Source organism: Mya arenaria, chromosome 13 (assembly GCF_026914265.1).
Source record: "Mya arenaria isolate MELC-2E11 chromosome 13, ASM2691426v1".
In the NCBI taxonomy this organism is placed as follows: Eukaryota; Metazoa; Mollusca; class Bivalvia; order Myida; family Myidae; genus Mya; species Mya arenaria.
Window position 1 is genome coordinate 48,475,238 of NC_069134.1, and position 72,089 is coordinate 48,547,326.

The 72,089-nt window shown below is 37.2% G+C and overlaps 2 protein-coding genes across 3 annotated transcripts in view; both read right to left on the reverse strand.

The window, feature by feature from the left end:
• The window catches only part of LOC128214025 (sushi, von Willebrand factor type A, EGF and pentraxin domain-containing protein 1-like), a 33,230-nt gene extending 16,362 nt beyond the window's left edge, over positions 1-16,868 (reverse strand). Inside the window, exons 1-21 of one of the 2 annotated variants that reach the window (XM_052920239.1) lie at positions 16,483-16,868; positions 14,393-14,715; positions 13,644-13,899; positions 13,093-13,266; positions 12,082-12,240; positions 11,629-11,808; positions 10,350-10,529; positions 9,963-10,157; positions 9,625-9,710; positions 8,202-8,364; positions 7,759-7,855; positions 7,351-7,490; positions 6,899-7,090; positions 6,444-6,568; positions 5,813-5,885; positions 4,782-4,922; positions 4,244-4,471; positions 3,529-3,690; positions 2,370-2,531; positions 1,745-1,906; positions 1,152-1,322 (exon numbers count right to left, since the gene is read on the reverse strand). In XM_052920239.1, the coding sequence (XP_052776199.1) occupies positions 1,152-1,322; positions 1,745-1,906; positions 2,370-2,531; positions 3,529-3,690; positions 4,244-4,471; positions 4,782-4,922; positions 5,813-5,885; positions 6,444-6,568; positions 6,899-7,090; positions 7,351-7,490; positions 7,759-7,855; positions 8,202-8,364; positions 9,625-9,710; positions 9,963-10,157; positions 10,350-10,529; positions 11,629-11,808; positions 12,082-12,240; positions 13,093-13,266; positions 13,644-13,899; positions 14,393-14,715; positions 16,483-16,690 (3,577 nt within the window). In that variant the 5' untranslated portion in view covers positions 16,691-16,868. Of the gene's footprint in view, positions 1-1,151; positions 1,323-1,744; positions 1,907-2,369; positions 2,532-3,528; positions 3,691-4,243; positions 4,472-4,781; positions 4,923-5,812; positions 5,886-6,443; positions 6,569-6,898; positions 7,091-7,350; positions 7,491-7,758; positions 7,856-8,201; positions 8,365-9,624; positions 9,711-9,962; positions 10,158-10,349; positions 10,530-11,628; positions 11,809-12,081; positions 12,241-13,092; positions 13,267-13,643; positions 13,900-14,392; positions 14,716-16,482 lie in introns of those variants that run through there. The other variant, XM_052920240.1, reaches the window with a different exon arrangement.
• A 19,999-nt stretch (positions 16,869-36,867) lies between these two features.
• LOC128215325 (mucin-1-like) lies at positions 36,868-59,976 on the reverse strand. The gene is made up of 2 exons (XM_052922024.1): positions 59,877-59,976; positions 36,868-38,396 (listed from the first exon to the last, which is right to left on the reverse strand). Exons 1-2 carry the CDS (start codon positions 59,974-59,976, stop codon positions 36,868-36,870), a joined length of 1,629 nt encoding a protein of 542 aa, XP_052777984.1.
• Between the last annotated feature and the right edge of the window lie 12,113 nt (positions 59,977-72,089).

Consider the following 72,089-nt stretch of genomic DNA (forward strand, 5'->3'; position numbering starts at 1 on the left):
GATAACAGAGACACTCGTAGTCACCCACGTGGTCACAAGCACAGGTTGGTAGGTTTTAAATAACTGGCAATCAAATAGTGTATTTTGTTATATATTGTCGAGTGTTTAAACCCGCCAGGTCATTAAATCGCATTTTTGTTTTGCAATTCTCGCAGACATTGTTTCAAGTATAATGAAGTTTTGAATTTGAAACGTTACGGAATTGGGAATCTTAACGTTAATAACCTTAAACAGACAGATGGATATTTTATTTTCTCTCATTTAATGTATAAACTAGATATACATAGTTAAAATAACAAACGTACCAGTTAAAATATATACAAACAAACATGTGGTAAAGAATATAAGTATCTTCCATGGCCGAGAGTGTAAAATAGGTTCATTCCGACCCGAGCGTAGGGTGTTTTGCGGAAACGAGGTTTACCGAGTTTCCACAAAACACCCTGCGCGAGGGTCGGGATGAACCTATCTTACACGAGCGGCTATGGTAGATGCTTTTTCTCCCACCTCAGTTAAACAAAATTAAGTGAAAATGCATTTTTTACCGGAACTCTTTTGTGCTTAGTGAAAATATTTGCGTATGGTTATGCGATAATTCGTGGTTGTTATGGATATGCGCGCAGTGATTCAAATTACGTTAATAGTCAAATCGATCTTTAAATAGTTCTAAGGAGGATGAAGCATTATTTCTTGATTACTTGATTTTATTTCTTATTTCTGTTTTATGGTGATAATTGAAGAGAGAAATAATTAATTTGCGTTCCAAATATTGCCACAAGACAAAGTTTCCATGATGCTACAGACGACAGTCTTCAACAAGGGAGGTAATTACAACAACCATACGGGCATTTTATCTTCGCCCATGGGCAAGATAAGAATTTCTACCATGGTTAAATTGTTGGATCTACTTATCTGAGGTGGGAGAAAGGCATGCCCTACCTATTGTATGATTTTCAACATGTTTTATACAGTTATCCTAAATTTGAAGTACAGTAACTGAGTGTCAATATCATTAGCACGTTATACTCGTAAATAATGTTGGTATTTGACGTCGCGTCACTTGTTGGCGTACAGTCGCAAAAAATATTAAATTAAAAGTAGAAAAATGTTAAAAAATGCGTTAACCTGGTATAAAGCACAAACGTAATAACCTGAGAATCCTGGGGCACAGTCACACTCAAAAGTGGCACCGAAGAGGCCGGCTTTACACGTGGCACCGTTCAAACATGGCTGGGAAATGCACACATTGAAGTCTATCTCTTCTTGTTGACCATCAGACATGAGCGCCGGCGCGACGTCCTGAGGGTAGTCGGACAGCTCCACTGAAGAACATGTATGCGAAGATTTTTGTGTTCGGCATTTTTATTTTTTGTGAACATTGGGTGTCCACGTAACGCTTCTATACCAACACCGCCTCTCTGACAACACAAACTAGTATAAGTGTATGTCATGTATACACCATTTATGAAAACGTAACAAAATTAGGTTATACAATGTTTAGAATGACATCAACACTTAATATAGTCGAAATGAACATAACACATCCCTTTTGGCCCACGGGCTTATATTAAAGGGTATATGGAAATCATTTAGGTCGTTACAGTTGTTGTCAAAGTGTAACTCAAAACTAAATCATGCTACCTAACAAACATCTGTGAAGGTGTTTCACTAAAGAAAGTACAAGTTTTATAAGTAAACAGCCAAACGGGTACTCCAGGTCTGTGTCCCGATCTCTGTGACCTACTGTGGCACTGTGCGAGGTCCGTAGCCCCCGTGTCGGATGTGTCGGTACCCCTGGGGCACTGGAGACATGATACCCTACCAACCCGTGGCTGGTACGACCCCCGGGGACACGGCCAGCACGGTGACACGCCCGTCCGCGACAGATAACCCGCCGGGCATTTTTCTGAAAATATTGATAAATAATTGACGTTATTTAGTAATATATTTTCAGCAAAGAATAACTGCTAACGTAGGTTCACTTAACACGTTCTTTTAACAACAACGGCCAAGGTGACAGTGTTTCCATGACGGCGCAGACGGCCACAAAGCTGACAACGACAATGACACTAAGGTCATGACTATGACTCGGCTTTTCTTTCTTTGAAAATCTGACGAGCTAATAAGAGTTTTAAGAAAACTTAAAACATTTGATACATTGGTTTTAAACGTGTCAATAGCATAAACAATAGCATGGACAAACGTGTTATTTAATGAAAAGGGTAGTTTGATGCTGTTTTCCAAGTTCAAATTATCACCGACACCAGTCAATAGCTTTAAAACTATAAAGAAAATGATACGACACGACCTTGACATGACAAACAACATAGATCCGCACACACAGTCGCCCTCAAAATGCGTGCATTTACCTTTACATTCAGCGAGATCCATGACGCCCCTGCGAAGCGTGGTGTGCCGTTTGGGGCAACTGATGCAGTCTGTCTGTCCGTACGTGTCCTGGTAGTAGCCCCGGTGACAGGTCTCGCATGGCTCTACGGTATTGTTAGAGAACGTTCCGGGCAAACATAGAGCTGTGGGTAACAAAATATACCGTGTGAATTTAAGGGTCAATCTCGGCTTTGGCGAGCTCATTTATTAATTTAAAGGGTATAGGTAGGCCCTTTAACGAACTAATTCATAGCAAAATGTGCAGATAAAAACGATACCTTTGTTTTAAAAAATCCATACAGTTTTCAAAACACTAACAATAAATGTTCAAATGTTAGCAACTTCCGTTTCAATGTTTGAATTGTGTTGATATCTTTTGAGAGCCCCTAGTTCGTATTTATTCTTTACTTGACCCTTGCGAAAACAGACTGCGTTCCAAACGGAGCACCTCAGCCATTTTCCATCGAAAACAACCTCGGATAAATATGGACCGATTACAATTTCAGAATTATTTTCACTTAACTTCGCTGCAAGTTGATGGCGTAGTAATTTCAATTGAGCTATTAAGCCTAAGGCCATTACTTTTAGGAGACTTAATCATTTACGCAATAATGCACCTCACTGGGGATCAATTTGAATCAGTTATACAAATTGCACGTTAAGATATTATAGTTTTTATCAATTCTATTATTATTAGTTTGACGAACTACTTTTACTAATGCACCGGCATACATCCGAGGATGTTTTCGATGGATATTTGGCCGAGATAACCTATGAAGGGGTTCATGTCAACACTAACGATCCTTGTGGCGGATCGGTGGTCTAGTGATAACACACTTGACTGTCAATCCAGGGGTTGCCGGTTCGATTCCCCACCGCACAACTAAACAAAAAATACGAATCGTCTTCCGGGAGGGACGTTAAATTGGGGTACATATTGACAGTGCTATACACTGGTGCACGTTAAAGAACCAGGGTAGCTCTAACCAGGGTTACAGTCTGTCTGTGCACTCTGCTCTACAAACATACAATGACTAACAATCTTATCCGGGAGCACTCCCCGTATGGGCCTTGCCCGAATGCGAGTATAAGTAAGCTTAATATCATAGTAACACAATCAACATATTAATATATCCCTACATGTGCAGTTGTGTTGGCTCGTGGCGTGTACCTCCGTGGTCGAGCTGTTCGCGGGACAGTAGAAGCACGAGATTTGACCAACCTCGGGTTGGAACGTGCCTCGAAGGCAACTCTCGCACTCCCGCTTGACGATGTTGAAAAACGTTCCCACCGGACACTTCGCTGAAAAAAATGTATAATTATCAACGACCAAAATGTATGTTATTGTTGTATTTATCTGCTGTGTGTAAATGTCCAAACGAGTATAAATGCAATTTAATAATAACAACTTTATTTAACGAAGGTTACATACTAAGTGTACAATTATTACAGACATACTACTTATTTCCAGCATGGCCTTCACACAAAAAGTATTACAAAAACACATATACTAACTTACATATTAAGCAACATACAAAACATACAACACTATCACTAACATACTTTTCTCATGTAATTCAACATAATTATACAATGATGTGTATTCAACATTTCATCGACAAACACAACTCAGTTTAATATGATGATTATAAATTCAATAATTTCATCCTGTAAATAATGTAGATATATTCAGTAGAACCACATTTATATATAAAACGTCTTAACATGACAATATCACAATTTGCATATCGAAAAGGTTCTAGTCTCTGTTTCTATTTCAATATCACCAAGAATATTTTAGACTTCGACCCTCGATTCATGCATTTATTAAACACGTTCCTTGGAATCCACCTACCACATGACTTCTCCCGCCTGACGCTTCCTTCCTTACACGTAAACTCCGCCGTGCCTTCCAACTGGAAGTCGTGGAGCGCGAGCTGGCGGCCGTCTACCTCTAGATGAAGGTCGCCCCTCTTGGCATCCTTTTCCAGAGTCTTCTTTATATTGTCGAACACCGTCACAAGCTGCTCTTGGAGCCGCGTCACCTCAGTGCCTGGGGCCGCCGTGTTGTCCTTCACATTGCCTGCATTGAAACACTTAACATGCTTATTTTAGGACAAATATTGGGTAATATAGTTGAGGGCGCTCTTAATCGAAAAGAAAACCCAACTCAAAATGGACTTACACAGCCTGAAAGTGAGAAACAAACTAACAATGCTGACATCAATGGCAACATTAAATAAGTGATAACGACATGCTTATGCATCCGATAATGATAATGACGATGCCATTTGTGAAACTAAATAATTACCAAGTGAGTTCTATTTGTGTAAGAAAGAATATGATATTAAACCAGATGAAATCTAAAACTTTGCAAATCATCTCTCCATTACCAGTCAGCACATAGTTGAAGGTCACTATGGCGTCCTTTGTCTCGTACGCTGCTATTTCCGGTTCCGTCGCCTCACGTCTCTGTCGGCTCTGGTCCGTCATCGACCGCTTGTCCCGACCGAGGACAATAAACACCCCGTCCTCTGAAAACAGCGTGTGTAATTTCCACAGGTCAAATTTATTTTTATATTTTAACACGTCAACTGTTGCGGGGTCACAATTGGAAAGCGATTCCAAGTTGTTTATTTTTGTTAGTATTACTCATTTGTAACTTAACAATGCTCTATTTATATCAGTTGAAAAATGGTGGCGGGGGACGGTGGTGGGGGGAGGGGTGTTGTGCTTCATTTCTGCAATGCATGCAGCGCGTGAAAAGGCATTGTCATGTGTTGTTGTTGTTGTTGTTTTTGTTGTTGTTGTTTTGATATGGAATATAATCTCTTAAAGAATCTCATAGAACTTCCATTACATATAGTAATTAATTTATATCAGCTCATGCTCATATTTTCTATTTTACACATATTTTTCAGGTTTGACAAATTATTTATATCTACATATTGACATTGTATGCATTTACTCTATAGTTTGTGACATGTTGAGTTCACGTTACATTATTAAAATATATTCATATTCTATGACTTCCAGGATTTGAAATTTTGGGTATGCATCTAATGAAATAATGTACTGTTCTGATAAAATTAAGCTGCCATTTGTTATATTCAAAGTCCAGGAATTGTGTTAGTAAGTTCGCCAAGGGCTCGTTGAATACATTTGTGTATTATATTATGCCAAATCGTGAAGGATCCTTCATAGACTGTATGATTTGTTTATTTGCAGAAGCATGAGCCATGTAGAGCTTTCATAGTGACGAAGCTCCAACCGTGACCCTCTGTTCCAGAATCGGTCGAGACACCAACAACTCGGTCATCACCGCCGACAATAGTTTGTTTCGACATTCATTATACGTTTATTCGTCATATATATCTCTAGTGTCAACCATAACCGTTTCATTAAACTGTGGACCCATGTGTACCTGTGTTTTGGCGGCAGGTGGTTTCCATATCCCGAACGCTGCAGTCCACCCCCTCCTCACATAACTCACGGACCTGTCCCAAAATAAACGAAAGGCAAAGTTTGAAGAGAGACAACTGTAAACTGGAATGAATTACTCTCGGATGTCATTTAACGCAAGGCAAGGCGAACGTTCACATGACTTTACCACCTGTTGGGTAAGAGTCATCACCTAGACCACTTGACCTCTCGTCCATTTATGCATGCTTGTTTTAAGTTATATATCATCACATTATGTTACATAGACTCAAGCAAGGGCCGTTTGTAAGCTATGCCCACTTAATATTTATTTTACAATGTCGATCTACGATCCAGGTCGACAATATTTGTATGTCGTTGGCATGGCGTAAAGCGAGGGTGTGTTTTTTGTCTTTCGGAAGAAAACGGATCAGAACCAGAAGGATATCAACTTGTCCGGCTTGTTGACAACACACCAAACCCATAAATCAGGTCGAGAAACTTATTGGTAAAGCTTGACGGCGTTATCAACTGCGCTAGCGGAACAACAATATGAAGTCCTGTTCCAGATGTTAGATCCGCACCCGTGATCAACAACCTCAAGGTTGCAGCAGATACCTGCAGGCCGTATTTACCCGTTTGGTGATCTTTCTCTCAAAGTCCTTCTCTAGCCGGGCGAGCTCAACCCTCTCCTGACATGCCACGAGCCCCGCGAACGTGAACGATGCAGGTTGAATGAGCTCGTTGGCCAATTCAAGAGCTGTTAAAACGTAAAACATATTATAAGGTTTGCGATGAGTTTATATTAACAAAACAATAGCGAATCATTCAGGTTTGCGTTACATTCAGGACCACAATTGTTATACATGCAGCCATTTCAGGGCATCTGCTATCATGATTGACAGTTTCATATTTATAGTACTGGTGATGTGCACGAAACCCCCGTTTAAGTGGTGATTTATATATCTGCAAGTTTATAAGAGTAAACAAATTCATATTTGGGATGTTTAGGCAATGCCTGTAGATACATTACATTGAGAGTGCTGGACTACTGATCTAATCTACTAGTATAATTATGGTAGTGACCTACCGGAGCAGTCCGAGATGGGCATCATGTCTTTCGGCTCCCAGATGTTATCAAAGGCACATGTGTACTGGCGGGCGGGCTGCACGGCGAAACCGTAGCTGGGCCTGCACGTGAATGAGCAGATCACACCCTGACTGTCCTCGTAACACGTGCGGTTCCCGTTCAGGGGTACGGGCGGGTACTCGCACGGATGGGCTTTAAGTATAGAGAATACGTACATATAATTATGCACTCTGTTCTGTAAGTTTGGTTTTGCAAGTGATCTAATTCGAAAATGTGAGTATATTGTACATCTAGTGGGAAATATAGCTAACACTACTACCCTATTTCCAACATGATATTGACTTAAATTACATTGTTCAGTTTTGGCAGACATATGCCGACGATTCGAGTTTGAAATGCTCGTGTTCATAATAATATCAAAATGATTCTTATGTAACACAAACGAAACATACGAATAACGTTTATCTTGAGAGTGCAGTTGTTGCTATTTCCGCTGGAGTCGTACGCCGTGTAGACGACCTCTGTAACGCCCTGAGGAAACAGCCCAGGCGCATGGGAGCGCCGGATACGAACCTCCTCGCCCGAGTTGTCACTGTGGTCGAAGCAAAAAAGTTACCGCGTATAATTAAAAAACAACAACATTGAAATGATTCCTAATCTAGTTCGTGTGTAAATGTCATACTCTCCATTTAAACCGATAGTACCCAAGGCTATTTATAATAATCGTATGGAATAACAAAACTGTGTAAAATTCATAAATGAACAGTCAGCTTGACAACATGACATAATCATATTTGGAACAAACATTGCATAGACATTTACTTCTAAGTCAGTACACATTACATTTTGCATCTACCAACCTGAAGAGCGGCTCTTCCCAGCTGACGACGCCGTACTCATCAGGGGAGACAATCGGTAAGGGAGAAAAACAACGGTCTATTGTCGGCTTCTGGTGGTCTGCCAATGGTTAAATTATTGATTTTCGCAATGCATTTGATAGTATTTACAGTTTTGATTCAACCGAAAGTTGGTGTGAGTCTTTGTGGGTTCATGTGGCGATGTTATCATGTCGGCTTTTAATTAATTGTTTATTTTTCTTGTGTTATTTGTGAGAGGAAGAACATGCATATATTACGGAATGAGACAGGGATGTCCACTACGCTTTTTTTTGTTCCATCAGTCCAATATATATATATATATATATATATATATATATATATATATATATATATATATATACAATTATCAGAACAATGTTTTTATTGTAATATACTTGTGCATCCAGAGTTTGGAAAAAACATACCTTTGACCACAATGTAGAAGTGGCAATCGGCCTTGTTATTGTTCAGGTCCTCTGCAATGTACGTGACCTTAGTCGTGCCGACGGAAAACTTTTCTGGCGGCATCACTGCAGGTATGGAAGATAACAGGGGCACGCAGCCGGAGTTGTCTACTGTTAGCGGCACCTGGATTTTTTATGTTTATATAAATTGCGTTTACTGCTAGAAGCTGTTGTTTAAGAATTGTTAGAGTGCCCGCGCCCATTGGCTTCATTTTACACTGCCGTGTGTTCCATGATCACTTAACTGTTTTGTATATGTCAATACGGACAAGCGTTATACGTGGCTGCAATTCCAAGTAACATCGAGGGTATTCTAAGAATTGTTTTTGATGAATTTGATGCTTTTTCTTGAAATATTTTTCTAATCTTACCTACACATTCCCGAAATAAGTTTAGCTAAAAGCAAAACTGTGATATACTATCTCAATATTTAATTATGTTGTATCATGTATAAAAAGTCGTGTGTAAAACATTAAATTTTGGTAGTTGGAAAACAGTGGCGGATCCAGGACTTTCTAAATGGGGGGCACAACTAATTATAAACATATCAAACCTATTTTGAATGCATTATTTTAATCATATAATGACATGGTATTAACATTTGTCTTCACTGTCAATGATGTTTGGCAGAACAATTGAATTAAAAAGATAGCATTTACTAATCTAAGATAAACCTTTCAAAAACAACAAAGATATCTAGCCGGTTTGGGGTATCGAACCAGGGTCGACGGATTAACAGGCTAAGTCGTAAACCACTCGTCAACCTTACACACACATACATGCCTAGAATAAATGCTATATAAACCTACAGTATATTAATTGCACTCAACGATACTGTAGGTACCTCGGATGTCATTTAAGTTAACTGAAGTAAAAACAACTTGACAACAAATTCCAAAAAGGGTTTCAAATAAATTACTATGTATTAATTTACAAAGGCTCTAGCATAATTCCGAGAACTAGACGATAATAAAAGCCGAAATGGAAAGCTTCAAGACGGTAACGTTTTGAATTTAAACTTTTGTTAAATGCACGTCATGCACACACATATCTTGTTGACACACTGACATTATTAAAAGCAATGGCGAACATATAATGTACACATGGTAACAGTTTAAAACAACTTCTATTTCTGGTATATAATATATTCCGAAAACAGTAAACTTACGCGTATAAACTGCAGCCATATTTGTCTATTTTTGATCAGCTGTCTGTGTAAAATGCGGCGCCGATTTTTTTTATCGAACGTTCGGGCCCCGATGTTATTTTCAAGAGACTTTTTCGTTTCGTATACTTGGGATTTGGCGGGGAGGGGGTATGTTGTGTTTTTTAAGTGTCGTTTTCAGGATAATCATTTACAATGTATGCAACAGTAGCACTATACCTGCCAGGAGACAGTAGCAGTGTTCTCGTTCACGTCTGTGTCAGCCTCAATATTGTATGGACACGTGATGAATGGTGGTGACGTGTCTACAAACACAAATAAACAGCGGGTAAATGTTTGGTAATAGACCCAGCTAAAACGGTAATGGGGAAAACAATGTACGTTGCTATCAAAATCATTATCCCTTCAACAAATTTCATCAATAAAAATGTACTTCAAAATTATTCAAAAACTAAAATAGTATTAAATGGAGTTCAATATGATGTTTATGTTGTTTTAAAAGTTGAACATTTCTGCATAACCAGATGCTTATATTGAATTAAATGTTTCTGACTTACCAACGCACTGGCTGACCTCGGTTGCGGGCGTCCACATGCCTTCTGGCAGACACTGTCGGCCATATGGCCCCACGAGGCTGTATCCATGGTGACACGTGACAGAGCACGTGGTACCGAACGTGACGTCACCAGCCACGCACGCTGGCGGATATACGCTGCCGTCACGGACCACCGGTAAAGGGCGACAAGTGATCTCTGCAAGAGTTAGCCGAAAAAATCGTTACTGAAGGTGATTATTTCAGACGTTTTATCTTTAATGATCTCATGACGTGTGATGTCACGCATGTTTCGAGAAGAGAAGAGGGGGCATAACTTGTATCTAAATTTAAGGGAGAGGGTTGTACCGCTATTCCACTATGGGAGCATTCAATTTCATACGTCATTTACCTCTACACCTCGTGTTAATTCCCGTCCAGTACGCGATAGCAAGGCAAGTTCGTTTTCTCGAGCCGACTAGCTTATATCCGGTGTCGCACGTGAAGCGGCAGACTGTGTTGAAGCTGAAATCGTCCGTCGTGCAGATCATGTTCCCGTTCTTAGGTTTCATGAGCGCCGGACACGTCTTCACTGGGAGAACAGATGTGAGTTAATAATGTGACTTAAACATTTGGGGTGCCATTATAATATATGTGTAGTATATAACCTGTTGTAGTACAGAACCTGTGTGTAATCTATAACCTGGATGAAGTACAGAACCTGTGTGTAATCTATAACCTTGGTGAAGTACAGAACCTGGGTGTAATCTATAACCTGGGTGTAATCTATAACCTGGGTGTAGTACAGAACCTGTGTGTTATCTATAACCTGGGTGTAGTACAGAACCTGTGTGTAGCATATAACCTGGGTGTAGTACAAAACCTGTGTGTAGTACAGATCCTGTGTGTAATCTATAACCTGTGTGTAGTATAGAACCTGTGTGTAATCTATAACCTGGGTGTACTACAGAACCTGGGTGTAGTACAGAACCTGGGTGTAGTACAAAACCTGTGTGTAGCACAGATCCTGTGTGTAATCTATAACCTGGGTGTAGTATAGAACCTGTGTGTAATCTATAACCGGGGTGTAGTATAGAACCTGTGTGTAATATATAACCTGGGTGTAGTATAGAACCTGTGTGTAATATATAACCTGGGTGTTGTACATAACCTGTGTGTAGTACAGATCCTGTGTGTAATCTATAACCTGGGTGTAGTATAGAACCTGTGTGTAATCTATAACCTGGGTGTAGTACAAAACCTGTGTGTAGTACAGATCCTGTGTGTAATCTATAACCTGGGTGTAGTATAGAACCTGTGTGTAATCTATAACCTTGGTGTAGGACATAACCTGTGTGTAATCTATAACCTGGGTGTTGTAAAGAACCTGTGTGTAATCTATAACCTGGGTGTAGTACAGAACCTGGGTGTAATACAGAACCTGGATGTAATCTATAACATGGGTGTAGTACAGACCCTGTGTGTTATCTATAACCTGGGTGTAGTACAGAACCTGTGTGTAATCTATAACCTGGGTGTAGTACAGAACCTGGGTGTACTACAGAACCTGTGTGTAGTATATAACCTGGGTGTACATAACTTGTGTGTAGTATAAAACACGAAGAACATTATGTTTTAACCATACGTACAAACGCTGAATATCGTTTTAATAGGCGGTAAAAGATACTTACTGATGCATTTCGTCTCCGTCCCGGACCATGACCCATCCTCCCGGCAGATGCGGAGACTGGAGCCCCGTAATTCGTAGCCCGGCTTACACCGCAGTCCGCACGCCGCGTTAAACACGCTCTTACACTTGTCGTTCACGAAATAGCCATTCTTAGGTACGTACAGGGTTGGGCACTTCAGAACTAGCGTAGTGATACATACGTATAACTTTATTTCCAAAAAAGTAAGAAAAAAAATCAGTCATATATCAAAACAGTTATCATCATCAGCAGCAACATCATCAGCACCACAAGCACCATCATCACCACCACCACCATCGTCATCATCATCATCACCATCAGCAGCAGCAATATCCGAGAAGGAACTAGGAAGTAGCTTGCATTTTTTAAAATATTCAGTGTAAGAAAATGCCATTTAATACTAACACTAAGTTACTATAGAAAACTAATCAAAACCTGCACATCCATCAACGAAGTTTCGATAGCCCTTCCGGCATACACACTGTTCCATGGACGTGGCGCCCGGTACCGTCACGTGGTTTTCATCCGGGCATTTGACACATGTGCGTACGTCACCAGGACGGTCATGAGATTTGTACGTGCCCGTGGGACAGGCTGAAATGCACCTTCAATTTTAAAATACTGGCATGAGAAACTTGCTATTAAGTAATCGATCAGCCAATCAAGAGGTACGTCCGTCTCTCCCTTCTTCCCTCCCTTCCTCCCTCTCTCCTTCCCTCCATCCAAACTCCGCGCAGTGTTACTTCCCTTGCAGTACAGTAATCACTGCCTTCACAAATATCACGTGATGATAGATAAAACGGCACGTGATTGCAATTTACAAAATGGACGGAACACCTTTAAAAGAAATTCCAGCAACATGTTTCATTTGTTTAGAAAATAACATTCGATTTGTTTTGGTTTTGCTTGCAATCCTGGTTCAAAACGTTCGATACATGTCTGAATAGCTAACAACACATCCATGTTGATATTGTAATTTGTAAATCCTACTTTCAATTTGAAAAAAGACCGAACATTTCCGAATGTTTTTTTTTAATTGTTATTTTTTTATAAAACATATTATGCCTATCAACTGGCGTAAAGTAATTATTTAAGAAAGGATATAAGAATAAATATATATGATTAAAAAAAATGCCATTAAAAGTTTTCATCCAATTTTGGATGAAAATCTTGTGGTGGCAGTGATTACTGTACTGCAAGGGAAGTAACACTGCGCGGAGTTTGCCCTCCATCCATCCATCCATCCATCCATCTATACATTCACCCATTCATCAGCCAGCCATTAATTATTTTTAAAACCAGCTAATACATTAATAAATCAGTCAAGCAATCATTCGATCGTTCTTATACCAACTATCTGCCAACTAACCAACCAACTATTAATGATTATGATCTATATATGAATACACTATACTTTTTGAAAAGGGTTAGCTGATATTCACTTACCATGGCATCCTCCCCGTAGCCCGTTCCCATAGTAACCACGCGGACAAAGACACTCGTATTTGCCGGTGTGGGTGCCACACTTGCACGTGGCAATCGAGTCACAGCAGTCCCGACCCACACACAGTCGGTTACACTTCCGGACCGGCTGGTCAACATACTTCCCACTGCTCAGATCTGTTAAAAGGTATTGAAGTATGATTTCGGGAACCGAGACAACAATGCATAACTGCATTTGTATCACAACAGGTTTCTTAAATTGATTTGCTAGGCAGACCCCGATATGATCCGAGTCAAATAAGAACAAAAAACAGTGGTAAGCGCACCCGCTTCTCACCAAGAGTAAGGGGCTGCGATTTCTGGCCTGGACGCGTGGGAGGAGGACGTGTGGATATCAAGCCGGACATTGATCCGCTTAATCCCTCAGTTCAAGGGTACTCAAATGGCTAGTCCCAAGCCGAACACCATAGATGGAACACACGTTATAGTATGGTAATAACTTGTATCACAGTCGATGTAATCAAAATAAGCATAAACAAATTATTCAGTAGTACCTTCATGCAGCGCCCTGTTGGCGAGCGACTCAAACTCCTCAAAGCTATCTAAGATGTACGTGGACTCGTTCTTCGGCGTGGATGCCATGTCGTACAGCTCGAAGACGTTTCCGTTCTGGATGCCAAACGTGAAAATCTTCACGCCGCTCGCGCGCAGCTGCCGCGCTTCTCCACGAGGGTCGCCACCGTTGGAGAAACCGTCTGTCAGCAGGAAGATTGCCTTGATAGCTTCCGGTCGGGCGTTGCGGAGCACTTTCTGCGAAAGAAATAATACGTTTACATTTACAAAATTAATCGGTTTAAAGGGAAACTCAGAGGCATCCCTTCTCTGACAGCATATAGCAATGGCATGAAAATTTGCGTCATTGATCGCCACACGCACATGTATTGATTAATTTTCGGCAGCCGTCATTCAGATTTAAATCAGATTTTACACTACAATTGTTAATATTGGTGACATCTTAAACGTCAAATGTCCTTCAGTTGTGAACTTTAGACAACATCTGCAATTTACAAGAAGCCATATAGTTGCCTGAGCTTCACCTCATAGACAACCAGAATGTGCATTATTTCACCTAATGCCCTTTGAGCATTCATCGCCCTTCCATTCCCCGGTTGAAAAACAAAACAAAAATAACATGAGTATAGGTTCATTTCCTTTGCCTCTGCAATATTTTTCACTATTTCTAAACGCTGTGGCAATCATCGCCATCCATTCCGATTGTGGAAGTAATTTTTAGATGCTATACCTGTGCCTCCAACAAAGCCCCTCTTGTGTACGTGCCGCCTCCGCTGTAATCGATCCTCTTAAGATCGTCAACGAGGGAGCATTTGTGCCGGAAGTTCTCCGCGTCGTCCAAGTAGTCAATGTGACGTATGACGCGCTCTCGTGACGAGAAAGTGATCACGGATACGCGTGTATCATTCACGTCCACGGTAAAGTCAGACAACAGTTTCTTGACAAATTTGACCTCCTCAACGAAGTTATTTTTGCCGACACTGGTGGAGCTGTCCACCAGGAAAAGGAGGTCCAGAGCCCCTCCCGATCCATCCTTCAGGTCCTTAATATGACCTAGTAGAGATTGATAAGATACAGATGTAATAATATGCACTTAATAGATTCGTTATATATACACAGTAACAGTAAAATACAGAAGAATTGTATTAATACCACCTTTAATCATTTGCCTCCCGCTGGTTAATAGATATTTATTAGTAAAATAAAAAAGTGATATTTCACTGTTTTATTCATTGAAAATATCAATTTGCTATTTCTTACTTTTTTGAAAATTCCATCCCGCCCTTAAGTCCCAAATCAAACGTCAGCGCGCACAGAGCTGGGACGCAATTTCACCGATGCCAGATAACGAGAAGTGATCTGTCACTCATGGCTACGCCATTCGTGAGATGTACAGCTATTGGTGCTCGTTCGGTGAAATAAATATATTGCGATCTAAACTAAATCAATTTAATTCCCTCTATGACTGTTGGAAATCAGTGCAGAATCCTCAAAGCTTGCAAGTCAACTTTTTAAGTTTTTATGGAACGTGAAACTGCGCAAGTTCACTTTCATAGACTCGTAAACAGTATTTAAAAAAAATGAGTATTGTTCTCCGTGAAACTACGTAAAAAATGCTCATTCGAAATCAGAGAAAACCTCGATATAAAAATTAAATATAATTCATATGTTGTTTCTTTATTCGAATGATTATTTATTCAATTAATTAACAGTGGCACTCTGACGTCACACTACTAAACTGTATATGGTATACACATGGACAAAATGTGTTCGAAAATGTATACACTTGAGACGCCGCGCGGTCCCTTATAACCTGTATATGGTATACATATCGACAAAATGTGTTTGAAAATGTATACATTATAGACGCCGGTCCTTGATAACCTGTATATGGTATACACATAGACGCCGGTCCCTTATAACTTGTAAATGGTATACACATAGACGCCGGTCCCTTATAAATTGTATATAGTATACACATAGACGCCGGTCCCTTATAACTTGTAAATGGTATACACATAGACGCCGGTCCCTTATAACTTGTAAATGGTATACACATAGACGCCGGTCCCTTATAACTTGTAAATGGTATACACATAGACGCCGGTCCCTTATAACTTGTAAATAGTATACACATAGACGCCGGTCCCTTATAAATTGTATATAGTATACACATAGACGCCGGTCCCTTATAAACTGTATATGGTATACACATAGACGCCGGTCCCTTATAACCTGTATATGGTATACACATAGACGCCGGTCCCTTATAAATTGTATATAGTATACACATAGACGCCGGTCCCTTATAAACTGTATATGGTATACACATAGACGCCGGTCCCTTATAACCTGTATATGGTATACACATAGACGCCGGTCCCTTATAAACTGTATATGGTATACACATAGACGCCGGTCCCTTATAACCTGTATATGGTATACTGGTATACACATAGACGCAGGTCCTTATAATCATGTGTTCGAAAATGTATACATTATAGGCACCAGTCCCTTATAACAGAATAAAGCTCCACATAATCCTTTTGATTGGGTATGAGTTGTGAAATTTGGCTTTTTTTTATTTATTTCTAGGACGTTTGTAGGAAACAATATTTGAGATATATTAGTAGTAACTACTTTTTGTTCTGTAAAGGTGAATAATTTTGCTATATGAAAATAAGATACTAAATTGTTTTACGCTTAAGAGTTATTGCGAACTTGGGGCTAAGTTTCCTGTAAACAAATTCGATAAATGAGTAATTCTGTTCTGTTCTGTTCTGTTCAATTCTGTTCGTCCTTGATAAACTACGTTCTTACCTTTGAAAACGCGGCCTAACGTTTCTACTTTAGATTTCGAATCAACACGCACGGAATGTGGTTTCTTCAAAAACTGGTTATAATTAAATATCACAGGTCCATCGTCGTCCTCGTCGTCGTCGTCGTCATTATCTCCGAAACTGAATTTGAACACTGTAAAACAGTGTCCAATCAGCACACTCAGAACAAGTCCTCTTAAAAGATACATTATCTCAACACTTTATAAGAAATTCCAACATCCACTTGAATAGTTGCTGTAACAATTCTGTTACAATCCATCTACTTCTTTCATAATAACATCAGAAAAATACTCTTACAGAACAAAGTAAGATAACGCAATATAACATGGAATAAACAAGTAAGGTAAACATTTGAGCAGTACTCTTCAACCAAAAGTCAGTAAAATCCTCAATAAATTAGTTCAAATGATAGCTTCTTGCAGAGCTTTCAGCTGATAAGCCAGCGTTATCTCGATTCATCTGATATCGTATGTCTATCATGATTTATCTAGTTTACTTCGTCTCATATTTCATTCTTACAAACATAACATAATCTGTTCGTAAACGTCTTTCTGGAACTCTATCTACATTGAATTGATATATTTCCAGTTCGAACAAGGAACAGCATGAGTGTAGCCAGTTAGGAAGGGATACAATTGAACAAGTATAAGAGCCAGATTTATTTGTCCCTTGCATTGTCTCTGGCAGACTGTGTTCTAGGTTTCATTTGACCATCTTAAAGGGACAAGACACCAGATGATTTACAAGAAAAAAAGAATATTGTCAAAATCTTACATAAAATCGATGCCGCTATTGTGTACAACGCATTGAAATTTACTGACTGATGTATCATATCGCTTACGACACATGACTTTCGCAGTTTTTGCGTATTTTTCCAATTCGAAATTTTCTGGGGCTGTTCTAGATCCCAGTTAGTTTAAAAAACATTGATATATGTATCTGTACAAATGACGTGATTTTCACACGCTAAATTTACACACTATATACTGGGAAACTAATCACGTGATTTTCACACGCTAAATATACACACTATAAACTGGGAAACCATTCTGCGCTAATTTTAAACGGGTACACTTAGCTGAGACAGCGACAAGATATTCTTTTAATCATGTATAATGATATATTATTGGCATCCTTCAAGCCCGCATTAACAATTCTAGTCTTGTTTTGAGGAAATAATTTATTTGCCGATTGTTGCACCATCTGGTGTCAAGTCCTTTTAACTCTGTTCGGGTTATGGTCAATGTTAAAGTTTTTGCACGACGATTCAGACGTCAATAACGACGTTGACGACGACGGCACCGAGGCTTCGAATCACAGACGAGAAACAATTTCCTGTTGAGTGACGAAATACTGATGTTGAGTTACTGATATAAAAGGATAAAATAACCGGCTATATTATTTCAGCAAAACCAATATTTCCTTTGCGGTACACGATTAATACACTTTATCATAACTGTGTAACCCATATTTATTAACGTCTTTTTTCCCATCTTTGATCATGGGCCCTAGCTAAGTCTGACTTGGACTGGGCAATACATATAACGTTTTTCATAACCGTGGATTTCAAAGACACAATTTAAGCATATTCAACTTCAACAATATTTAGTTCTAATGATTTGCCTCACTTTCTTTCGTAATAACCCCCCCCCCCCGTAAAATGTGCATTATACAAACCATGACATAGTTCCTTTAAACAATAGTTCTTTTCCATTCAAATAAAGATTTGTACCTTGTTTACGGATGTTTTCCGAAACCACCTGGAGCGAGCAGGGGTAAAAAATCTGTGTCGTTTTAAAATAGTCGCGGGTGCAGACGAAACCATTTTTTGCTTCATACTTAATCATTTACAATGGTAGTCCTGACTAATCATTACCTTATTCTCCCTGTTAGTGTTAGTGTAATGCAAATACCTCACGGAATGTCCATGGCATATAAATGCTTTTCAGGATTTTCCAGAGACATAATTATAATAACATGTTATGTGTTTTTTTCGTTGCAACATGGTTTTACAAGAACGTGTATTTTATCGTTTTCTCGAATTCTTGTGAAGAGGAGCGGTCGCTTAATTATTTGTTTTCTGCATTTCTCAGAAATAGGTGCTGTAATTCGGTCGAACGAAACATCAAATTGTTACGGCCTAATTTTGAAGTAGGAAAACTTGACTTAAACTGTTTCAGTTTTGTTTTGTTTCACTTAAACTTGTACTGAATGTTTTTTTAAGATCACAACTTACATTAGTAACATCTGGAACAATTTTAAACAGCCCCAGGAAAAAAATGCGCTTTGCTATTAAATCGTATTATTCTCAACTTTCGGTTGTGTCTCTGTCGCCATCCCTCATAAAACGCAATTAAAATGAATTATTTTGTCGGAACAAAATGTATTTAACAGATTAAAAAAAAAACAGTATTTCATTTTCTTGCCAAAATCATGGGTTGAAATACCGTCTGCAAAGTTTGGCAGATTAACCCGTCGTACGTTAGTTTCAGTAATTTTGCATTAGACTTGAAAAGGGTTATATTTTTAATATTGCTATGTAATAGTAAGTGTTAATTTCTGGTCTTCTGAACGATTAAGTCGGCAGGCCGGGCGCAGCTGCGTGACGTCTTTTCGCGCAGACGACCAAAATGATATGCTAACTTTGTAAGTGTTGAGTGCGAAATGCCGCGTGAATGCCCTTATATTATTTTCCATACGAACCCATTGTCTATGTCCTTGAAGCACTGGGAACCAAGCGGATTTTTTTCTGCTTTGAAGAAGCGTTACAATTACTCCGCGCTCGAGTCAATCTCCGCACACATGTCGATTATATTAACCAATTGTAGAAGATAATCACGTATACACTGTATATGCAAGCGTCTTAAATCACACTCTGCACGTTTATAGGACTGATAAGACCCATGGGCAGAGTCATAGGGTTGACCGGCGGCACTACAGGTAGCACGCACGGATCCCATGTATGTATGTATACTTTTTCAAATAATCAATATTACTCACAGCTGGAGCCCTCAACAAATGAAGATATTTGCTCAGATATTGTCTTAGAAGACACCCGTTAGCAACGCGATATGCCAAAGAGTTTTTGTGTGATTGGTTGATCACATTATCACGTGATGTTACCAATATCTTTGATAAAGGTAAAACTATCCATCAGTTTATCAGTCCTTCTGATTCTGATGGCAGTGGCGTCATTTCGAATGATTCAGAAGTTATGGACGATTTCCGAATCAAGAAATTCAAAACCAGAACCCTAAATAAGTCGAGGATTTAAGCCAAAGCTGCTGACAGAGTTGAAAACACTCAAAGATATCCTCAGTCTCAATTGAAGTACGAATTATAACACCTAACATTGGTTTCGAAGATTTTACTTATTTCCAGTTTTACCGTGTCTTCCAAGCGCCTCTTTATTTGTAAGTTTAAGGCTTTTCAGCCAATAACCCCACATAGTACCGAATCTGGACTCAAATTGCATTAAAACCTCAAATTTGGCAGTTCTACGAATCTTTGCACACATTTTGTGTTATCGCAGTCAAGTTTTCACCGATTTTGGACATTTCGCATGCTCGTAGAAGTTATATTTAACAAACGCAAGTGACTCTAGCACACAATTTTGATGGAATTGTAAAGGTAGAATTCTTTAGAAAGGCCCTTCATAAAAAGATTGCAACTTGAGCATATAGACCATGCCATAGATCGTTCCAAACCAGTAAAAGATGTTAGACGTCAATCGTGTAGGGTGGTTCTATGATTGATATAAACATATTAACTGAAACAAATGATGATATAAGCGATGCTACCCCAGGACAGTCATCAGTCTTGAGGCAAGATGTCCATCCAGTACGGTTAATGCATTTCCATATCAAGGCGTGAAGCTCCGAGTCCCAACAAGATCACCACATGGTTCATGGCGAACAGTGCAACTCAACACGGACTTAAACATGAAGCTGAAACGCGCTCATGGATTGAACGTGCAACAGGGAAGTTACTAAATCAGGAATAGTAATTGAATAGCATGGATTGAACATGCAACAGGGAAGCAGGTGTCTAAATCAGGAATAGTAATTGAACAGAAGCTATACTTTGCAGCCAGTCCAGATGGAATTGAAGATAAAACTAAAATGTCCAACAAAGTCATTGGCTGATTAATTTCTGGTGGGAAATATGATGTTGTGATAATAAGTGGTTTTTATATCCTGAACCCATGGAAGGAATGGCTTTAAAAAGTCATGCATTGACAAAAAGAGCTATGTGTAAATTCGTTGTTTGGACATGATACATAGGGTTTAATAATTAATGTGCCTTGTGATTATGCTTTTTTTGTAGCTGTCACACTTAAGAAAAATACGTAAATTTTATTTGAAACATTTACTGCATAGGAACCACAGGAACAAACGACTAAAAATCTCAAATATCTGTGACCAGTACCATCGTTATTGAAGAGGTACGGTTACAAAATGAAAGATTTTGTAAATGTATGAAAAAAAATTGACACAAATCAAGTTGCACTGTAGTATTATTGAATTTTCATTTGAACATTATTCATATAATGTTGATGGATACCTCTTGCTTTGGGGTTAATTCAATTATTAAGTCATCATATAATTTATTTCAATATAAACAATGAACTTTTCTGTTAAATTTGAAATTTTACATTATAAATGTAAAATAGATTCTTAATTGTATCAATTCCTGATTTGTTGTCCTATCTCCAGAGTAAAGTAATGGCCAAGTTTTGTGTTATGTAAATTCAGTGTAGACGTATGTTAGTTGTGTTTATACCAAGTTATTTTAAGTCGATTCTGAAGACAATGGCAAGTTCCAACACAATAATTTGGTATATATAAATGTATACATAAGTTCTCATTATCAGCAGTTTAGAACAGTTATCCAACACAATAATAGTGCACATGCATTTATGAACACATTTTTTCAGTATCCGTATGATATACTAGGTAAAATACTGCCATAGTAAAATTATACAGTTTTCAAACTAGTAGGCGAAAGGTATTTCATCTTTGATCAATGAGCTTTAATGATTGCAAAGGACAGAAATGACCCGCATGTTCTTGTCAATTGATTGTATGTTTACTGTAGTGTTCAGAGGACGTTGACTGTAGTACTAAACCGCCCTCCAACGCCATGGAAATTCAGTCCCAAGGCGTAACCTTATCAATACAGACAGTATAGACACTCTTAACTTCTAAAATAACTAAATGGAGCAAGCATTGTCAATAGGGTCATTATTAGTTCAGGCGAGCTTAAAATATTGCATCCGATTCAGAAAAAGTATTTTCTATGCTGAAATCTGAGGTAACACGCTGTGTAACCACCCTTCTGCTGCTTTTGGCATAGATGGGTGATCAAGTTTAATCAAATCTTGATTTCGTGTGCTCGTCTCCATCATCTCAGGGTGTCTTTGTGCTGATTCATTTGTGCATTCCACACCAGCCGGCTTAGAGTTGATATGTTTGTGAAGCCCATGTCCAAAGTCGGGAGCGGATTCTCAAAATAAATGGAAACAAGAAAGACCATTGATGCAAAGCATCAAAGGGCGCCGTTTAATAGTTTATGCATTTGTTATATGTTGAAAAACAAGGAATGTCAAGGCCAACAAGCATATTATGGTGCATTGAACCGCATCCATGAAATTCTCAAAATATTTGTAGTATTCTGCTTGACAACATAGGCAAAAGCATTGAAATTGAAGAGTTTTAAGTTGAACATTTCATTAGGGGTGTGGTACATTAATGAACACGACAGAATTAGGGTGCTTGTGCACTGTACTTTTTGTCATTGCCACCTACCCATATACCAAGTTTTATTTCAATACCATAAGTAGTTTAAAAGTAATGCTCTGGTCAAGAAAAAGCGGCAAAGGGCAATAATTATGTAATTAGCTGAAATACAGCTATAGTCATTGTGCACTGCACTTCCTCTCGTTGTGCTAAATACCATTGAATGATGTTTAATGAAATTCCAAAAAAAGAAGTTTTCTAGTTATGCCCGGACAGGAAAAGGTACAAAGGGAATAACTCTTGCAATACGCTGAAATAGAGTTATTGTTCATGTACACTACAGTTCTAATCATATTGGGGGAGGGGGCAACGTCACCATGCTGGAATGACAACTTGTAGGGAAGAATAAGTTTCCTCATTCATCATGAAGAAGTGATATGAAATAACAATTTATTTTTTTTGTAGTACTTTAATAAACATTATCATTTCGTCTGAAAGTTGCAAACATAAATAGAACATAATTTTTAAACTGTTATATAAAAAGTGAACATTGTTTACTAGATGAAATGCATTTATAACATAACATGCCTTGTCTTTAGCTGTTTAATAATACTAAAATGTAATGTAAAATTGCATAAAAATCTGGTCAATGGAGTTATAACGTTAACTTCTTCATTTACATGGTAAAGAAGAGTTGAAAATGGATGTTTTTAGTTGATAATGATATTGACACAAAAACAGCATGTGTCTTATTGGACAATGGCAATTTTTAAATATGATAAAAATAACGCATTCAAACTGAATATGTATCAGACTATGTATGAAAGAAATAATACTGTTTCTTTTTTTCACAAAGGTTTTGAAATACAGCAATGCACATATAAGCATAAATAGGCCAAATATGCAAAAACAAAGTAAACAATGTGTGAAAGTGATACTGAACACGTAAAATAATATCTTTGTGCATTAAATGAATATATGCCAGAAAAGCAATACTAAATCAAGTCCAAAATGTATAATAACATAAAGAACACCCCTTTATGAATATCGTCATAACAAATCAGAGTACATGTAAACAATAATCATTTATATCATAAGTATCAAATGTGTCTAGTTTAAAGTGTGTTTTCATTTGCATTAAATAACATTGTAATATATACCAGAAAAGCAATTATAAAAATCCTTAAATGTATAAGAAACTGAAGACAATAAAGAATAACACCCATTTATGAATATCTCCAAAACAAATCAGAGGTCACCTAAACAATAATCATTCATATAATTAGTATCAAATGTGTCTAGTTTTTGTGTGTCTGTTCATTATCTTTAAATGAGCATCTTTAAAGTGAAACTCTTATTTGAAATCAATACATATAATTGTATTTATAACACACATCAAATTGACAGATAAAACAATAACTACTTACTAAATAATGCATTTACTGAAATATTGTTTACTGATAACAAGCTTTTGACCCTGTTTATAATAGCAGAAAGCATGACAAATATTAAATGATTGGTGATTGCTAAAAGATTTACTGTGGTCTACTATAGTATCACAAGGCAGAAATACCATGTTTTATGTTCATTCTTATTAATTAGCAAATTGAACTCAAGATCCTTCATTAGAAACATTGTTGTTGACATCTATCAACCCATTTTAAAAAAATCAAAACAATAATATTATTTGTGATAAGTCTTATTTGGGAGTAAGATAATAAATAATATTATTGTTTTGATCTTAAATACAATAGTGTGTGCTTTTCTTCACTTAAATATGTAACAATTCAATTCGACAAATGAGACAATTTTTATTAATTTAGAAAATAGAAGTAGTAATTGTACATAATACAAAACAACAACAAAAATTGACAAAGCTCAATATAACAGGACATCTATATGAAAACACAAATCCTTAAAGGCTATAATTATTTAAACTGAATTAACTTCAGGTATAAGTAATACACACTTTTATAAAGCTCTTACCCACAACATAGTTATTATCATAGTACACTATGGGACTTTTATCCAAATGTTGAAGATTTTTTACCGTGAATTAAAAATATTTTGTCTATATTTGATTTTTTTTTCACATTATCAGAGATTATGAAATAAACACAACAGTTTCTGGTAAAAAAAACTTCAGTTAACAGAAAACTTAAGTTCAACCGAACATATTATTGATACACATGGAAAAAAAATCATTTTGATTGATCTTGTAAGTCTTCGGAACAGAGCAGTATTTCGATGTTTGAAAATATATAGCAGTTTTATAAATTCATAAAAAATAGTTAATAATAAGACAACCTGCTGAAATCATTTTAAATATTTTCTATGATGTCTAATGAACAATTTAAAAGACAATTTATGATAGTTTACCATCAGTTTTGAAGAAAATATACATAATGTCATGTAACTATACATTTTTATAACTAATAAAATGCTTAAAAATCAACCTTTTTCTTGTAAAAATTGATAAAGCTTAATTGGACTTATTCATAAAATGTAATCATTCAAATAAATGAATTTTATTTATGATACTAACTCGGAATTCAGATTTAAAAACAATGAATGTACTTTTAAATTAAAATATGTAAAGAAACAAGAACACTAAGTAGGCGGTAATGCCCCTCCAAAAATGTCAGAGTGAAAGTTCTCAACTAATGTCTTTTTAATATTATAACATGTAAACAGTCTCTGTGGGTAATCGATGTCTATTTGTTTTATTTAGTCAATGGTATTCTAACATTTAGATTTTTTCACAATAATTCTTCACTCTTCAACATTTGAAGTTTGGTTTGTTCCCATGCGTTTGTACTTGTAGTGTGTGCACAGATGATAATTATTCAATGCTGAGTCAATGCTGATTTGGTTTTCATGCCCCTTCAGGTTCTTTACCCATCTAGAATGTTTAGTGCTGTAAAAGAAAAAAAAGTACTTTCTAACTAATTAGTATAGATAATAATACTGCCATACATATAGAAAATAAAATAAAACAGTTTAATATTTCTCGACATTATTTAAAAAGCAAAACAACAAGCTGATACATAGTCATGTATATAATATAAAGAAAATTACTAAATTTATCAATAAAATTCATCATCATATTCACCACCACCACCACCACCACCACCACTACCATTGGATTACTGAATACAGTGAGTTTATAAAACAACAAACACCAACTCAAATATGTTTTATATGAAATACTCACATCATCTCTATCAGATGTGACTGCCTTGTGGATGACATGGATGTCAAATCTGTCTCAATGATCCAACAAAGTATTTAATGCAGGCTGGAATTCTTCATATAACCCCGATTTGTTGACTTAGTAATATTCAGTCATTTTCCTGCCTGAAAGAAATTAGACTTCTGATTATCAACCAACAGAAACTACAACCGTAAAAAACAAATGCACATGTATTAATTATACATTCTGCATTAATATCCGTTTTAGCCAAGAGTAAGGGTTGGTAGGCACACATGTGTAGTTGTTGTGCATATGGTTGATAATGATTCACAAATGTATGGCGTTCAACGAGACCTACACCAAGCAAACGAAGGTCGCTTGTATCCAAGCAGTCATGGCTTCCAGCCCGAAACCATGTACATCTTTTCTTACAGGTTTATTTTGAAAATATGCAGTTTGTAAACAAATAATGGGTATGTTCATGTATTATGGTATGTTAGAAATAGGTCACATACCAAAACACATCATTTTTAAACAAAATTTTAAGTCTAATATTTTTCTAAGATAAAACAATCAAATAAAACATTACATACTCATATCATATACATAAATGATGTACATAAGTACATTTAAAAATATGTAACATGTACATAATGCACCAGTCAATTGTAACCACGGCCCCCAGGCCTGGGGATATTCCGGGGATAGCCGGGAAATGGGCTGTGTTTTTACCTTTCAGGTGGCCTGCCGGGTGAATGCGGTGGTTTTGTCTTTGAGCAAAATATAGCAGGGCATATATGCCTTACCTAGGCTCCCTGGGGTACGGGGGCATATGGCCGGGATTTGACCATCAGTTCATCCCCACAGGACGAGGATTTTACCCGGAGTTGGCTGGACCCAAAGTCAAAGTCCCAGTTATTCCTCGACCGGGGGGGGGGGGGCGTGGTTACACATTGACTGGTGCATTATAAGTAGATGTAAAAATATTAACACGCTGTCTTAACATTTGGCAAATAAAAATGATTTAAGATTTCCAAAGATAAATTTAAAAACAAACATTTTTAAACACGTAAACGTACACAACTACTCAAGGATACGAATAGGCTTTTGATACGAATATCCCAGTTCCATGCTGATTGTTGACATTCGTTTTTTCGACAGAAAATCTTCTCCTACGCGTATAATTCACTTATAATCCATGTTTTACTGTAATGACTCAAATTGTTGCATGTATCGTAATCAACTGTCAGTGTGCACTTTTAGTGTTTACTTATTTTAAACGTATATTCATGAGAAAACATCACCTAGTTTCCAACTATTAAACGACAATGTAGAAATTCCATTATTGACCTATGAATAGCGGGAAAATACCTTCTGGTTATAAAAATAGCAATATCCGGATATGTGTAGTGTTCTAAAATAAAACAACTCGGGGGCAATCGTAATAAAATTTTACTAATGTCACCTTCAACACATTAACAAATAAAGTTAGGGGAACATTTAATTCCAATATCGATTAAATTAAAGAAAACAGCTTACCTCATGGTTTATCAATGCAGTAAACATAACAAAACAACATAAAACATAATTATTCCCATTCACATAAATACCGGTCTACACATTTTACATTTCATTCGGAACTCCTCCGAATGTTTATATTTCCGGCACATGATAATACAGGTAACCAATCGGAAAACGTAAACGAATCGGGAACAGTTATTAAACTTATTTGTCGTTCTTCCGATATAATGTTTTGAAGATAAATTGAAGACAATCTATTCAACCATAAATAGCATTGTTAACACCCATGCAATCGCCACCCATTTGCATTTTTTAATCATAATAAAATAACAGTAAAACCCAATTGTCAATCAACTTAAAAACCGCTCCTACCACTAACTAAAATAAATTCCCATTCCATAATAGGCGCGCACTTCAGTGTGGCGCCAACCAGACTGTGCCGAGAAAGCGGATACTTGCTGTATGAGGAAAACGTGTGGTACAGTTTATTCATAAATATTTCTACAATATAAAACGTAATGGATGTACTATCCGAATTACAAAATGTCCGAAGCGTTTTCGTTGTTTATCCAAGTTTGTTATCATTTCGTATGTCTATGCTTGCTTACATACAATAAAAGAATAAAACTAATTACGATTTCTGACCAAAGCCTAGATTATAATCCTTCCTAATAATCACTGTCATCCACTCACATTCTTCTGTAAACAATGTTATTTAAAAGTGGAAATGCTTGTGTGTGTCACAAACTGTTCTCGCTGACTGTTGGATAGTTTCTCTCTGCTGCCTTTGTATGGCTTACTTATTAGATTTTCTGTTCGTTTGTGTAAACATTTCGGACAAGGGAGATAATTCATACGCATTGTCTATATGTATACACTAAGGGGTCGGCACTGACGACATAGATTGCGAAAGAAAGACAATTTCAAGAACATTAATTGGCAAGTCATCGCATATTTATACCCAAATGGACTTCAATATTGCTCATCAAAAGCCTACCGCCCTTCAGTCGCATGCGTTCGCCACTATTTTGTAAAATGTTCACAAATTGGTGTTGACTCTCAATAATGTCATAATCACCGATGTTTCCATTATATTATTAAAGACTGGGATGAATTTGTCAATGTATTGTGCTCGTAGAGATTCTTTCCACCTAAACGGGGTATAGTTGGACAGATTTTGGTGTAGATCGACTCGGCTCAGGTCCATCTCCTTCCAGGTCAGCATTAAGTCTTACCCAACAAGTAAGAGGGAAATGGTCGGAAATGTCTAAAAACTCGACACATAAGTCCGTAATAAATTCAAATAGATTCGACGATGCAAGAAAATAATCTACAACACTTTTCCATTATTAGCAGTACACGTATAGTTACCAACTAAATATCTCGAAATCCGGCCATTTAGAATGTGTACATCTATTGTGCGGCATAGCTCAATAAGTGACTTGCCGTATTCATTGCATTGGGAGTCACAGTTTTGACGACGATAGTCGAAGATGTCACCAGGATATTGGACGTCATTTGTACACGTGATCTAGGTTGTCGTCTGGTATGAACGCCTGCATGTTTCCTGTTCTTGCATTTAAATCTCCCGCGACTATAAGAGATATATAATTTAAATCCGATAAAATACAATTAAGTTTCTCAGACAATATTTCAATACCGTTATTTGAGCTGTCTTCATATATTGGTGAGTGTTCTGGTGAAACATACGTAAAAATAGAACAATATGTTGATGCAATCTCCTTAACTGTTTATCAATGAAAAGAACTAAACATTTTTTGAACTCTCTGTAAATTCGTTTCACAACCCCAGGGTCACAAAGTTTGCTTCTTAACAAATGCAGCTACTTCCCCTGAACCGCGTGTGCCTTTCGATGACCTGGGACAGTCATAGTTGATATAGTTTGCTGACATCAAGTCAACAAATTCTTCATCCGCGGTCTGCCACGTTTCAAAAAATCCTACAATGTCATATTGGGTACAAAAAGCAAGAAACTCATCGTTTCCGTCGAATTTTCTCAAACCTTGTAGATTTAATGAACATGTGTTTAAAGACGACTGAATTTCAATGTTTGGGCCTCGGCCAATTTCCTATTTATCAACGGTAACCGGTGCCTTGTGCTCTTTGTCGTTCATGTAACGTACTCCGTCGACAACTAATAAGTCTTGTTTGAAATGTATATTTTACCGGAATCTCTTCACTCCTTAAAGAACGGAACTAAGTCCGTGCGTGCTCGGGAGTTTTTTTCTGTGAGATCTTCGCTTATTCTGAATGTCATTTCGTCGGAGCTCTTCCGTTTTGTTCTAAACGCCCTAAGAACAGTTTCCCTTTCGGCATAGTGCGAGAACTGTACAAGTACTGGCTTCAGTGAGGTTTTGCGTAGGGATTCTGTAAACGTTCTCGAAATGAGTAATTGATGGGCTGGTGTAGTTGGTATATAATGGCATATTTATACCATCTAAAAATCAATTAAAATGTATATCTTACCAAATTAGATCACTCACTGGACCTGCTACCGAAGGATCCGGTAACCAACCTGAGGATATCTGGATCGGTAACTTTATTTTGAATACATGCATTTGTTGTCATTTTGGTTTACATGCAAAACGTTGTTTTAATAAAAAAAATATTATAACAAGTTATTCGTCATTTATTCTAAATAATTCAACATATATGTATTCTGAACGATCACTCAACCAAATGTTTATAGCGTGTTGCTGACATATTAATCTTAATAATGACTTAATATTTTACGTGACCAATTATTCGCCAACGCTGTCTTTGTCTAAAAATTGTTAATCCGAAATATCATTTATCCGAACTTTTTATTAGTTTTTCGACGACTTCGGATTAAAGGTGTTTAAATGTTTATTGTGACATCCGCTGACTGGTTGTTGCCGTAGTAGACACATACAATAGATATGATTGTACCGAACTGAACTGAACGGATCATATAGTGATCTCCGCCATGACCTGACGCCCAAGTAGGCTCAAATAACGGATATACTAAACCTGAGCTGAACATTATAACTGTTTTAGGCGATGTACAAAACAAGAGTTTCAAGAACTCTGTTTTGAACAAGGCACACCGGCATGACCTTGGACCCTAGCTTATACCAAGCCTTATCTGAACATATGGTGACCGCCGCCTACTGGTTGTCGCCCTAGTATACACATATTAGGGAAAATACTAGACCTGAACTGAATGTACTTAGGCCATAACCCGGTGCCTTAGTAGGCACTTATATGGACATAAATATTTTGGGCATAGGCTGAAAATATAGTAGCCTCCGCCAGCTGGTTGTCCATCGAGTAGGCACATATTATGAACGTATTAGGCCTGAGCTGAACCTTTGAAGACCCCCGCCTGCTAGTTGTCGACCTAGTACTAGTAAGCACATAACAGGGACAATACTAGCCATGAGTTTAACATATAGTGACCTCTTCAAACTTTTAGGTAAATACTAGGGACGAGACCTCATCTGAACACCTTTTGTCTTCCGCCTACTGGTAGTCACTTTGATAATCATATGGCAGAGACATATTTGGTATAAGCTGAACATAAAGTGACATCCGCCTTCTGGTTGGTGCCCTAGTAGGCTCATAGTAGGGACAAACTAGACTTGAACTGAACATACACTCCTCAAAATAGTTTAAGGACCACTATTTCATACCATTATTTTGAAACAGTACACGTATTGATCATTTATCCATTAAAGTACAAGTATACATGGGTGTATAGGGTACATGTATAACACAGTTTATAATTAAATTGATGAAATTATAGCCCTTTAATTTTGTGGTCCTTAAATTATTTTGAGGAGTATATATTATGTCTGTGATTTGTTCAGGAATGAAAATACCTGTACCTACCTTTGACCGTAGGAAAAAGGATAACTCATTTAGATTAAAATTATTGTACACGGGTTACGTCCCCTTGTCTTGTGCCAACTTTACAAATAAAGGGTTGTGTTGTCGAAAGCTTGCACAAACTCATCTAAAAGGATTTTCGGTTACAACTAGACAAAACAAGCTCATTCCTTTGAGCTGGCTGGTACAATCCCCTTTTATTGGACCCGGTAATTTCAAATGTCTACCTAAGAAGAGAAATATGGTTTTGGAACTCTAACTCTGCAGCACAGCCTCGGTCCCACCTGAGTGTTGATTTTTTTTTTAAATTACAGTGTCATTTGTTGTATTAATGTTAATAAAGTGAATCATCGCAGTAGAATACCAATAAAATAAGAACTCTCAGCCTTCCAATAAGTGAACTGAGCGGCAAGCGAAGTGCACTTATTTACAAATAACTAAGAAATCACCTTAACATGCGTTTTTCCATTTAATCTTTTCAACACACACACAATGTTAGTCGTTTAGTGGTCTCGATAAATGTACAGCTTTATGTTCTATTCTTCAAAGGAAGAATGTCAATTTAGAACAATCTTGTAAATTATCTGATTCAGTGTGCATTGCAACATTGAAAAACAACATTAGCACCAGTATGTTTTATACATGTTAAATTGCCAAAATTGACATCATTACTATGTGCATTTAAAAAATGCATGTAATGAGTACGACAAAACTCTAAAAGAGATTTCCCAAAGTTATTGTATCCTTATTTGTCTTTGTTAATATGAAATAAGGCACTGCCTTTGACGGGCTCTAGGTATGTTATCAACTACAGGCAAAATTGATTTTATATGACATACTATGACTACGACCATTTAGATCATTTAGGTGCATCACAAGTAAGGTTAAGGCAATGCAAAGCAAATTTAATATTTTAATGTTTGAGAAAACACATAATTGCAAACACAATAAATATTCTTATTTACCTAATACCGAATATCATACAAGCAGTTACAGAACAAAAAATGATTCCTACATAACAAGGTAAACAAACCTTAACTTAAAAATTAATGATCACAGTTATCTGACAATCAACCTGTACTTTACTATTTTAATATGTAAAACAGCATTGTGTATATTTTAGATGTTTAAGGTTCTGCAAATAACCCCAAAAAATGGTTTGACCCCCTCAGCAGTTTGAAATGAATCTATTTTCCCTGTAGTTGACGTTGTTAGCACCATTTTATCATTGAATATAACAATGTATGCAGAAAGTATGAACATATTTAATTATTTAAAGTATGAGACTTTAAACTGAATTATAAACATTCAACAACAATACATCTTTTACATTTGAAAAAAAAAACAAGCACATAGATTATTCAATAAAACATGAGTTATTGATATTACATATATATATATATGTTGTAAACTGGTAATATACCCGGTATTCACAATATAGCAGTTTAACAGTTCACAACATAATCAGAACAAGAATCATGCAGAATGTACTATAATTATGCTTACATTAGCTCATTCATTAGCTCATTCAGTTTATAACTATATCCTTTGCAAATACACTTAATTGTTCAGAACGTACTAGGCTTAGTTTTAATTTTAACAACGCACGGTATTCTAGACAAAGTTAATTGCCCCCTTCCCTGGCAAGGGATTAGTGGCTTACTGACCAGATGACTGAAATAAACCATGATGTATTGATCTAGTGATAAGGGACAAATCAGCCCTGCATTTGTCAACAAATAAAGAAAAAAAAGACCAGCCCTCCCATAAGCTTGTCTTTGAGCCCAGCTGGGAGGGGGGGGGGGGCTTCAGCCCTAAAGCCCAGGGCTGAATCATTGTCTTGGCTAGCAAAGTTAGTTCCAGCATTATATGGAGCGCTTTCATATTACTTTATACGACTCAAAAATGAACATCCAATAACTTATGTTTTTGTGCTTATATACAAATTTAACATGTATCTATGAAAATTGGAAATATAATGGAATCAGAACCTGGTTTTTAGCTAAAGAAGATATGCCATCATATGGTACAAAATCATGAAAGGTAATTCTACAATACTGACAAATAAATTTTTTGCAAGATGTTTAAAACAATTTCAACAATTTATAATATGATGAGAAAGATTTGTAAAGGAAATAAAGATGTTCTACAAACACTTTCGAAAAAAAACAACACTAGTGTTTAAATTAAGTTTTTTCATAAAATTTAACCACTTTCACATGTAAATCAAAATTAAAAAAGATATTTATTAGAGTTTATGATGCTCTTTTGAGAACACTTTGAGATGCATATGCAATTCTTGTCTCTTAGTTTAAATGTTTTTGATGACGGTACTGAAGTCATCAATCCCAGATCCAATATGCACTCTGGTATACTAGGGTACTGAAGTGATCGGTCCCATATGCCAACTCTGGTATCCTGGATAAAACGTAACTTGTGAATACGGTACTGAAGAGATCAATCCCTGATGCGACTCTGGTATCCTGGATAAAACGTTACTGCTGAATACAGTACTGAAGTGATCAATCGCTGATGCGACTCTGGTATCCTGGATAAAACGTTACTTGTGAATACGGTACTGAAGTGATCAATCCCTGATGCCACTCTGGTATCCTGCGTTACTGGTGAATACGGTACTCAAGTGATGGATCCCGATCTGAAACAGATTAACACCAAACTGAAGTAATACACAAGGGTCAATTTGTTCACACTGACACAGAGGAAGAGGCTATCACACTAACAAATGAAGTCACCTTTGTTAAAAGTATGTAAATATGGCCCAAGACCACAAATGTTTTTAGTATATGTTTCATATAAACACTAACCTGGCTTTTCTCTTCAAATCAGTCGTTGCATGATTTTTTTTTGCAATTTAAACATACTTCAAAATCCCTCGTTCAATTCAGGCTGTATGCAACACATACTGAAAGTTTGGCAATGATATCTTAAACACTTAAAGAATGAGTATTAGCACCTGTGGTGTTTTCTTAAAAGGCAGAATAGCCATTTCCATAAAATGGTAAGCCGCAAACTTTTTAAGAGCCATTGTTTCCTCATGCATTGGAATAATCTGACCAGGTAAAGTTCTCCTTGTAACTTTCAATGATGTCTATACCACAAAAATAGCCTGCCTACTCTTATAAGATTTTTTCTAAGCAAAATAAGTTTGTTTCACTTTATCGGCTTAGCGTTTTATATAACAAGAGCCGTCGTAAGACAGCGCGCGCGACTACGCCGCTTTGACTTAGAATACAATAACGATGGAATAATACCAAGTCTGGTCTCTTTATGTCAAACATAACTGAAATTATTCGATACATAAGGTGACTTTGATGCTGCCCTACCACCAGCCCGCCCAAACAATGACACAAGTCATTCAAATAACTTGAATTCCCATTATGAAAATGTGGTTAAGAATATACAAATATGTCTTTCAAAGGAAATGAAAAATAAATAAAAAATAATAAAAAATCAAGGGCCATAATTTGTATTTAGGCTTAAAACGGAGTTATGTTTCTTGTTGTAAGATGGTCGTAAATAATTTTGAATTTTATTAAGTGCATTTAATGAACGGTAGTTTTTTTTTATTAAAATCCCAACTTGCCCTTAACTTTTACTTGCCTAAAACTTTAACCTAAGTCAATCAGGGGCCATTACTTGTATTAAGGATATGGGGTTATGTAACCTCATTGGGTGATGGTCCTGAACAATTATGTGAAGTATTAAGTCAATTGAATGAAGGGTATAGAAGTTATTAAACAATATCCCAACCTGCCCTTAAACTTTAACCTAAGTTCCATTGTCAATCAGGGGCCATAATTTGTATAAAAGATAATACGGAGTTATCTAACCTCATTATGTGATGGCTCTGAACATCTGTGTGAAGTATTAAGTCAATTGAATGAATGGTATTGGAGTTTTAAGTGAAAATCCCAACTTGCCCTAAAACTTTAACCTGCCCTAAAACTTTAACTTAAGTCAATCAGGGGCCATAACTTGTATTTAGGATAATATGGAGTTATGTGACCTCATTGTGTGATGGTCCTGAACAACTGTGTGAAGTATTAAGTCAATTGAACAAAGGATATAGAAGTTATTAATAAATATTCCAACTTGCCCTTAAACTTTAACCTAAGTTCCATAGTCAATCAGGAGTCATAATCTGTGTAAAGAATAATATGGAGTTATCTAACCTCATCATGTGATGGCCCTGAACAACTGTGTGAAGTATGAAGTCAATTGAATGTAGGGTATTGGACTTACAGGTGAAAATCCAACTTGCCCTAAAACTTTAACCGGACGCCGACGCTGGGGCGAGTAGTATAGCCCACCTATTCTTCGAATAGTCGAGCTAAAATGACATAGCGCCAAACTGAAATCCATCAACTTGTCAAATTTATGCTTTTCTGGTCTAGTTATATACAAAGGTAACAGAAATGTTCAGCTTAACAAAATAAATAATAAGTGATAATGTGTTTATAGACATTCTAAACACCACTATATGCCAAATTGATTGCTTCCGGGACAAATGGCGCAACAAAAGAAATGGCAAAAAACACACAAAAACTGAAAGATTCATGACAACTGCTAGTATTTTCATGTATGAGGTGGCTACATGATGTAGAAAATGCAGCGATAGCATTAATATGCCCTAGTTTATTTTTTTTTCTCATTAAGTATCTGTTTTGAAGACTAGATTTGGCTTAAAATCAAGAGTACAGCACTAGTACTTGTTTGTGTGTAAATGATTCCAAAGAGTGAGATTTATAGCAAAGCAGGTGTAAATAAGCAACTTATAGACAATGGTAGAGTTGACTTACTTTATTCTTCTGAACTATTGGATTCAGAGCTGCATCTCCTGGATGCCAAGGGCGAAAAGCCGCAGCTACATGTAACTGGAGCTTATTGGGACAACATAATCTGCAAGCAAGACACAAAATCAGTGTTTGACACAGAATAAAAGTATCTGCTTCTACTGTTAAAGTATAAAAATGCCTGTAAACACTCATTTGAGGCATACACAACCTTTTATGTAGGCATTAATGTGGTAATATGCAGAAAAGTTTATTAATTCAAAGATTTTCATGGCAAAATTATTAAATATAACAGTCTTTTGGACATTTTGCAATCAGTTTTTAACAACTCAAAGGTTAATGTCAACTAATTGAGTACCTGGATGCATTTTGAAAGCGTTGAAACCATACATACTTAAAATTATTTCCTACTTGGAGAGGATATTCCTTTCTCGGAAATCTTTGCCAAGAACCGGTATGGAATTCCATCACAAGACCACGTTTTGATCAGCATTGGTTCTTGTCCTTGAAAATACTTATGTGGCTTCAGCAACCAGGCTGGCTATAGAAATAAACAATACATAAGTGTTTTTAAAGCTGCACTCTCACAGATTGAACGTTTTGACAACATTTTATTAAACAATTGTCCTGAGATTCGATACATAAAAAAATATTTTAGGTGCCAATCTGGTGTTCAGTCCCTTTAAGGCATTTTTAGTGTATTTGGGTGTTTTCTTTAATGCATAAAGGGAAAAGGTTCTAATCTCAATGAAACCGGATCACCTTTTTTCTTTTGCCTTCAGAAATGTCAAGTTTTTCAATGTATAAACTTCAAATAAATGAATATATTCATGAATGTTTGATAGTATGAATTAAAGAAAAGATGCAATATTTCTTTTGATAGGGATCTCATTGTGTTACTGTGATTGTTTAAGTGGATGGTTTTCTTGTTCATCAGCATATGCACACTATTTAAAATGAAAAATCATTCTGCATCTCATACATGTATGTGTAGTAAGTTTTGATACTTGTTTGCAATTATGTATGTTTGCTTAAAAGAGCCAAAATGTGCGAATAGATGCACAATACAGACCAAAGACCAATACAAGTCAGGAGTTTCATAAGAAAATAACCAAAAACGGGATGAAAGAAATTCAATTAGGAAAGAAACAAACAGTATATCAATGAGCTTATACGATCAAGAATAGCTGATATTTGGAACCTCCATATCAATAGTTAATGGTGTAGCACTAATCCAATCGGAGCACAATATTGAAATAAACACTGAGCATGATGTCATAACAAACAAATGTACCGCACCCTGCAGGGGAGGGGCGGTGGTTTAGTGTCACGCCATGAACGGGCGTCGGCGTCGACGGTTTTGTACCGCACCCTGCAGGGGAGCGGCGGTGGTTTGGTGTCGCGCCATGAACGGGCGTCGACGGTTTTGTACTGCACCCTGCAGGGAAACGGCGGTGGTTTGGTGTCGCGCCATTAACGGGCGTCGACGGTTTTGTATCGCACCCTGCAGGGGAGCGGCGGTGGTTTGGTGTCGCGCCATTAACGGGCGTCGACGGTTTTGTATCGCACCCTGCAGGGGAGTGGCGGTGGTTTGGTGTCGCGCCATAAACGGGCGTCGACGGTTTTGTATCGCACCCTGCAGGGAAGCGGCGGTGGTTTGGTGTCTCGCCATTAATGGGCGTCAACGGTTTTGTACCACACCCTGCAGGGGAGGGGCGGTGGTTTGATGCCGCGCCATGAATGGGCGTCAACGGTTTTGTACCGCACCCTGCAGGGGAGCGGCGGTGGTTTGGTGTCGCGCCATGAACGGGCGTCGACGGTTTTGTACCGCGCACTGCAGGAGAGTGGCGTAGGTTTGGTGTCGCACCATTAACGGGCGTCGACGGTTTTGTACCGCACCCTGCAGGGGAGCGGCAGTGGTTTGGTGTCGTGCCTCGAACGGGCGTCGCCGGTTTTGTACCGCACCCTGCAGGGGAACGGCGGTGGTTTGGTGTCGCGCCATGAACGGGTGTCGACGGTTTTGTACCGCACCCTGCAGGGGAGCGGCGGTGGTTTGGTGTCTCGCCATTAACGGGCGTCGACGGTTTTGTACCGCACCCTGCAGGGGAGTGGCGGTGGTTTGGTGTCGCGCCATTAACGGGCGTCGACGGTTTTGTACCGCACCCTGCAGGGAAGCGGCGGTGGTTTGGTGTCTCGCCATTAATGGGCGTCAACGGTTTTGTACCGCACCCTGCAGGGGAGCGGCGGTGGTTTGGTGTCGCGCCATGAACGGGCGTCGACGGTTTTGTACCGCGCACTGCAGGAGAGTGGCGGTGGTTTGGTGTCGCACCATTAACGGACGTCGACGGTTTTGTACCGCACCCTGCAGGGGAGCGGCAGTGGTTTGGTGTCGTGCCTCGAACGGGCGTCGCCGGTTTTGTTCCGCACCCTGCAGGGGAACGGCGGTGGTTTGGTGTCGCGCCATGAACGGGTGTCGACGGTTTTGTACCGCACCCTGCAGGGGAGCGGCGGTGTTTTGGTGTCTCGCCATTAACGGGCGTCGACGGTTTTGTACCGCACCCTGAAGGGGAGTGGCGGTGGTTTGGTGTCGCGCCATCAACAGGCGTCGACGGTTTTTTACCGCACCCTGCACGGGAGGGGCGGTGGTTTGGTGTCGCGCCATGAACGGGCGTCGACGGTTTTATATCGCACCCTGCAGGGGAGGGGCGGTGGTTTGGTGTCGCGCCATGAACGGGCGTCGACGGTTTTGTACCGCACCCTGCAGGGGAGGGACGGTGGTTTGGTGTCGCGTCATGAACGGGCGTCGTCGGTTTTATACCGCACCCTGCCGGGGAGGGACGGTGGTTTGGTTTCGCGCCATGAACGGGCGTCGACGATTTCGTACCGCACACTTCAGGGGAGGGGCAGTGGTTTGGTGTCGCGCCATGAGCAGGGCATCAACGGTTTTGTACTGCGACAATCATCAGCTGATGAGAATTGTCAAGTCCTCTGAAACAGACTGCTGCAGGCTCCGAGATGAGAGGAGTAGAAGGCCCCCATAAAATCAATGCCGGCATTTTACGAAAGGTGAGGAGTAGTAGGCCCCCGGAAATCAATGCCAGCAGTTTCACAGAGGTAAGGAGTTATATTGCCAAGGAAATATGCTGCATTCTCTTAGAGCTGACGAAAAGAAGACAACGAAAATCAGCAGTTGCAGACTAAAAAAGGAGAGGAGAAATAGGCTCCTGGAAATCAGTGCCTGCATTTTCCCAGAGCTAAGGAATTGTATGAGAGTGTTATAAACAACAACACCATACCAACATTATAAATTCTTGTTTCACCTCAGTGCAATGTTTGAAGAAACATCCACATTATTTAAATACTCTTACTTTTGTTTCAGGGGTTTATACCTTATTACATGCAAGTAATGTTGATGTTATATATGTATTTGAATACAATGAACAAGAAAGGCCGCAATGCGACGAAACCAGGTTTTTAATGATTGACAGAAGAACTTCAGCCTGTGTGTGTTTTACTATTTTTAGTTACAGTGACATTGACCTTGACCCTAAGGACCCTTAACGCAATCCCATGAAAGGTACCAATAAACTCTGTATATAGACCAAGTTTGGTCAAGATATGTCAACCCTTACTAAAGTTATTCAGTTTCAACTGTATTTCTTTTTTTAGTAACAGTGACCTTAACCTTGAACCTAGGGACCCTTTACGCAATCCCATGAAAGGTCTCTATAAACTCTTCCTATAGACCAAGTTTAGTCAAGATATGTCATCCCTAACTAAAGTTATTCAGTTTTAACCGTTTTCCTATTTTTAGTAACAGTGACCTTGACCTTGACCCTAGGGACCCCAAACGCAATCCCATGAAAGGTATCAATAGACTCTTCCTACAGACCAAGTTTGGTCAAGATATGTCATCCGTAACTAAAGTTATTCAGTTTCAACCGTTTTTCTATTTTTAGTAACAGTTACCTCAACCAGTCCCGATTTGAGCCATCGCCTCATTGGTGGGTTGTCATCAGTAGCCAACTCCACTGCAAGGGGCATCTCTTCGGGTGGATGGTTGGACCCTTCCGGTACAGTGGACGCTGAAACATTTGAACAGAAGCAGCACCACATGTTCCCATATAAATATTTATACATATTTAAAGCAAGTACAATAATAATACAAACAAATATTAAACATATAAATAAATGTGCTTGTAAACTAGTATTATCCAAAATAATAAAAACACAGTTGTTTTTAAGCCTTTCCGTGTGTTAAATATATTATTAATAAGACCCAATCTAAAAAAAAACGAAGCCCCATCTTATATACCATACTATATTTATTGAAATACACGAAAACTAAATAAACATTTTCTACTACACGGGTTCGGTTCAAGAGATCTTGGGAACAATGCTGGTGCCTTTTAGCATGTTCACTGTAAGATTTCAAAAACCAACAGAAAATGCCTATTCATTTATGTGTACTTCTTTGGAAAAAAAAGAAAATTTGGCTTATTGATTGAAACAGATTTTTCCATTATCAACAACTTCTAAAAAAGCGAGCAAAATGAAACATATCTTTTTTGAAGGTTTTGTCCACAGCAGCACAGGAAGCGAACTCCAGTGCTAGTGAAGCCCCATCCCGCCAACCTGAGTAAATTAGATTAATTAACTTTGAATGGGCACAACTTGGAAAAGTATTAGCGAATCGATTCATCAGCCTTTTTTGCAATGTGATAATCTTGAATGCATAAGTAAGCAATACTCTTCTTCTTCTTCTTCTTCTTCTTCTTCATATTCCTCTTTTTCTTCTTCTTCTTCTTCTTCTTCTTCTTCTTCTTGTTATTCTTCTTATTCTTCTTCTTCCTGTTCTTCAAATTCTTCTTCTTAACCCCCCCCCTCTTCATCCTCATCACTATCATCATCCTCTTCATCTGTCATAATCTTCATCTGTCATATTCGTCTTCATCTGTCATATTCTTCATCTGTCATATTCGTCTTCATCGGTCATAATCTTCATCTGTCATAATCTCTTTCTTCATCATCATCATCAACAGCAGCAGCAGCAGCGGCGGCGGCGGCGGCAGCAGCAGAAGCATTCTTCTTCTTTTTCGTCCTCATCTTCATCCTTATTCTCACCCTACTCCTCATCATCATTCTACGAATGCAAGACTATAATCACCATCTATTACATATTGAACCCTTGAGCACTCACTAATTTGACGCATTTTACTCATCACTATTATCATTATTTTTTTTACCAATGTATATATGAATAAGGTTTCAAGACCTATTCTTACCTCAACCAGTCCCGATTTGAGCCATCGCCTCATTGGTGGGTTGTCATCAGTAGCCAACTCCACTGCAAGGGGCATCTCTTCGGGTGGATGGTTGGACCCTTCCGGTACAGTGGACGCTGAAACATTTGAACAGAAGCAGCACCACATGTTCCCATATAAATTTTTATATATAATTAAAGCAAGTACAATAATAATACAAACAAATATTAAACATATGAATAAATGTGCTTATAAACTAGTATTATCCAAAATAATAAAAACACAGTTGTTTTTAAGCCTTTCCATGTGTTAAATATATTATTAATAAGACCCAATCTAAAAAAAAACGAAGACCAATCTAATATACCATACTATATTTATTGAAATACACGAAAACTAAATAAACATTTTCTACTACACGGGTTCGGTTCAAGAGATCTTGGGAACAATGCTGGTGCCTTTTAGCATGTTCACTGTAAGATTTCAAAAACCAACAGAAAATGCCTATTCATTTCTGTGTACTTCTTTGGAAAAAAAAGAAAATTTGGCTTATTGATTGAAACAGATTTTTCCATTATCAACAACTTCTAAAAAAGCGAGCAAAATGAAACATATCTTTTTTGAAGGTTTTGTCCACAGCAGCACAGGAAGCGAACTCCAGTGCTAGTGAAGCCCCATCCCGCCAACCTGAGTAAATTAGATTAATTAACTTTGAATGGGCACAACTTGGAAAAGTATTAGCGAATCGATTCATCAGCCTTTTTTGCAATGTGATAATCTTGAATGCATAAGTAAGCAATACTCTTCTTCTTCTTCTTCTTCTTCTTCTTCTTCTTCTTCTTCTTCTTGTTATTCTTCTTATTCTTCTTCTTCCTGTTCTTCAAATTCTTCTTCTTAAACCCCCCCTCTTCATCCTCATCACTATCATCATCCTCTTCATCTGTCATAATCTTCATCTGTCATATTCTTCTTCATCTGTCATATTCTTCATCTGTCATATTCGTCTTCATCGGTCATAATCTTCAACTGTCATAATCTCTTTCTTCATCATCATCATCAACAGCAGCAGCAGCAGCGGCGGCGGCGGCAGCAGCAGAAGCATTCTTCTTCTTTTTCGTCCTCATCTTCATCCTTATTCTCACCCTACTCCTCATCATCATTCTACGAATGCAAGACTATAATCACCATCTATTACATATTGAACCCTTGAGCACTCACTAACTTGACGCATTTTACTCATCACTATTATCATTTTTTTTTTACCAATGTATATATGAATAAGGTTTCAAGACCTATTCTTACCTCAACCAGTCCCGATTTGAGCCATCGCCTCATTGGTGGGTTGTCATCAGTAGCCAACTCCACTGCAAGGGGCATCTCTTCGGGTGGATGGTTGGACCCTTCCGGTACAGTGGACGCTGAAACATTTGAACAGAAGCAGCACCACATGTTCCCATATAAATTTTTATATATAATTAAAGCAAGTACAATAATAATACAAACAAATATTAAACATATGAATAAATGTGCTTATAAACTAGTATTATCCAAAATAATAAAAACACAGTTGTTTTTAAGCCTTTCCATGTGTTAAATATATTATTAATAAGACCCAATCTAAAAAAAAACGAAGACCCATCTAATATACCATACTATATTTATTGAAATACACGAAAACTAAATAAACATTTTCTACTACACGGGTTCGGTTCAAGAGATCTTGGGAACAATGCTGGTGCCTTTTAGCATGTTCACTGTAATATTTCAAAAAACAACAGAAAATGCCTATTCATTTATGTGTATTTCTTTGGAAAAAAAGAAAATTTGGCTTATTGATTGAAACAGATTTTTCTATTTTCAACAACTTCTAAAAAAAAGCGAGCAAAATGAAACATATCTTTTTTGAAGGTTTTGTCCACAGCAGCACAGGAAGCGAACTCCAGTGCTAGTGAAGCCCCATCCCGCCAACCTGAGTAAATTAGATTGATTAACTTTGAATGGGCACAACTTGAAAAGTATTAACGAATCGATTCATCAACCTTTTTTGCAATGTGATAATATTGAATGCATAAGTAAGCAAATATCGTTTCTTCTACTTTTTCTTCTTCTTCTTCTTCTTCTTCTTCTTCTTCTTCTTCTTCTTCTTCTTCTTCTTCTTCCTAGTCTTCTTCATAGTCTTCTTATTCTTCTTCCTGTTCTTCAAATTCTTCTTCTTAACCCCCCCTCTACATCCTCATCACTATTATCATCGTTTTCATCTGTCATAATCTTCATCTGTCATATTCGTCTTCATCTGTCATATTCTTCATCTGTCTTATTCGTCTTCATCGGTCATAATCTTCATCTGTCATGATCTCTTTCTTCATCATCATCATCAACAGCAGCAGCAGCGGCGACGGCAGCAGCAGCAGAAGCATTCTTCTTTTTCGTCCCCATCTTCATCCTTATTCTCACACTACTCCTCATCATCATTCTCCGAATGCAAGACTATAATCACCATCTATTTCATATTGAGCCCTTGAACACTCACTAACTTGACGCATTTTACTCATCACTATAATCATTATCGTTTTTTACCAATGTATATATGAATAAGGTTTCAAGACCTTTTCTTACCTCAACCAGTCCCGATTTGAGCCATCGCCTCATTGGTGGGTTGTCATCAGTAGCCAACTCCACTGCAAGGGGCATCTCTTCGGGTGGATGGTTGGACCCTTCCGGTACAGTGGACGCTGAAACATTTGAACAGAAGCAGCACCACATGTTCCCATATAAATATTTATACATAATTAAAGCAAGTACAATAATAATACAAACAAATATTAAACATATAAATAAATGTGCTTGTAAACTAGTATTATCCAAAATAATAAAAACACAGTTGTTTTTAAGCCTTTCCATGTGTTAAATATATTATTTATAAGACCCAATCTAAAAAAAAACGAAGCCCCATCTAATATACCATACTATATTTATTGAAATACACGAAAACTAAATAAACATTTTCTACTACACGGGTTCGGTTCAAGAGATCTTGGGAACAATGCTGGTGCCTTTTAGCATGTTCACTGTAAGATTTCAAAAACCAACAGAAAATGCCTATTCATTTCTGTGTACTTCTTTGGAAAAAAAAGAAAATTTGGCTTATTGATTGAAACTGATTTTTCCATTATCAACAACTTCTAAAAAAGCGAGCAAAATGAAACATATCTTTTTTGAAGGTTTTGTCCACAGCAGCACAGGAAGCGAACTCCAGTGCTAGTGAAGCCCCATCCCGCCAACTTGAGTAAATTAGATTAATTAACTTTGAATGGGCACAACTTGGAAAAGTATTAGCGAATCGATTCATCAGCCTTTTTTGCAATGTGATAATCTTGAATGCATAAGTAAGCAATACTCTTCTTCTTTTTCTTCTTCTTCTTCTTCTTCTTCTTCTTATTCTTCTTCTTCCTGTTCTTCAAATTCTTCTTCTTACCCCCCCCTCCCCCTTCATCCTCATCACTATCATCATCCTCTTCATCTGTCATAATCTTCATCTGTCATATTCGTCTTCATCGGTCATATTCTTCATCTGTCATATTCGTCTTCATCGGTCATAATCTTCATCTGTCATAATCTCTTTCTTCATCATCATCATCAACAGCAGCAGCAGCAGCGGCGGCGGCGGCAGCAGCAGAAGCATTCTTCTTTTTAGACCCAATCTAAAAAAAACGAAGACCCATCTAATATACCATACTATATTTATTGAAATACACGAAAACTAAATAAACATTTTCTACTTCACGGGTTCGGTTCAAGAGATCTTGGGAACAATGCTGGTGCCTTTTAGCATGTTCACTGTAAGATTTCAAAAACCAACAGAAAATGCCTATTCATTTATGTGTATTTCTTTGGAAAAAAAGAAAATTTGGCTTATTGATTGAAACAGATTTTTCTATTTTCAACAACTTCTAAAAAAAGCGAGCAAAATGAAACATATCTTTTTTGAAGGTTTTGTCCACAGCAGCACAGGAAGCGAACTCCAGTGCTAGTGAAGCCCCATCCCGCCAACCTGAGTAAATTAGATTAATTAACTTTGAATGGGCACAACTTGAAAAGTATTAACGAATCGATTCATCAACCTTTTTTGCAATGTGATAATATTGAATGCATAAGTAAGCAAATATCGTTTCTTCTACTTTTTCTTCTTCTTCTTCTTCTTCTTCTTCTTCTTCTTCTTCTTCTTCTTCTTCCTAGTCTTCTTCATAGTCTTCTTATTCTTCTTCCTGTTCTTCAAATTCTTCTTCTTAACCCCCCCCCCCTCTACATCCTCATCACTATTATCATCGTTTTCATCTGTCATAATCTTCATCTGTCATATTCGCTTCATCTGTCATATTCTTCATCTGTCATATTCGTCTTCATCGGTCATAATCTTCATCTGTCATAATCTCTTTCTTCATCATCATCATCAACAGCAGCAGCAGCAGCAGCGGCGACGGCAGCAGCAGCAGCAGAAGCATTCTTCTTTTTCGTCCCCATCTTCATCCTTATTCTCACACTACTCCTCATCATCATTCTCCGAATGCAAGACTATAATCAACATCTATTTCATATTGAGCCCTTGAACACTCACTAACTTGACGCATTTTACTCATCACTATAATCATTATCGTTTTTTACCAATGTATATATGAATAAGGTTTCAATGGGCACAACTTGAAAAGTATTAACGAATCGATTCATCAACCTTTTTTGCAATGTGATAATATTGAATGCATAAGTAAGCAAATATCGTTTCTTCTACTTTTTCTTCTTCTTCTTCTTCTTCTTCTTCTTCTTCTTCTTCTTCTTCTTCTTCTTCCTAGTCTTCTTCATAGTCTTCTTATTCTTCTTCCTGTTCTTCAAATTCTTCTTCTTAACCCCCCCTCTACATCCTCATCACTATTATCATCGTTTTCATCTGTCATAATCTTCATCTGTCATATTCGTCTTCATCTGTCATATTCTTCATCTGTCATATTCGTCTTCATCGGTCATAATCTTCATCTGTCATAATCTCTTTCTTCATCATCATCATCAACAGCAGCAGCAGCAGCAGCGGCGACGGCAGCAGCAGCAGCAGCAGAAGCATTCTTCTTTTTCGTCCCCATCTTCATCCTTATTCTCACACTACTCCTCATCATCATTCTCCGAATGCAAGACTATAATCACCATCTATTTCATATTGAACCCTTGAACACTCACTAACTTGACGCATTTTACTCATCACTATAATCATTATCGTTTTTTACCAATGTATATATGAATAAGGTTTCAAGACCTTTTCTTACCTCAACCAGTCCCGATTTGAGCCATCGCCTCATTGGTGGGTTGTCATCAGTAGCCAACTCCATTGCAAGGGGCATCTCTTCGGGTGGATGGTTGGACCCTTCCGGTACAGTGGACGCTGAAACATTTGAACAGAAGCAGCACCACATGTTCCCATATAAATATTTATACATAATTAAAGCAAGTACAATAATAATACAAACAAATATTAAACATATAAATAAATGTGCTTGTAAACTAGTATTATCCAAAATAATAAAAACACAGTTGTTTTTAAGCCTTTCCATGTGTTAAATATATTATTAATAAGACCCAATCTAAAAAAAAACGAAGCCCCATCTAATATACCATACTATATTTATTGAAATACACGAAAACTAAATAAACATTTTCTACTACACGGGTTCGGTTCAAGAGATCTTGGGAACAATGCTGGTGCCTTTTAGCATGTTCACTGTAAGATTTCAAAAACCAACAGAAAATGCCTATTCATTTCTGTGTACTTCTTTGGAAAAAAAAGAAAATTTGGCTTATTGATTGAAACAGATTTTTCCATTATCAACAACTTCTAAAAAAGCGAGCAAAATGAAACATATCTTTTTTGAAGGTTTTGTCCACAGCAGCACAGGAAGCGAACTCCAGTGCTAGTGAAGCCCCATCCCGCCAACCTGAGTAAATTAGATTAATTAACTTTGAATGGGCACAACTTGGAAAAGTATTAGCGAATCGATTCATCAGCCTTTTTTGCAATGTGATAATCTTGAATGCATAAGTAAGCAATACTCTTCTTCTTCTTCTTCTTCTACATAGTCTTCTTCATAGTCTTCTTATTCTTCTTCCTGTTCTTCAAATTCTTCTTCTTAACCCCCCTCTACATCCTCATCACTATTATCATCGTTTTCATCTGTCATAATCTTCATCTGTCATATTCGTCTTCATCTGTCATATTCTTCATCTGTCATATTCGTCTTCATCGGTCATAATCTTCATCTGTCATAATCTCTTTCTTCATCATCATCATCAACAGCAGCAGCAGCAGCAGCGGCGACGGCAGCAGCAGCAGCAGAAGCATTCTTCTTTTTCGTCCCCATCTTCATCCTTATTCTCACACTACTCCTCCTCATCATTCTCCGAATGCAAGACTGTAATCACCATCTATTTCATATTGAGCCCTTGAACACTCACTAACTTGACGCATTTTACTCATCACTATAATCATTATCGTTTTTTACCAATGTATATATGAATAAGGTTTCAAGACCTTTTCTTACCTCAACCAGTCCCGATTTGAGCCATCGCCTCATTGGTGGGTTGTCATCAGTAGCCAACTCCATTGCAAGGGGCATCTCTTCGGGTGGATGGTTGGACCCTTCCGGTACAGTGGACGCTGAAACATTTGAACAGAAGCAGCACCACATGTTCCCATATAAATATTTATACATAATTAAAGCAAGTACAATAATAATACAAACAAATATTAAACATATAAATAAATGTGCTTGTAAACTAGTATTATCCAAAATAATAAAAACACAGTTGTTTTTAAGCCTTTCCATGTGTTGAATATATCATTAATAAGACCCAATCTAAAAAAAACGAAGCCCCATCTAATATACCATACTATATTTATTGAAATACACGAAAACTAAATAAACATTTTCTACTACACGGGTTCGGTTCAAGAGATCTTGGGAACAATGCTGGTGCCTTTTAGCATGTTCACTGTAAGATTTCAAAAACCAACAGAAAATGCCTATTCATTTCTGTGTACTTCTTTGGAAAAAAAAGAAAATTTGGCTTATTGATTGAAACAGATTTTTCCATTATCAACAACTTCTAAAAAAGCGAGCAAAATGAAACATATCTTTTTTGAAGGTTTTGTCCACAGCAGCACAGGAAGCGAACTCCAGTGCTAGTGAAGCCCCATCCCGCCAACCTGAGTAAATTAGATTAATTAACTTTGAATGGGCACAACTTGGAAAAGTATTAGCGAATCGATTCATCAGCCTTTTTTGCAATGTGATAATCTTGAATGCATAAGTAAGCAATACTCTTCTTCTTCTTCTTCTTCTTCTTCTTCTTCTTATTCTTCTTCTTCCTGTTCTTCAAATTCTTCTTCTTAACCCCCCCCTTTTCATCCTCATCACTATCATCATCCTCTTCATCTGTCATAATCTTCATCTGTCATATTCGTCTTCATCTGTCATATTCTTCATCTGTCATATTCGTCTTCATCGGTCATAATCTTCATCTGTCATAATCTCTTTCTTCATCATCATCATCAACAGCAGCAGCAGCAGCGGCGGCGGCGGCGGCAGCAGCAGAAGCATTCTTCTTCTTTTTCGTCCTCATCTTCATCCTTATTCTCACCCTACTCCTCATCATCATTCTACGAATGCAAGACTATAATCACCATCTATTACATATTGAACCCTTGAGCACTCACTAACTTGACGCATTTTACTCATCACTATTATCATTATTTTTTTTTACCAATGTATATATGAATAAGGTTTCAAGACCTATTCTTACCTCAACCAGTCCCGATTTGAGCCATCGCCTCATTGGTGGGTTGTCATCAGTAGCCAACTCCACTGCAAGGGGCATCTCTTCGGGTGGATGGTTGGACCCTTCCGGTACAGTGGACGCTGAAACATTTGAACAGAAGCAGCACCACATGTTCCCATATAAATTTTTATATATAATTAAAGCAAGTACAATAATAATACAAACAAATATTAAACATATGAATAAATGTGCTTATAAACTAGTATTATCCAAAATAATAAAAACACAGTTGTTTTTAAGCCTTTCCATGTGTTAAATATATTATTAATAAGACCCAATCTAAAAAAAAACGAAGACCCATCTAATATACCATACTATATTTATTGAAATACACGAAAACTAAATAAACATTTTCTACTACACGGGTTCGGTTCAAGAGATCTTGGGAACAATGCTGGTGCCTTTTAGCATGTTCACTGTAAGATTTCAAAAACCAACAGAAAATGCCTATTCATTTATGTGTATTTCTTTGGAAAAAAAGAAAATTTGGCTTATTGATTGAAACAGATTTTTTCTATTTTCAACAACTTCTAAAAAAAGCGAGCAAAATGAAACATATCTTTTTTGAAGGTTTTGTCCACAGCAGCACAGGAAGCGAACTCCAGTGCTAGTGAAGCCCCATCCCGCCAACCTGAGTAAATTAGATTAATTAACTTTGAATGGGCACAACTTGAAAAGTATTAACGAATCGATTCATCAACCTTTTTTGCAATGTGATAATATTGAATGCATAAGTAAGCAAATATCGTTTCTTCTACTTTTTCTTCTTCTTCTTCTTCTTCTTCTTCTTCTTCTTCTTCTTCTTCTTCTTCTTCCTAGTCTTCTTCATAGTCTTCTTATTCTTCTTCCTGTTCTTCAAATTCTTCTTCTTAACCCCCCCCCCCCTCTACATCCTCATCACTATTATCATCGTTTTCATCTGTCATAATCTTCATCTGTCATATTCGCTTCATCTGTCATATTCTTCATCTGTCATATTCGTCTTCATCGGTCATAATCTTCATCTGTCATAATCTCTTTCTTCATCATCATCATCAACAGCAGCAGCAGCAGCAGCGGCGACGGCAGCAGCAGCAGCAGAAGCATTCTTCTTTTTCGTCCCCATCTTCATCCTTATTCTCACACTACTCCTCATCATCATTCTCCGAATGCAAGACTATAATCACCATCTATTTCATATTGAGCCCTTGAACACTCACTAACTTGACGCATTTTACTCATCACTATAATCATTATCGTTTTTTACCAATGTATATATGAATAAGGTTTCAAGACCTTTTCTTACCTCAACCAGTCCCGATTTGAGCCATCGCCTCATTGGTGGGTTGTCATCAGTAGCCAACTCCACTGCAAGGGGCATCTCTTCGGGTGGATGGTTGGACCCTTCCGGTACAGTGGACGCTGAAACATTTGAACAGAAGCAGCACCACATGTTCCCATATAAATATTTATACATAATTAAAGCAAGTACAATAATAATACAAACAAATATTAAACATATAAATAAATGTGCTTGTAAACTAGTATTATCCAAAATAATAAAAACACAGTTGTTTTTAAGCCTTTCCATGTGTTAAATATATTATTAATAAGACCCAATCTAAAAAAAAACGAAGCCCCATCTAATATACCATACTATATTTATTGAAATACACGAAAACTAAATAAACATTTTCTACTACACGGGTTCGGTTCAAGAGATCTTGGGAACAATGCTGGTGCCTTTTAGCATGTTCACTGTAAGATTTCAAAAACCAACAGAAAATGCCTATTCATTTCTGTGTACTTCTTTGGAAAAATAAGAAAATTTGGCTTATTGATTGAAACAGATTTTTCCATTATCAACAACTTCTAAAAAAGCGAGCAAAATGAAACATATCTTTTTTGAAGGTTTTGTCCACAGCAGCACAGGAAGCGAACTCCAGTGCTAGTGAAGCCCCATCCCGCCAACCTGAGTAAATTAGATTAATTAACTTTGAATGGGCACAACTTGGAAAAGTATTAGCGAATCGATTCATCAGCCTTTTTTGCAATGTGATAATCTTGAATGCATAAGTAAGCAATACTCTTCTTCTTCTTCTTCTTCTTCTTCTTCTTCTTCTTCTTCTTCTTCTTCTTCTTCCTAGTCTTCTTCATAGTCTTCTTATTCTTCTTCCTGTTCTTCAAATTCTTCTTCTTAACCCCCCCCCCTCTACATCCTCATCACTATTATCATCGTTTTCATCTGTCATAATCTTCATCTGTCATATTCGTCTTCATCTGTCATATTCTTCATCTGTCATATTCGTCTTCATCGGTCATAATCTTCATCTGTCATAATCTCTTTCCTCATCATCATCATCATCAACAGCAGCAGCAGCAGCAGCGGCGACGGCAGCAGCAGCAGCAGAAGCATTCTTCTTTTTCGTCCCCATCTTCATCCTTATTCTCACACTACTCCTCATCATCATTCTCCGAATGCAAGACTATAATCACCATCTATTTCATATTGAGCCCTTGAACACTCACTAACTTGACGCATTTTACTCATCACTATAATCATTATCGTTTTTTACCAATGTATATATGAATAAGGTTTCAAGACCTTTTCTTACCTCAACCAGTCCCGATTTGAGCCATCGCCTCATTGGTGGGTTGTCATCAGTAGCCAACTCCACTGCAAGGGGCATCTCTTCGGGTGGATGGTTGGACCCTTCCGGTACAGTGGACGCTGAAACATTTGAACAGAAGCAGCACCACATGTTCCCATATAAATATTTATACATAATTAAAGCAAGTACAATAATAATACAAACAAATATTAAACATATAAATAAATGTGCTTGTAAACTAGTATTATCCAAAATAATAAAAACACAGTTGTTTTTAAGCCTTTCCATGTGTTAAATATATTATTTATAAGACCCAATCTAAAAAAAAAACGAAGCCCCATCTAATATACCATACTATATTTATTGAAATACACGAAAACTAAATAAACATTTTCTACTACACGGGTTCGGTTCAAGAGATCTTGGGAACAATGCTGGTGCCTTTTAGCATGTTCACTGTAAGATTTCAAAAACCAACAGAAAATGCCTATTCATTTCTGTGTACTTCTTTGGAAAAAAAAGAAAATTTGGCTTATTGATTGAAACTGATTTTTCCATTATCAACAACTTCTAAAAAAGCGAGCAAAATGAAACATATCTTTTTTGAAGGTTTTGTCCACAGCAGCACAGGAAGCGAACTCCAGTGCTAGTGAAGCCCCATCCCGCCAACTTGAGTAAATTAGATTAATTAACTTTGAATGAGCACAACTTGGAAAAGTATTAGCGAATCGATTCATCAGCCTTTTTTGCAATGTGATAATCTTGAATGCATAAGTAAGCAATACTCTTCTTCTTCTTCTTCTTCTTCTTCTTCTTCTTCTTCTTCTTCTTCTTCTTCTTATTCTTATTCTTCTTCTTCTTCTTCCTGTTCTTCAAATTCTTCTTCTTACCCCCCCCTCCCCCTTCATCCTCATCACTATCATCATCCTCTTCATCTGTCATAATCTTCATCTGTCATATTCGTCTTCATCTGTCATATTCTTCATCTGTCATATTCGTCTTCATCGGTCATAATCTTCATCTGTCATAATCTCTTTCTTCATCATCATCATCAACAGCAGCAGCAGCAGCGGCGGCGGCGGCAGCAGCAGAAGCATTCTTCTTTTTCGTCCTCATCTTCATCCTTATTCTCACCCTACTCCTCATCATCATTCTACGAATGCAAGACTATAATCACCATCTATTACATATTGAACCCTTGAGCACTCACTAACTTGACGCATTTTACTCATCACTATTATCATTATTTTTTTTTACCAATGTATATATGAATAAGGTTTCAAGACCTATTCTTACCTCAACCAGTCCCGATTTGAGCCATCGCCTCATTGGTGGGTTGTCATCAGTAGCCAACTCCACTGCAAGGGGCATCTCTTCGGGTGGATGGTTGGACCCTTCCGGTACAGTGGACACTGAAACATTTGAACAGAAGCAGCACCACATGTTCCCATATCAATTTTTATATATAATTAAAGCAAGTACAATAATAATACAAACAAATATTAAACATATGAATAAATGTGCTTATAAACTAGTATTATCCAAAATAATAAAAACACAGTTGTTTTTAAGCCTTTCCATGTGTTAAATATATTATTAATAAGACCCAATCTAAAAAAAACGAAGACCCATCTAATATACCATACTATATTTATTGAAATACACGAAAACTAAATAAACATTTTCTACTACACGGGTTCGGTTCAAGAGATCTTGGGAACAATGCTGGTGCCTTTTAGCATGTTCACTGTAAGATTTCAAAAACCAACAGAAAATGCCTATTCATTTATGTGTATTTCTTTGGAAAAAAAGAAAATTTGGCTTATTGATTGAAACAGATTTTTCTATTTTCAACAACTTCTAAAAAAAGCGAGCAAAATGAAACATATCTTTTCTGAAGGTTTTGTCCACAGCAGCACAGGAAGCGAACTCCAGTGCTAGTGAAGCCCCATCCCGCCAACCTGAGTAAATTAGATTAATTAACTTTGAATGGGCACAACTTGAAAAGTATTAATGAATCGATTCATCAACCTTTTTTGCAATGTGATAATATTGAATGCATAAGTAAGCAAATATCGTTTCTTCTACTTCTTCTTCTTCTTCTTCTTCTTCTTCTTCTTCTTCTTCTTCTTCCTAGTCTTCTTCATAGTCTTCTTATTCTTCTTCCTGTTCTTCAAATTCTTCTTCTTAACCCCCCCTCTACATCCTCATCACAATTATCATCGTTTTCATCTGTCATAATCTTCATCTGTCATATTCGTCTTCATCTGTCATATTCTTCATCTGTCATATTCGTCTTCATCGGTCATAATCTTCATCTGTCATAATCTCTTTCTTCATCATCATCATCATCATCAATAGCAGCAGCAGCAGCAGCGGCGACGGCAGCAGCAGCAGCAGAAGCATTCTTCTTTTTCGTCCCCATCTTCATCCTTATTCTCACACTACTCCTCATCATCATTCTCCGAATGCAAGACTATAATCACCATCTATTTCATATTGAGCCCTTGAACACTCACTAACTTGACGCATTTTACTCATCACTATAATCATTATCGTTTTTTACCAATGTATATATGAATAAGGTTTCAAGACCTTTTCTTACCTCAACCAGTCCCGATTTGAGCCATCGCCTCATTGGTGGGTTGTCATCAGTAGCCAACTCCACTGCAAGGGGCATCTCTTCGGGTGGATGGTTGGACCCTTCCGGTACAGTGGACGCTGAAACATTTGAACAGAAGCAGCACCACATGTTCCCATATAAATATTTATACATAATTAAAGCAAGTACAATAATAATACAAACAAATATTAAACATATAAATAAATGTGCTTGTAAACTAGTATTATCCAAAATAATAAAAACACAGTTGTTTTTAAGCCTTTCCATGTGTTAAATATATTATTAATAAGACCCAATCTAAAAAAAAACGAAGCCCCATCTCATATACCATACTATATTTATTGAAATACACGAAAACTAAATAAACATTTTCTACTACACGGGTTCGGTTCAAGAGATCTTGGGAACAATGCTGGTGCCTTTTAGCATGTTCACTGTAAGATTTCAAAAACCAACAGAAAATGCCTATTCATTTCTGTGTACTTCTTTGGAAAAAAAAGAAAATTTGGCTTATTGATTGAAACAGATTTTTCCATTATCAACAACTAAAAAAGCGAGCAAAATGAAACATATCTTTTTTGAAGGTTTTGTCCACAGCAGCACAGGAAGCGAACTCCAGTGCTAGTGAAGCCCCATCCCGCCAACCTGAGTAAATTAGATTAATTAACTTTGAATGGGCACAACTTGGAAAAGTATTAGCGAATCGATTCATCAGCCTTTTTTGCAATGTGATAATCTTGAATGCATAAGTAAGCAATACTCTTCTTCTTCTTTTTCTTCTTCTTCTTCTTCTTCTTCTTCTTCTTCTTCTTCTTCTTCTTCTTCTTCTTCCTGCTCTTCAAATTCTTCTTCTTAACCCCCCCCCCCTCTTCATCCTCATCACTATCATCATCCTCTTCATCTGTCATAATCTTCATCTGTCATATTCGTCTTCATCTGTCATATTCTTCATCTGTCATATTCGTCTTCATCGGTCATAATCTTCATCTGTCATAATCTCTTTCTTCATCATCATCATCAACAGCAGCAGCAGCAGCGGCGGCGGCGGCAGCAGCAGAAGCATTCTTCTTCTTTTTCGTCCTCATCTTCATCCTTATTCTCACCCTACTCCTCATCATCATTCTACGAATGCAAGACTATAATCACCATCTATTACATATTGAACCCTTGAGCACTCACTAACTTGACGCATTTTACTCATCACTATTATCATTATTTTTTTTTACCAATGTATATATGAATAAGGTTTCAAGACCTTTTCTTACCTCAACCAGTCCCGATTTGAGCCATCGCCTCATTGGCGGGTTGTCATCAGTAGCCAACTCCACTGCAAGGGGCATCTCTTCGGGTGGATGGTTGGACCCTTCCGGTACAGTGGACGCTGAAACATTTGAACAGAAGCAGCACCACATGTTCCCATATAAATTTTTATATATAATTAAAGCAAGTACAATAATAATACAAACAAATATTAAACATATGAATAAATGTGCTTATAAACTAGTATTATCCAAAATAATAAAAACACAGTTGTTTTTATGCCTTTCCATGTGTTAAATATATTATTAATAAGACCCAATCTAAAAAAAAACGAAGCCCCATCTAATATACCATACTATATTTATTGAAATACACGAAAACTAAATAAACATTTTCTACTACACGGGTTCGGTTCAAGAGATCTTGGGAACAATGCTGGTGCCTTTTAGCATGTTCACTGTAAGATTTCAAAAACCAACAGAAAATGCCTATTCATTTCTGTGTACTTCTTTGGAAAAAAAGAAAATTTGGCTTATTGATTGAAACAGATTTTTCCATTATCAACAACTTCTAAAAAAGCGAGCAAAATGAAACATATCTTTTTTGAAGGTTTTGTCCACAGCAGCACAGGAAGCGAACTCCAGTGCTAGTGAAGCCCATCCCGCCAACCTGAGTAAATTAGATTAATTAACTTTGAATGGACACAACTTGGAAAAGTATTAGCGAATCGATTCATCAGCCTTTTTTGCAATGTGATAATCTTGAATGCATAAGTAAGCAATACTCTTCTTCTTCTTCTTCTTCTTCTTCTTCTTCCTGTTCTTCAAATTCTTCTTCTTAACCCCCCCCTCTTCATCCTCATCACTATCATCATCTCTTCATCTGTCATAATCTTCATCTGTCATATTCGTCTTCATCTGTCATATTCTTCATCTGTCATATTCGTCTTCATCGGTCATAATCTTCATCTGTCATAATCTCTTTCTTCATCATCATCATCAACAGCAGCAGCAGCAGCAGCGGCGACGGCAGCAGCAGCAGCAGAAGCATTCTTCTTTTTCGTCCCCATCTTCATCCTTATTCTCACACTACTCCTCATCATCATTCTCCGAATGCAAGACTATAATCACCATCTATTTCATATTGAGCCCTTGAACACTCACTAACTTGACGCATTTTACTCATCACTATAATCATTATCGTTTTTTACCAATGTATATATGAATAAGGTTTCAAGACCTTTTCTTACCTCAACCAGTCCCGATTTGAGCCATCGCCTCATTGGTGGGTTGTCATCAGTAGCCAACTCCACTGCAAGGGGCATCTCTTCGGGTGGATGGTTGGACCCTTCCGGTACAGTGGACGCTGAAACATTTGAACAGAAGCAGCACCACATTTTCCCATATAAATATTTATACATAATTAAAGCAAGTACAATAATAATACAAACAAATATTAAACATATAAATAAATGTGCTTGTAAACTAGTATTATCCAAAATAATAAAAACACAGTTGTTTTTAAGCCTTTCCATGTGTTAAATATATTATTAATAAGACCCAATCTAAAAAAAAAACGAAGCCCCATCTAATATACCATACTATATTTATTGAAATACACGAAAACTAAATAAACATTTTCTACTACACGGGTTCGGTTCAAGAGATCTTGGGAACAATGCTGGTGCCTTTTAGCATGTTCACTGTAAGATTTCAAAAACCAACAGAAAATGCCTATTCATTTCTGTGTACTTCTTTGGAAAAAAAAGAAAATTTGGCTTATTGATTGAAACAGATTTTTCCATTATCAACAACTTCTAAAAAGCGAGCAAAATGAAACATATCTTTTTTGAAGGTTTTGTCCACAGCAGCACAGGAAGCGAACTCCAGTGCTAGTGAAGCCCCATCCCGCCAAACTGAGTAAATTAGATTAATTAACTTTGAATGGACACAACTTGGAAAAGTATTAGCGAATCGATTCATCAGCCTTTTTTGCAATGTGATAATCTTGAATGCATAAATAAGCAATACTCTTCTTCTTCTTCTTCTTCTTCTTCTTCTTCTTCTTCTTCTTCTTGTTCTTCAAATTCTTCTTCTTAACCCCCCCCCCCCTCTTCATCCTCATCACTATCATCATCCTCTTCATCTGTCATAATCTTCATCTGTCATATTCGTCTTCATCTGTCATATTCTTCATCTGTCATATTCGTCTTCATCGGTCATAATCTTCATCTGTCATAATCTCTTTCTTCATCATCATCATCAACAGCAGCAGCAGCAGCGGCGGCGGCGGCAGCAGCAGAAGCATTCTTCTTCTTTTTCGTCCTCATCTTCATCCTTATTCTCACCCTACTCCTCATCATCATTCTACGAATGCAAGACTATAATCACCATCTATTACATATTGAACCCTTGAGCACTCACTAACTTGACGCATTTTACTCATCACTATTATCATTATTTTTTTTTTACCAATGTATATATGAATAAGGTTTCAAGACCTATTCTTACCTCAACCAGTCCCGATTTGAGCCATCGCCTCATTGGTGGGTTGTCATCAGTAGCCAACTCCACTGCAAGGGGCATCTCTTCGGGTGGATGGTTGGACCCTTCCGGTACAGTGGACGCTGAAACATTTGAACAGAAGCAGCACCACATGTTCCCATATAAATTTTTATATATAATTAAAGCAAGTACAATAATAATACAAACAAATATTAAACATATGAATAAATGTGCTTATAAACTAGTATTATCCAAAATAATAAAAACACAGTTGTTTTTAAGCCTTTTCATGTGTTAAATATATTATTAATAAGACCCAATCTAAAAAAACAAACGAAGACCAATCTAATATACCATACTATATTTATTGAAATACACGAAAACTAAATAAACATTTTCTACTACACGGGTTCGGTTCAAGAGATCTTGGGAACAATGCTGGTGCCTTTTAGCATGTTCACTGTAAGATTTCAAAAACCAACAGAAAATGCCTATTCATTTATGTGTATTTCTTTGGAAAAAAAGAAAATTTGGCTTATTGATTGAAACAGATTTTTCTATTTTCAACAACTTCTAAAAAAAGCGAGCAAAATGAAACATATCTTTTTTGAAGGTTTTGTCCACAGCAGCACAGGAAGCGAACTCCAGTGCTAGTGAAGCCCCATCCCGCCAACCTGAGTAAATTAGATTAATTAACTTTGAATGGGCACAACTTGAAAAGTATTAACGAATCGATTCATCAACCTTTTTTGCAATGTGATAATATTGAATGCATAAGTAAGCAAATATCGTTTCTTCTACTTTTTCTTCTTCTTCTTCTTCTTCTTCTTCTTCTTCTTCTTCTTCTTCTTCTTCTTCTTCTTCTTCTTCCTAGTCTTCTTCATAGTCTTCTTATTCTTCTTCCTGTTCTTCAAATTCTTCTTCTTAACCCCCCCCCTCTACATCCTCATCACTATTATCATCGTTTTCATCTGTCATAATCTTCATCTGTCATATTCGTCTTCATCTGTCATATTCTTCATCTGTCATATTCGTCTTCATCGGTCATAATCTTCATCTGTCATAATCTCTTTCTTCATCATCACCATCAACAGCAGCAGCAGCAGCAGCGGCGACGGCAGCAGCAGCAGCAGAAGCATTCTTCTTTTTCGTCCCCATCTTCATCCTTATTCTCACACTACTCCTCATCATCATTGTCCGAATGCAAGACTATAATCACCATCTATTTCATATTGAGCCCTTGAACACTCACTAACTTGACGCATTTTACTCATCACTATAATCATTATCGTTTTTTACCAATGTATATATGAATAAGGTTTTCAAGACCTTTTCTTACCTCAACCAGTCCCGATTTGAGCCATCGCCTCATTGGTGGGTTGTCATCAGTAGCCAACTCCACTGCAAGGGGCATCTCTTCGGGTGGATGGTTGGACCCTTCCGGTACAGTGGACGCTGAAACATTTGAACAGAAGCAGCACCACATGTTCCCATATAAATATTTATACATAATTAAAGCAAGTACAATAATAATACAAACAAATATTAAACATATAAATAAATGTGCTTGTAAACTAGTATTATCCAAAATAATAAAAACACAGTTGTTTTTAAGCCTTTCCATGTGTTAAATATATTATTAATAAGACCCAATCTAAAAAAAAACGAAGCCCCATCTAATATACCATACTATATTTATTGAAATACACGAAAACTAAATAAACATTTTCTACTACACGGGTTCGGTTCAAGAGATCTTGGGAACAATGCTGGTGCCTTTTAGCATGTTCACTGTAAGATTTCAAAAACCAACAGAAAATGCCTATTCATTTCTGTGTACTTCTTTGGAAAAAAAAAGAAAATTTGGCTTATTGATTGAAACAGATTTTTCCATTATCAACAACTTCTAAAAAAGCGAGCAAAATGAAACATCTTTTTGAAGGTTTTGTCCACAGCAGCACAGGAAGCGAACTCCAGTGCTAGTGAAGCCCCATCCCGCCAACCTGAGTAAATTAGATTAATTAACTTTGAATGGGCACAACTTGGAAAAGTATTAGCGAATCGATTCATCAGCCTTTTTTGCAATGTGATAATCTTGAATGCATAAGTAAGCAATACTCTTCTTCTTCTTCTTCTTCTTCTTCTTCTTCTTCTTCATAGTCTTCTTCTTCCTGTTCTTCAAATTCTTCTTCTTAACCCCCCCCCTCTTCATCCTCATCACTATCATCATCCTCTTCATCTGTCATAATCTTCATCTGTCATATTCGTCTTCATCTGTCATATTCTTCATCTGTCATATTCGTCTTCATCGGTCATAATCTTCATCTGTCATAATCTCTTTCTTCATCATCATCATCAACAGCAGCAGCAGCAGCGGCGGCGGCGGCAGCAGCAGAAGCATTCTTCTTCTTTTTCGTCCTCATCTTCATCCTTATTCTCACCCTACTCCTCATCATCATTCTACGAATGCAAGACTATAATCACCATCTATTACATATTGAACCCTTGAGCACTCACTAACTTGACGCATTTTACTCATCACTATTATCATTATTTTTTTTTACCAATGTATATATGAATAAGGTTTCAAGACCTATTCTTACCTCAACCAGTCCCGATTTGAGCCATCGCCTCATTGGTGGGTTGTCATCAGTAGCCAACTCCACTGCAAGGGGCATCTCTTCGGGTGGATGGTTGGACCCTTCCGGTACAGTGGACGCTGAAACATTTGAACAGAAGCAGCACCACATGTTCCCATATAAATTTTTATATATAATTAAAGCAAGTACAATAATAATACAAACAAATATTAAACATATGAATAAATGTGCTTATAAACTAGTATTATCCAAAATAATAAAAACACAGTTGTTTTTAAGCCTTTCCATGTGTTAAATATATTATTAATAAGACCCAATCTAAAAAAAAAACGAAGACCAATCTAATATACCATACTATATTTATTGAAATACACGAAAACTAAATAAACATTTTCTACTACACGGGTTCGGTTCAAGAGATCTTGGGAACAATGCTGGTGCCTTTTAGCATGTTCAGTGTAAGATTTCAAAAACCAACAGAAAATGCCTATTCATTTATGTGTATTTCTTTGGAAAAAAAGAAAATTTGGCTTATTGATTGAAACAGATTTTTCTATTTTCAACAACTTCTAAAAAAAGCGAGCAAAATGAAACATATCTTTTTTGAAGGTTTTGTCCACAGCAGCACAGGAAGCGAACTCCAGTGCTAGTGAAGCCCCATCCCGCCAACCTGAGTAAATTAGATTAATTAACTTTGAATGGGCACAACTTGGAAAAGTATTAGCGAATCGATTCATCAGCCTTTTTTGCAATGTGATAATCTTGAATGCATAAGTAAGCAATACTCTTCTTCTTCTTCTTCTTCTTCTTCTTCTTATTATTCTTCTTCTTCCTGTTCTTCAAATTCTTCTTCTTAACCCCCCCACTCTTCATCCTCATCACTATCATCATCCTCTTCATCTGTCATAATCTTCATCTGTCATATTCGTCTTCATCTGTCATATTCTTCATCTGTCATATTCGTCTTCATCGGTCATAATCTTCATCTGTCATAATCTCTTTCTTCATCATCATCATCAACAGCAGCAGCAGCAGCGGCGGCGGCGGCAGCAGCAGAAGCATTCTTCTTCTTTTTCGTCCTCATCTTCATCCTTATTCTCACCCTACTCCTCATCATCATTCTACGAATGCAAGACTATAATCACCATCTATTACATATTGAACCCTTGAGCACTCACTAACTTGACGCATTTTACTCATCACTATTATCATTATTTTTTTTACCAATGTATATATGAATAAGGTTTCAAGACCGATTCTTACCTCAACCAGTCCCGATTTGAGCCATCGCCTCATTGGTGGGTTGTCATCAGTAGCCAACTCCACTGCAAGGGGCATCTCTTCGGGTGGATGGTTGGACCCTTCCGGTACAGTGGACGCTGAAACATTTGAACAGAAGCAGCACCACATGTTCCCATATAAATTTTTATATATAATTAAAGCAAGTACAATAATAATACAAACAAATATTAAACATATGAATAAATGTGCTTATAAACTATTATTATCCAAAATAATAAAAACACAGTTGTTTTTAAGCCTTTCCATGTGTTAAATATATTATTAATAAGACCCAATCTAAAAAAAAACGAAGACCAATCTAATATACCATACTATATTTATTGAAATACACGAAAACTAAATAAACATTTTCTACTACACGGGTTCGGTTCAAGAGATCTTGGGAACAATGCTGGTGCCTTTTAGCATGTTCAGTGTAAGATTTCAAAAACCAACAGAAAATGCCTATTCATTTATGTGTATTTCTTTGGAAAAAAAGAAAATTTGGCTTATTGATTGAAACAGATTTTTCTATTTTCAACAACTTCTAAAAAAAGCGAGCAAAATGAAACATATCTTTTTTGAAGGTTTTGTCCACAGCAGCACAGGAAGCGAACTCCAGTGCTAGTGAAGCCCCATCCCGCCAACCTGAGTAAATTAGATTAATTAACTTTGAATGGGCACAACTTGAAAAGTATTAACGAATCGATTCATCAACCTTTTTTGCAATGTGATAATATTGAATGCATAAGTAAGCAAATATCGTTTCTTCTACTTTTTCTTCTTCTTCTTCTTCTTCTTCTTCTTCTTCTTCTTCTTCTTCTTCTTCCTAGTCTTCTTCATAGTCTTCTTATTCTTCTTCCTGTTCTTCAAATTCTTCTTCTTAACCCCCCCCCTCTACATCCTCATCACTATTATCATCGTTTTCATCTGTCATAATCTTCATCTGTCATATTCGTCTTCATCTGTCATATTCTTCATCTGTCATATTCGTCTTCATCGGTCATAATCTTCATCTGTCATAATCTCTTTCTTCATCATCATCATCAACAGCAGCAGCAGCAGCAGCAGCAGCGGCGACGGCAGCAGCAGCAGCAGAAGCATTCTTCTTTTTCGTCCCCATCTTCATCCTTATTCTCACACTACTCCTCATCATCATTCTCCGAATGCAAGACTATAATCACCATCTATTTCATATTGAGCCCTTGAACACTCACTAACTTGACGCATTTTACTCATCACTATAATCATTATCGTTTTTTACCAATGTATATATGAATAAGGTTTCAAGACCTTTTCTTACCTCAACCAGTCCCGATTTGAGCCATCGCCTCATTGGTGGGTTGTCATCAGTAGCCAACTCCACTGCAAGGGGCATCTCTTCGGGTGGATGGTTGGACCCTTCCGGTACAGTGGACGCTGAAACATTTGAACAGAAGCAGCACCACATGTTCCCATATAAATATTTATACATAATTAAAGCAAGTACAATAATAATACAAACAAATATTAAACATATAAATAAATGTGCTTGTAAACTAGTATTATCCAAAATAATAAAAACACAGTTGTTTTTAAGCCTTTCCATGTGTTAAATATATTATTAATAAGACCCAATCTAAAAAAAAACGAAGCCCCATCTAATATACCATACTATATTTATTGAAATACACGAAAACTAAATAAACATTTTCTACTACACGGGTTCGGTTCAAGAGATCTTGGGAACAATGCTGGTGCCTTTTAGCATGTTCACTGTAAGATTTCAAAAACCAACAGAAAATGCCTATTCATTTCTGTGTACTTCTTTGGAAAAAAAAAGAAAATTTGGCTTATTGATTTAAACAGATTTTTCCATTATCAACAACTTCTAAAAAAGCGAGCAAAATGAAACATATCTTTTTTGAAGGTTTTGTCCACAGCAGCACAGGAAGCGAACTCCAGTGCTAGTGAAGCCCCATCCCGCCAACCTGAGTAAATTAGATTAATTAACTTTGAATGGGCACAACTTGGAAAAGTATTAGCGAATCGATTCATCAGCCTTTTTTGCAATGTGATAATCTTGAATGCATAAGTAAGCAATACTCTTCTTCTTCTTCTTCTTCTTCTTCTTCTTCTTCTTCTTCTTCTTCTTCCTGTTCTTCAAATTCTTCTTCTTAACCCCCCCCTCTACATCCTCATCACTATCATCATCCTCTTCATCTGTCATAATCTTCATCTGTCATATTCGTCTTCATCTGTCATATTCTTCATCTGTCATATTCGTCTTCATCGTTCATAATCTTCATCTGTCATAATCTCTTTCTTCATCATCATCATCAACAGCAGCAGCAGCAGCGGCGGCGGCGGCAGCAGCAGAAGCATTCTTCTTCTTTTTCGTCCTCATCTTCATCCTTATTCTCACCCTACTCCTCATCATCATTCTACGAATGCAAGACTATAATCACCATCTATTACATATTGAACCCTTGAGCACTCACTAACTTGACGCATTTTACTCATCACTATTATCATTATTTTTTTTTACCAATGTATATATGAATAAGGTTTCAAGACCTATTCTTACCTCAACCAGTCCCGATTTGAGCCATCGCCTCATTGGTGGGTTGTCATCAGTAGCCAACTCCACTGCAAGGGGCATCTCTTCGGGTGGATGGTTGGACCCTTCCGGTACAGTGGACGCTGAAACATTTGAACAGAAGCAGCACCACATGTTCCCATATAATTTTTATATATAATTAAAGCAAGTACAATAATAATACAAACAAATATTAAACATATGAATAAATGTGCTTATAAACTAGTATTATCCAAAATAATAAAAACACAGTTGTTTTTAAGCCTTTCCATGTGTTAATATATTATTAATAAGACCCAATCTAAAAAAAAAACGAAGACCAATCTAATATACCATACTATATTTATTGAAATACACGAAAACTAAATAAACATTTTCTACTACACGGGTTCGGTTCAAGAGATCTTGGGAACAATGCTGGTGCCTTTTAGCATGTTCACTGTAAGATTTCAAAAACCAACAGAAAATGCCTATTCATTTATGTATTTGCTTTTGGAAAAAAAGAAAATTTGGCTTATTGATTGAAACAGATTTTTCCATTATCAACAACTTCTAAAAAAGCGAGCAAAATGAAACATATCTTTTTTGAAGGTTTTGTCCACAGCAGCACAGGAAGCGAACTCCAGTGCTAGTGAAGCCCCATCCCGCCAACCTGAGTAAATTAGATTAATTAACTTTGAATGGGCACAACTTGGAAAAGTATTAGCGAATCGATTCATCAGCCTTTTTTGCAATGTGATAATCTTGAATGCATAAGTAAGCAATACTCTTCTTCTTCTTCTTCTTCTTCTTCTTCTTCTTCTTCTTCTTCCAGTTCTTCAAATTCTTCTTCTTAACCCCCCCCTCTTCATCCTCATCACTATCATCATCCTCTTCATCTGTCATAATCTTCATCTGTCATATTCGTCTTCATCTGTCATATTCTTCATCTGTCATATTCGTCTTCATCGGTCATAATCTTCATCTGTCATAATCTCTTTCTTCATCATCATCATCAACAGCAGCAGCAGCAGCGGCGGCGGCGGCAGCAGCAGAAGCATTCTTCTTCTTTTTCGTCCTCATCTTCATCCTTATTCTCACCCTACTCCTCATCATCATTCTACGAATGCAAGACTATAATCACCATCTATTACATATTGAACCCTTGAGCACTCACTAACTTGACGCATTTTACTCATCACTATTATCATTATTTTTTTTTACCAATGTATATATGAATAAGGTTTCAAGACCTATTCTTACCTCAACCAGTCCCGATTTGAGCCATCGCCTCATTGGTGGGTTGTCATCAGTAGCCAACTCCACTGCAAGGGGCATCTCTTCGGGTGGATGGTTGGACCCTTCCGGTACAGTGGACGCTGAAACATTTGAACAGAAGCAGCACCACATGTTCCCATATAAATATTTATACATAATTAAAGCAAGTACAATAATAATACAAACAAATATTAAACATATAAATAAATGTGCTTGTAAACTAGTATTATCCAAAATAATAAAAACACAGTTGTTTTTAAGCCTTTCCATGTGTTAAATATATTATTAATAAGACCCAATCTAAAAAAAAAAACGAAGACCAATCTAATATACCATACTCTATTTATTGAAATACACGAAAACTAAATAAACATTTTCTACTACACGGGTTCGGTTCAAGAGATCTTGGGAACAATGCTGGTGCCTTTTAGCATGTTCAGTGTAAGATTTCAAAAACCAACAGAAAATGCCTATTCATTTCTGTGTACTTCTTTGGAAAAAAAAAGAAAATTTGGCTTATTGATTGAAACAGATTTTTCCATTATCAACAACTTCTAAAAAAGCGAGCAAAATGAAACATATCTTTTTTGAAGGTTTTGTCCACAGCAGCACAGGAAGCGAACTCCAGTGCTAGTGAAGCCCCATCCCGCCAACCTGAGTAAATTAGATTAATTAACTTTGAATGGGCACAACTTGGAAAAGTATTAGCGAATCGATTCATCAGCCTTTTTTGCAATGTGATAATCTTGAATGCATAAGTAAGCAATACTCTTCTTCTTCTTCTTCTTCTTCTTCTTCTTCTTCTTCTTCTTCTTCTTCTTCCTGTTCTTCAAATTCTTCTTCTTAACCCCCCCCCTCTTCATCCTCATCACTATCATCATCCTCTTCATCTGTCATAATCTTCATCTGTCATATTCGTCTTCATCTGTCATATTCTTCATCTGTCATATTCGTCTTCATCGGTCATAATCTTCATCTGTCATAATCTCTTTCTTCATCATCATCATCAACAGCAGCAGCAGCAGCGGCGGCGGCGGCAGCAGCAGAAGCATTCTTCTTCTTTTTCGTCCTCATCTTCATCCTTATTCTCACCCTACTCCTCATCATCATTCTACGAATGCAAGACTATAATCACCATCTATTACATATTGAACCCTTGAGCACTCACTAACTTGACGCATTTTACTCATCACTATTATCATTATTTTTTTTTTACCAATGTATATATGAATAAGGTTTCAAGACCTATTCTTACCTCAACCAGTCCCGATTTGAGCCATCGCCTCATTGGTGGGTTGTCATCAGTAGCCAACTCCACTGCAAGGGGCATCTCTTCGGGTGGATGGTTGGACCCTTCCGGTACAGTGGACGCTGAAACATTTGAACAGAAGCAGCACCACATGTTCCCATATAAATTTTTATATATAATTAAAGCAAGTACAATAATAATACAAACAAATATTAAACATATGAATAAATGTGCTTATAAACTAGTATTATCCAAAATAATAAAAACACAGTTGTTTTTAAGCCTTTCCATGTGTTAAATATATTATTAATAAGACCCAATCTAAAAAAAAACGAAGCCCCATCTAATATACCATACTATATTTATTGAAATACACGAAAACTAAATAAACATTTTCTACTACACGGGTTCGGTTCAAGAGATCTTGGGAACAATGCTGGTGCCTTTTAGCATGTTCAGTGTAAGATTTCAAAAACCAACAGAAAATGCCTATTCATTTCTGTGTATTTCTTTGGAAAAAAAGAAAATTTGGCTTATTGATTGAAACAGATTTTTCTATTTTCAACAACTTCTAAAAAAAGCGAGCAAAATGAAACATATCTTTTTTGAAGGTTTTGTCCACAGCAGCACAGGAAGCGAACTCCAGTGCTAGTGAAGCCCCATCCCGCCAACCTGAGTAAATTAGATTAATTAACTTTGAATGGGCACAACTTGAAAAGTATTAACGAATCGATTCATCAACCTTTTTTGCAATGTGATAATATTGAATGCATAAGTAAGCAAATATCGTTTCTTCTACTTTTTCTTCTTCTTCTTCTTCTTCTTCTTCTTCTTCTTCTTCTTCTTCTTCTTCTTCTTCTTCTTCATAGTCTTCTTCATAGTCTTCTTATTCTTCTTCCTGTTCTTCAAATTCTTCTTCTTAACCCCCCCCTCTACCTCCTCATCACTATTATCATCGTTTTCATCTGTCATAATCTTCATCTGTCATATTCGTCTTCATCTGTCATATTCTTCATCTGTCATATTCGTCTTCATCGGTCATAATCTTCATCTGTCATAATCTCTTTCTTCATCATCATCATCAACAGCAGCAGCAGCAGCAGCGGCGACGGCAGCAGCAGCAGCAGCAGAAGCATTCTTCTTTTTCGTCCCCATCTTCATCCTTATTCTCACACTACTCCTCATCATCATTCTCCGAATGCAAGACTATAATCACCATCTATTTCATATTGAGCCCTTGAACACTCACTAACTTGACGCATTTTACTCATCACTATAATCATTATCGTTTTTTACCAATGTATATATGAATAAGGTTTCAAGACCTTTTCTTACCTCAACCAGTCCCGATTTGAGCCATCGCCTCATTGGTGGGTTGTCATCAGTAGCCAACTCCACTGCAAGGGGCATCTCTTCGGGTGGATGGTTGGACCCTTCCGGTACAGTGGACGCTGAAACATTTGAACAGAAGCAGCACCACATGTTCCCATATAAATATTTATACATAATTAAAGCAAGTACAATAATAATACAAACAAATATTAAACATATAAATAAATGTGCTTGTAAACTAGTATTATCCAAAATAATAAAAACACAGTTGTTTTTAAGCCTTTCCATGTGTTAAATATATTATTAATAAGACCCAATCTAAAAAAAAACGAAGCCCCATCTTATATACCATACTATATTTATTGAAATACACGAAAACTAAATAAACATTTTCTACTACACGGGTTCGGTTCAAGAGATCTTGGGAACAATGCTGGTGCCTTTTAGCATGTTCACTGTAAGATTTCAAAAACCAACAGAAAATGCCTATTCATTTCTGTGTACTTCTTTGGAAAAAAAAGAAAATTTGGCTTATTGATTGAAACAGATTTTTCCATTATCAACAACTTCTAAAAAAGCGAGCAAAATGAAACATATCTTTTTTGAAGGTTTTGTCCACAGCAGCACAGGAAGCGAACTCCAGTGCTAGTGAAGCCCCATCCCGCCAACCTGAGTAAATTAGATTAATTAACTTTGAATGGGCACAACTTGGAAAAGTATTAGCGAATCGATTCATCAGCCTTTTCTTCTTCTTCTTCTTCTTCCTGTTCTTCAAATTCTTCTTCTTAACCCCCCCCCCCCTCTTCATCCTCATCACTATCATCATCCTCTCCATCTGTCATAATCTTCATCTGTCATATTCGTCTTCATCTGTCATATTCTTCATCTGTCATATTCGTCTTCATCGGTCATAATCTTCATCTGTCATAATCTCTTTCTTCATCATCATCATCAACAGCAGCAGCAGCAGCGGCGGCGGCGGCAGCAGCAGAAGCATTCTTCTTCTTTTTCGTCCTCATCTTCATCCTTATTCTCACCCTACTCCTCATCATCATTCTACGAATGCAAGACTATAATCACCATCTATTACATATTGAACCCTTGAGCACTCACTAACTTGACGCATTTTACTCATCACTATTATCATTTTTTTTTACAATGTATATATGAATAAGGTTTCAAGACCTATTCTTACCTCAACCAGTCCCGATTTGAGCCATCGCCTCATTGGTGGGTTGTCATCAGTAGCCAACTCCACTGCAAGGGGCATCTCTTCGGGTGGATGGTTGGACCCTTCCGGTACAGTGGACGCTGAAACATTTGAACAGAAGCAGCACCACATGTTCCCATATAAATTTTATATATAATTAAAGCAAGTACAATAATAATACAAACAAATATTAAACATATGAATAAATGTGCTTATAAACTAGTATTATCCAAAATAATAAAAACACAGTTGTTTTTAAGCCTTTCCATGTGTTAAATATATTATTAATAAGACCCAATCTAAAAAAAAACGAAGACCATCTAATATACCATACTATATTTATTGAAATACACGAAAACTAAATAAACATTTTCTACTACACGGGTTCGGTTCAAGAGATCTTGGGAACAATGCTGGTGCCTTTTAGCATGTTCACTGTAAGATTTCAAAAACCAACAGAAAATGCCTATTCATTTCTGTGTATTCTTTGGAAAAAAAGAAAATTTGGCTTATTGATTGAAACAGATTTTTCTATTTCAACAACTTCTAAAAAAGCGAGCAAAATGAAACATATCTTTTTTGAAGGTTTTGTCCACAGCAGCACAGGAAGCGAACTCCAGTGCTAGTGAAGCCCCATCCCGCCAACCTGAGTAAATTAGATTAATTAACTTTGAATGGGCACAACTTGGAAAAGTATTAGCGAATCGATTCATCAGCCTTTTTTGCAATGTGATAATCTTGAATGCATAAGTAAGCAATACTCTTCTTCTTCTTCTTCTTCTTCTTCTTCTTCTTCCTTCGTCTTCTTCATAGTCTTCTTATTCTTCTTCCTGTTCTTCAAATTCTTCTTCTTAACCCCCCCCCTCTACATCCTCATCACTATTATCATCGTTTTCATCTGTCATAATCTTCATCTGTCATATTCGTCTTCATCTGTCATATTCTTCATCTGTCATATTCTTCATCGGTCATAATCTTCATCTGTCATAATCTCTTTCTTCATCATCATCATCAACAGCAGCAGCAGCAGCAGTGGCGACGGGCAGCAGCAGCAGCAGAAGCATTCTTCTTTTTCGTCCTCATCTTCATCCTTATCTCACACTACTCCTCATCATCATTCTCCGAATGCAAGACTATAATCACCATCTATTTCATATTGAGCCTTGAACACTCACTAACTTGACGCATTTTACTCATCACTATAATCATTATCGTTTTTTACCAATGTAATATGAATAAGGTTTCAAGACCTTTCTTACCTCAACCAGTCCCGATTTGAGCCATCGCCTCATTGGTGGGTTGTCATCAGTAGCCAACTCCACTGCAAGGGGCATCTCTTCGGGTGGATGGTTGGACCCTTCCGGTACAGTGGACGCTGAAACATTTGAACAGAAGCAGCACCACATGTTCCCATATAAATATATACATAATTAAAGCAAGTACAATAATAATACAAACAAATATTAAACATATAATAAATGTGCTTGTAAACTAGTATTATCCAAAATAATAAAAAACACAGTTGTTTTTAAGCCTTTCCATGTGTTAAATATATTATTAATAAGACCCAATCTAAAAAAAAACGAAGCCCCATCTTATATACCATACTATATTTATTGAAATACACGAAAACTAAATAAACATTTTCTACTACACGGGTTCGGTTCAAGAGATCTTGGGAACAATGCTGGTGCCTTTTAGCATGTTCACTGTAAGATTTCAAAAACCAACAGAAAATGCCTATTCATTTCTGTGTACTTCTTGGAAAAAAAAAGAAAATTTGGCTTATTGATTGAAACAGATTTTTCCATTATCAACAACTTCTAAAAAAGCGAGCAAAATGAAACATATCTTTTTGAAGGTTTTGTCCACAGCAGCACAGGAAGCGAACTCCAGTGCTAGTGAAGCCCCATCCCGCCAACCTGAGTAAATTAGATTAATTACTTGAATGGGCACAACTTGGAAAAGTATTAGCGAATCGATTCATCAGCCTTTTCTTCTTCTTCTTCTTCTTCCTGTTCTTCAAATTCTTCTTCTTAACCCCCCCCCCCTCTTCATCCTCATCACTATCATCATCCTCTCATCTGTCATAATCTTCATCTGTCATATTCGTCTTCATCTGTCATATTCTTCATCTGTCATATTCGTCTTCATCGGTCATAATCTTCATCTGTCATAATCTCTTTCTTCCATCATCATCATCAACAGCAGCAGCAGCAGCGGCGGCGGCGGCAGCAGCAGAAGCATTCTTCTTCTTTTTCGTCCTCATCTTCATCCTTATTCTCACCCTACTCCTCATCATCATTCTACGAATGCAAGACTATAATCACCATCTATTACATATTGAACCCTTGAGCACTCACTAACTTGACGCATTTTACTCATCACTATTATCATTTTTTTTTACCAATGTATATATGAATAAGGTTTCAAGACCTATTCTTACCTCAACCAGTCCCGATTTGAGCCATCGCCTCATTGGTGGGTTGTCATCAGTAGCCAACTCCACTGCAAGGGGCATCTCTTCGGGTGGATGGTTGGACCCTTCCGGTACAGTGGACGCTGAAACATTTGAACAGAAGCAGCACCACATGTTCCCATATAAATTTTTATATATAATTAAAGCAAGTACAATAATAATACAAACAAATATTAAACATATGAATAAATGTGCTTATAAACTAGTATTATCAAATAATAAAAACACAGTTGTTTTTAAGCCTTTCCATGTGTTAAATATATTATTAATAAGACCCAATCTAAAAAAAACGAAGACCATCTAATATACCATACTATATTTTTGAAATACACGAAAACTAAATAA

What these genes read in the sequence shown, in the direction of transcription:
- LOC128215325 (XM_052922024.1), bottom strand. Translation starts at nt 59,976, where the DNA reads ATGAGGATGAAGAGGGGGGGGGTTAAGAAGAAGAATTTGAAGAACAGG. An exon ending in GAAGAAGAAGAAGAAGAAGA is followed by an intron (nt 38,397 to 59,876) that starts GTATTGCTTACT and finishes CCTCCCCTGCAG; the next exon opens with GGTGCGGTACAAAACCGTCG.